Source organism: Sceloporus undulatus, chromosome 4 (assembly GCF_019175285.1).
Source record: "Sceloporus undulatus isolate JIND9_A2432 ecotype Alabama chromosome 4, SceUnd_v1.1, whole genome shotgun sequence".
Classification (NCBI taxonomy): domain Eukaryota; kingdom Metazoa; phylum Chordata; class Lepidosauria; order Squamata; family Phrynosomatidae; genus Sceloporus; species Sceloporus undulatus.
Window position 1 is genome coordinate 120,951,165 of NC_056525.1, and position 72,089 is coordinate 121,023,253.

Here is a 72,089-nt window from a genome sequence, read left to right on the forward strand (position 1 = left end):
GTGCCTTCAAGTCATTTCCCTTTGTATGCCTTTTATGTCATGACCCTAAGGCCATGGAGGGCGACTTAAATGGTGAAAGGTCAGGAAACCATGCCCTATGAGGAACAACTTAGGGAGCTGGGGATGTTTAGCCTGGAGAAGAGAAGGTTAAGAGGTGATATGATAGCCCTGTTTAAATACTTGAAGGGATGTCATATTGAGGAATCATCTAGTTTGTTTTCTGCTGCTCCAGAGATTAGGACCCAGAACAATGGATGCAAACTACAGGAAGAGAGATTCCACCTCAACATTAGGAGGAACCTCCTGACAGTAAGGGCTGTTGACAGTAGATCACACTTCCTCAGAGTGTAGTGGAGTCTCCTCCTTTGGAGGTCTTTTAACAGAGGCTGGATGGACATCTGTTGGGTGTGCTTTGATTGAGAGTTCCTGCATGGCAGAGTGTTGGACTGGATGGCCCTTTTGGTTTCTTCCAACTCTATGATTCTATGAGTTTTCTTGGAAAGATTTGTTCAGAGATGGTTTGCCTTTGCCTTCCCCTGAGGCTGAGAGCCTGTGACTTGGCCAGGGTCACCCAGGGGCTGAGACAGGAATCGAACCTTGTTCTCCAGAGTCGTAGTACTATACTCAAACCACTACACCAAATTAAAATGACTGGAATCCTGTAGGTCACAAACATGCATGTAACTAAGGCATCTGATAGTCCTGATGTGTAACCTATACTCAGGAGAAGAGACTGCTTTCAGAACAGAATACAGAAAAACAGAGTGGTTCTCAATCAGCAAAGGGATAATTTGCATACTATCACCCTATTTATTCAACTTGTATGCAGAAAATATTGTTCACACAGCAGACTTAGAGTAAGAAACAGCAGAAGTGAATATCAGGAGAAGGAATATTAACAATCTAAGATATGCAGACAACACAATACTACTAACAGAAACCAGCAAGTACCTGAACAATTACTGAAGAAGGTTAAGGAGGAAAGAGCCAAGCCTAATGCTGAACATTAAGAAAAGTAAAATAATGATCACAGAAGAGCTACAATTTGGACAACTGGAAAATCAAAATAATCAAAGAGTTCCCATACTTTGGACCAAACATAGACCACAACAGAAACTACAGTCAAAAAATCAGAAGACGATTAAGAATGGGAAAGGGCAGCTATGAAAGAACTAGACAAGATCCTAAAGTGCAAAGATATAATTCTGAACACTAAAGTGAGGATTGTTTGAGCCATTGCATTCCCCACCTCCATGTACGGATGTGAGCGCTGGACAGTGGAAAAAGCAGATAGTAAGAAAACCCATTTGAGATGAGGTGCTGGAGAAGATACCATGGGTGGCCAAAAAGCCCAAACTCCCTGGAAGCCAGGATGACTGAACTGAGACTGTTGTATTTTGGCCTCATTATGGGAAGGCATGAATCATTAGAAAAGACAATCATGCTGGAAAGGCAGAGGACAGTAGAAAGAGAGGAGGACCACATGGCAGATATGTCTTTAACCTGAGGAGTGTCTTTTTTGGTTATGTATCCAACACCTAATTCCATAGAGATCACAATCAAAATCAGGCAACACATCACATTCGGCTCCAGTAGATAATAAAGATGTTAGATATCTTTCGCAGGAAATTCTACTCTTCAGCAGCACTGACTGTGAGAGTGGAAAATTTACAGACTGAATTTAAGCTTATCCAAGTTTCCTATGGGATAAAATGTTCTCTTTTATTCCCCACTTGCCAGGCAAGCGTAGAGAAGCAGCACTGCAGTTTCATCAGGAGGCACATCCATTCGCCACACAACAAATACAGTCTGCTCATCATACTGGAGATTGTGCAGCTAAAGTAATGTCTGGTGCAATAGCTCTGAGAAGATATGCTTGGCTGAGATCAACTGGCCTATTAGAAGACACATAGTGGAAAGTAAAGGATCTGCCTTCCATTTAATGGTGATTGTGTCTATAATAGCAAGACTGATGAATCTTTCAATCACCTCTGAAAGGCAAGTCTAACTGGGGGAAAAACCCCCATGGGATTTGGAACCAAGAAGCAACAGGACCACCCTTACATATCTCAGAGGTAATGACTATCATCTACATATTGCAGATCAAAGTCACCTTCTGGTTTGTGTTTTATAATATCACAACAAAAATATTTTCCCACAAAGACATCAATACAAGCTACAATGTTTTCAACCATTGTTATCTAAGATTCATACACATTTTCCAAATCGCAAGTATTCCAGTCATTGGCATATTCTGTGATACTGCTCCATCCATGCCTTTGAAAGAAGAGATTTCTGCTCTGTTACAGAAAAGTGCCTTAGGAAAACTGCCAGCTCACGGCATGAATGATGGATATTTATCATGGTATTTCACGCTCCCAAAGGGAGATGAAGGTCTTCGTCCAATCATGGATGTACATGGCATTAACAGATACATACTACCACACAAGTTCAAAATGGTGACACTTCATTCTATTCTATCATTCCTTAGAAAGGGGGATTGGGTTGAATCCATAGACCTACAGAATGCCTACTTCCATATAGGAATCAAACCACAACATCGGAAGTACGTTCATTTTACAAGAGAGAGTGGGGTGGGACTTACACCAGCACAAGGTTCTCCTAGTCAGTCTTTCCATGGCTCTAAGGGTGTTCACCAAATGTATGGTAGTGGTGATCTCTTTTCTAAGAACTCAAAATGTGCAGATTTACCCATATTTAGACATTGGCACCCTATTCTATGATCCGTAGGTGCCTCTTTCTTCCCTAAAAACTTGGGATTCTGGCACTTCTTGTTCTATATATGGTGAACATCTTTATTGCAGAATGTTTCGCATCACTTTGCATGCACGGGAAAATAGTAGGATGGTCCTGTGGTTACTATAATTCTTGTTGTCCCCTTTTTTGAGAATTGGAATGTATACTGAGCATTTTCAATCTGGGGGCCATTGTTATGTTTTCCACATTTGTTGTCCGATTGTAGTTAAGGCTAGAGTGGATTCTGTCTCTATGAACCAAAGCAGTTCCGTTGGTGTGCCATTTGTTCATGGTGATTTATTTCTGAGTACAGCCTATACTTCACTTTTTAAAGTCGGGGGTTTGTCTTGTATGTTTCTTCTTTAAATGTCTCTGTCATTCTTTCATCTCTTTTATATAGTTCTTCACTGTATTGTTCCCATCTTCTTTATAGTTCTATTTGATCATGCAATATGTTCCCGTTGTCTCGTCGTAAACCATCCCACTCTTGGTTTAAATTTCCCTTTGATCTCTTGTGGAAGAAGTCTCTTGTTCTCCTTTGTTTCTGCTTCTAATTCTCTGCCTTGATTATTATAGTAATTGTTTTAATCTCTGCACACAAGTTGTTGAAAAGTTGCATTCAGGGTTTTTGGCTCTATTTCTGCCACCTTTTTTTGTTTTGTCTTCTATCCTTGACTGTTTGAAATGTTTCATCTACAATCCATTGAGTTTTACCTGTATCTTTCTTTATGGTTACAGATAGTGTCTTTCTGCACTCCTCCCTGACAATATACCTGGCTTAATTCCAAAGTTCCTCCGGTTCTCAATTAACCAGGATTAGTCGTGCACATCTATTTTTCACTTTGTCTTTTAAGTTCTATGAGGATGCTCTACAAATTTTCTTCTGGCATGCTGGTTGGTTTAGCATTCTTCTTTAGTTTCATTCTCACTTTTGATATTAGTAGTTCATAGTCTTGGCAGTCATCTGCTCCAGGACATATTAGGCTCTATCTTCAATGAATTCAGTTTTCCTTGTGGTTGTAAAAATGCTATTTAAAAACTATGTCCCATCATTCTTTACATGACCATGACTTTTCTTAATATTGTTTAAAAGTTAAATAGTTCATTGATTTTTTTCCCTCTAAAGAAATCAGAAATCAAAAGTCATGATTGAAAGCATGGATTTCTGAGGACTACAGTGCATAGTTTCAGCTGTAAATTAATTGTCTGGCAAAAAGCAAAAACACTGAACACTTCGTATTTTGTTTGCTCTGAATTGAAAAGGGTTTCTAGGGCCAGACATTCCTGGCATGTTCATTTTGCATAGTGATATTGTTCAGGCCTAAATATCTGCATTTGTTTAAATCTGAGGGGAAAATAGAGTGGTATGTGTACTGGAGGCTAGCTTGCTTAACACACATCCACAGAATGCTTTATTTAAAATAACTGAAGTTTACAGTTCAATTTCAATTTCAGGGTTCATGGACCTCTTTTCCGAAGAATACTGAAACGAAGGAAAGGATACAGAGAAGACAGAAAACCTATAACGTATATTGTTGCAAAAACAGTGACAGTGGAAATGGTAAGGAAATGTTCATTTCCAGAAATGTTCAAATGGCTAATTCCGCCCTACTTTGTTCCCCCCTGCTGCTGCTGCTTGTTTTCATTTCTATCTCTTCTCTCCTTTCCAACCTGCCCCCGATGCTTTTCAACATTTATATGAAGCCACTGGGAGAGGTCATCCAGAGGAATGGGGCAGGGTGTTATCAGTACATATATTTCTCCATGTCTCAGTCTTCAGCTTTGACTTCAGATGGAGTCTCTCCTCTCAATTTTCTTAGAGCGGTAATGGATTGGATGAGGGAAAACAAATTGAAGCTGAATCCAGACAAAACGGAGGTACTTACGGTAGCGGCTCCGAAACCAGGTATCGGGATACAACCTCCAGTCCTAGAAGGGGTCACTCTCTTCTCTAAGGACTGTGTTTGCAGTCTGGGGGTGCTCCTAGACTCGTCGTTTCACATGACAAATCAGGTGAATGCGACAGTCAGGAGTGCCCATTATCAGCTTCAACTGATATGCCAGCTGTTCTCTTTCCTGGAAGTCAGGGACCTTGAGACTGTAGTACATGCGCTGGTAACCTCACGCCTTGACTTCTGCAATGCACTCTACATGAGCCTACCCCCATGCTTTGTCCGGAAACATCAAATAGTTCAGAACATGGCAGCGAGATTTGTCTCTGGTACATCCAGAAGAGACCATATAACACCGATCTCAAGATCACTCCAGTTTCAGGGCCCAGTACAAGGTATTGGTTATTACGTTTAAAGCCCTAAATGGCTTGAGTCCAACCTATCTTCGGGACCGCCTCCTTCCATATAATCCTCCCCGCACACATAGATCCTCGTGGAAAAATTTGTTCCAGCCCTGTCTACGACCTCCCAGAGAACCTTTTCAGCTACTGCGCCCGGCTTGTGGAATGGACTGCCAGACGAGATTCGTCCTATCACCACCCTAAACAGCTTTTTAAAAGCTATGAAGACAGATCTCTTCTGACAGGTCTTTCCTGAATAGTTCCCTCACCACAACCTATTGTATTGTTTTTAAGTATGCTTTATGTTTTAATTCTACATTGTTTAATTGTATTTCAAGGGGGGGGGGATTGAGGGTTTGGACTGTATATTTTTAATCTTTGCAAGCCGCCCCGATTGCATTTTGTAGAGAGATGGGATATTATTATTATTATTATTATTATTATTATTATTATTATTATTATTCCACAAGTTATATTGTGTCTCACTTTGCTGAGGAAGGGGAGAGGTGTAAATAACACAAAGGACAACCAATTGGCAAGAAAAAGGCCACAACTTTATTGAATACAGCAACAAGTGAAAAGAGGTTTGGCCTGAAAGCATGAGGTCTGGATCTGACATCCACCAACCCGAGTTGGTTGATGAACCGAAATGCCTGGTCACGCCCGGGCTTTGGGATGACAGAGGGGTAACCGGCCTAAAGTGTGCTTGCCACTTAATGAGCCCATTATGCACATATGCACAGCTTCGCCCCATGTAACCGGGGAATGCTGCATCGATGTCGCCCCTGCACTGTCAACATCGCTAACCTGCAGCATCCCCGAGTCTCAATGGGACTCCCGATCCGGTGCTCTGCAGCACAGGAAACCACGCCCAGAAGATCCGAGACCTATGCTGCCACCACAAAAGGCAAGGTCCCCAGGGCCCGCCTTCCTCCAACCCTCACCCAACGAGGCCCTTAAAAATGGGTGTCCCTGGACTCCCCACCCCTGAGTTCTTGGCAAATGTCCTTTTGTGGGCGGATGTATCTTGCGAAAGCCTTGGATTTCCATCTGCCCATCCGCTTGATGGCATCAACAGGCAATCCGCATTGAGCCACCATCATCACAGCTGTGATGTGAAAAGAGTGGCTGCCGAAGTCTTTGGCGGGGAGCCACGCCCTGTGCAGGGCCATACGCAGCACCACCACAAGCTGGAACCTGGTGGCCAGTGTGCCATCACTGCGGATGAAGAGGGTCCCCTTTTTATTAGGGTGGGTCGCCAAGAATTTTCTAAGAGTCCATACGGGACACAGCAGCAGAATTGTTCTCACAGCAGACTCAGTCAATGTCTGCTCTTGGGGGGGGGGACTTTGGTTTTGGGTGCCGTAGTAAAGCTAAGGATGAATATGACTTGTTTTCTATCCCAGCACATTTAGACAGAAGCATCTTTTTATTTTATTTTAATTTGCTCTGTTAAACTGATACTTTAAAATGCTGGCAAAGGAGATGAAGATGAGTATTTTGGTGTTCATAAGATATTTTGTTATTGCAGTCAGTAATTTCAGAATGTCTCTATTCCTGACTGTAGTATTTATAATTAAATTGGATTTATTTTTGAAATAATTCCTCATTTCTGATTTATAAATGGAGTTGTAACAGTTACAGCAATTTGATGTTGACTTAATTCCCCCTTTTCACATTCTCTCTCATACAGTATGTCCAGGTTAAAGACTTCTCTTCCAATGCATTTATTGAACAATGTGATAACTTAAACTCAGCTTTGGACAGTTGTTACAGTGGAGATCATATCCTTATCTTCCCTGGAGAATATAAGGCAGCAAGACTTTCAATGTTAACTGAAGATATTATTATTAAAGGTCATTGGGATATTTTTTCTTTCTTTTGTGTTTACAATTACCAGATTAGAAGCAGCTGCTATGATTTTTAATGTACAGATGATTAAGAAAACCTAAAGAAAATGTAACAGATGGAAAGCTGATTAAAACACGAACCATTTAAAGTTTTCTGTCAAGGCAGTTCTTGTTTTTATCTGTTGGAGAGACATCATGTACATGATACATAATATACATAGTACAGGTGAAGCAATTGTGGCAATGGGCAGCAATGCTCAATCATTTGAAATAACAAAGAATCACTTTAAAAGGAGTGAGTCCTAGTATTAATAACTAAAATATCCTATTTTGTTTAGGAGCTGGAAGACCAGAGGAAATTATAATTACTTCAGAGCTTCATCATGAGAGCTTTGTAGTATCCAGGGCCCAAAATGTGAAATTAACGAATATTACCTTAATACAACAAGGGACTCTTGACGGTATTGTAGTCGTAGAATCTGGACACACAGCTTTGGAGAATTGTGTACTGAAGTGTCAAGGAACTGGCATCTGTGTATTTGCTGGAGCTTCTTTGACAGTTATAAACAGCGAGATTACTGGAGCTGAGGTACTCTTTCAGTGCAGCATATGATGCAATATGTATGTGTGAGTATAAAACGTTTGCATAAAACAGGGAGTATACTTACAAAAAATATGGATTGTTCAGAATTTAGTTCTATTTAATTCCAGATATGTGTATATACTTTTATTGGAAGGGGGAAATTCATGTTGCAATAATTTGACTACACAGAGATGCTTTACAAATTTCTAGGCTTTCTAAAATTGTGTAACATATTTTAGTAAAAGACCACCCTAAATATGAGGAGGCCTCCCTATTAAATGCCGGATGACTACTAAAGGAGATTTTAACAGAAGTTTTCTTTCCCTGATTTGGCTTGTATATGTTTTCAATTGGACTGATCATTCTCTTTCCTATCTCTAATCAAAGTCTGTGTCACTCCACTGGTTTTCTATCATAGCACTCCCTATTTGAGTTCTGCCTCTCAGTTTTCCAACTTGGGTTGCATCCACACTGCAGAAATAATCCAGTCTGACCCCTCTTTAACTGTCAAGGCTCAATGCTATGGAATTCTGGGAATTGTAGTTTTGTGAGACACTTAACCTTTTCTGTCAGCACTAGTGCCACAATAAATTAGTTTCCAGAATTCCATTATATTGAGTAATGGCAAATAAAGCGGTGCCAATTTATATTATTTCTACAGTGCTGATACAGCCTCACAGAAGGGAGAAAATACATCTTTAATTCTATTAAATATAAAATTTTAAATGGGAAAGTTCTCTAAAGTGTATTTTCAGATAACAGCCATTCTGTGGTCCAAAACATGCTGCAGAAATAATCTACTTTGAGACTGCTTTGACTGCCCTGGCTCAGTGCTAGGGAATCCTGGGAATTGTACTTTATTTTGACTCCAGAGCTCTCTGATAGAGAAGGCTAAATGTATCAGAAAAGTGGTTTCTAGAATTTCCTAGCATTCAGCCAGGGCACTTAAAGCAGTCTCAAACTGTATTAGTTCTGCAATGTTTTGGACCCATATGCCTCAAAAAAGCTCTTCTCTAAATTCATAACCATAGTGCCAGATGCTGCTTATCAGTTTTTTTTATTCTGCAGTGAACAGTTATTCTTGTCAGTCACAATACCATTAAACTAAGTGAGGGATTTTGTTTTTTGCTTTTTGCATTCAGGGTGCTGGAATTGAGTTATATCCAGGAAGCACAGCGATTTTGGAGGGTAATAACATTCACCACTGCAATAACTTTAGAACCTGTGACCCCTCCGGCGGTAATCTTGGTGGCATTAATATTAAGGTAAATCATTGTGGAATGCCACTCTTAATAATGTTTTGGAAAAGAAGTAGAAGCAGTGGAAAGTAAAGCTGAATAAATTGACTAAACTGCAAAAGAGAAGTGTTCATAAACAAAATTTTGATTCCTTAACAGGTCCTTCCACTTCCTAAACTAAGGATGAAAAACAATCATATTCACAGTAACAATGGCTATGGAGTGACTATTATGAAGCCTTGTGAAGAGTTTTCTGCGACAACGGAAGGAACAGTGGCATGTGCTGCAGCAGGAGATGGAGAAGAGTCTCTTTCCAAATTAATGCAGGAGCTGAGCCTTGACATGAGCACTAATATACTAGAAGAGAACGCTAAAGCCATCACCATCATTAACTAAAGTTGCAGGTTGCACATGATTTCTGAAGTTTGCTTTGATATATTTGGAAAACCTACTTCATTAAAAGACACTACTAATGTTTATTGCTTTATTAGAACACTAATGAATAAGAATAATTATATGTAATTTCGTTTAACTAACCTCTCAAGATGTGGGTGTAATATAGATAAAAAGGAGAGAAAACATGAAAGGGTCAAAAATTTCTTTCAGGATAGATTACCTTTTATGAATGCTGGAAACTGAATTAGAAAATAAACTTGGCAAAATATTATTTTATTTAATAATATGGGTTCACCTTTGCTCAAGCTTGGAAGAAGAAAGATATACCTAGAAAAGAGGATTAAATGCTAAAACTTTATGATATGATAAAAGCAAACAAACTAACCCAATGTTTGAGAGTCAATACACTAGACAAATTTGACAAGGATTGAGGAAACGTACTGAATTTTTGAGAGAGCAATGGGGAGAAAAAGCAGTCATAGGATTGACGTAGAGTATAGATATACGTTACAGAATATATATATATAACAGAGAGTAAGCATAAAAATTTAATTAGTTAGGGTTTAATGGGATTATAGTACTGTTAAGAGAAAGATAGTAAGAAAATATAATAACTGGGTCTATGGTATTAAATCTAGGAAGTAAAAGAAAGTCACTTCATATAACAAATGCAAGATCAAATCGACAGTGAAGAAGTTTTCAGGAGAGAATGGAAAGACAGTTTGTCAAGAAGTCGGTTTAGATTGAATGTTAATAATAACCAGGTAAATAGTTACAGTAATTTGATAGGTATGGGAAAGAAATAAGAGGGTAAAAAAGTTAAAGATGGAAAGGGCATGTAGGAGATATGTGCAAGTAAAATGAGGAAGGAAAGAAATGAAGTGAGAGAGAAGAAGTATGAGATTTAAGGATGAAAAGGGGAGTAGTGAAGAAGGGAGGGAGAAGTGAGGTTAGATGGGAGGATTATGGGAAGAGATTGAGGATAACAGGGAGAAAGGAAGTGGAAATGGAAATGTATGGAAGGGCTTTGGGGTAGAGGAGACTGTGAACCTTCCATTAACAGAAAAGTAAATGTAGTAACAAATGTTTTAATGTATGTGTAATGTATGTGATTTTATTGTATGTGTAGATAGGGAAATTAATAAAACTTTACTAAAAAAATATTTCAGGATAAGAATGTACCAACTAAGAGTAAGTGGAAGTACATTCCTTTGCACTTTGGTTTTTTTAAATTTTATCTATCAAAAATGCAATAAATAATGTATTATATAAAAAAGACACTACTAATTGTGTTCTTACTATGGATACTGTTAAAACATTGAATATTAGTGTCATACTTACCATATATACTCGGTTGTTGACTTCATGTAGAAGTCGAAGACAAGTTTTGGGGCCAAAATTGTGGATTTTGATATGACCCATGGATTAGTTGAGGGTAAAACTTAGGGCCATAAAGCAAAGGATGAAGCAAAAGAAAACAATGCCAAAGAAGATACAAAATTCCAGCAGGTTCAATCTTAAGGCTGGATGTATGACAGAGTGGGCAGGGGATTAGTGCTTCCAGGGCAGATTATACGCTTGCCTTTCAACAGGGGATTGTGCCTTTTTTTAAAATAAGAGTTAATATACAGCACTTGCACTGACCTGTGGAGAAGTCAATTCAGGTTTTTGGGGGTAAATTTTTTGACCTAAATTTCTAGACTTATACATGAGTATAAACAGTAACTGTTTCTAAGTAAAGAGAAAGCAAAGATGATTTTTAATGGAGGGACATGGGAGTCTTCTAAGACATTTAACCGTATTATTTCAGGGGTGCACCCGTGTTTTTGCTGGTCACCACTTTGGTCCGTTATTGGTCTATGCACCTTCCACTACAGACCATGAACTCTGCTGTTCCACCCAACTATAAGGAGCCCTGGTTAAATGCTGGTACTGCAGCCACAAGGTTGAGAGTTTGATCATAGGGCTCCAAGGTTGACTCAGCCTTCCATCATTTCATGGGGGCAATTGGCTTACAGACTGCAAACAGCTTAGAGTGTCCCGAGTTCATTATTAAGTAGTATAGAAATGTAGTGGTGCCTCGGGTTACGAAAGTAATTTGTTCCGCGGCCGCTTTCGTAACCCGAAAAGCCTTCGTAAGCCGAAATGCCATAGGCGCTAATGGGGAAAAGCCGCGATTCCGAAAAGCGCCAAAAAGCACCAAAAGTTTTTTCGTAACCCGAAAAAACATTCGTAACCCGGAACAATGATTTCTTATGGGATTTTTTCGTATCCCGAAAATTTCGTAACCTGGGTATTTCGTATCCCGAGGTACCACTGTAAATTTTTCAGGCCTAGCATGAAAAAGAAAAAGGGCCTCCCTCCCTTCACCATCATTCAGAGAGAGACAAGGGCAGGGCAGTTCCATTGGGCCTAACCCAAGTAAGAAGAAGGACCTCCAGTCCATCTGCCATGGTCCAGGTCTCAGAGGAAGAAAAGGTCTACTGGACTTGAAGCCCTTCTCTACTGACATTCCCTTCTCCTTTTGTGCCTTGTCTTTTTAGATTGTAAGCCTGAGGGCAGGGAAATGTCTAATTAACAATTTGTAAGTCGTGTTGAGAGCCTTTTGGTTGAAGAGTGGGGTATAAATACTCTAAATAAATAAACAAGTAAACAAACAAATAAATAAATGCTATTGCTATATTCTAGCAGTTCATCTGAGTTCTCTAACTTTCCTACCAGTTTTCAGCACCAACTCAGGCAGCAGGCATCTACTGGTACCATCTGCTTATGGAAAATTTGACGAGTTCTAGAATTGCTTGGATATTGTAGCATCAGAAACTCAAGCCAATTATTGTGGATGTTCCCATTCTGAGACCTCTCAAAGGATTTAGTTCTACAGACTGCCCCGATAGACCGGCATCCTGCCGCCCCTTTCAGGACCAAACCGGGGTCGCAGCAACCGCATGCCACGGCCAATCCAGCGCTTTGCCGGCTGTAAAAGAAACGGCAAAATGTTGCTCCATTTAGAACCAGCAAAAAGTTGTCCTTGCCACCACGGTGGCACTTTTCGGTGCTCCTTTCGGCATGCGGTGTATAAACACGGCACCAAAGGAATGCTATGACATCACCTGCTGTGTGGTTGGGCGGCATGACAGCAGCTTGGGCACATGTGTCGTCCAAACACATCCCCACACTGACGATTCAAGCCAGTTTGTACAGCCCCTCCCTCTCCTCCAGTTGACCCAAGGGCAAACCATCTGGGTGTCATGCAATGAAAGTTTATTCTGTTGCCTTCTTGTTCTCATGGATTGTTGACTATGGTACAGAACTCTCTATGGGAGAGTGTCTACATCAAGAAAGTTTTCCCTATATTTCATGTTTCCTTCCCCAAATGGGAACCTTGTGCTCTTGCAAGCCATCCAAATTGCTCAGTGATAACCACAGCTGTTGCTACTGCATTCCTGACTTCCCTTTCTTTTGGAACATATGTGTCAATGGTTAGTCAGTGTTACGGTCCTCTCTTTGCAAGTTAGCAATAAAGATATAAATTTAACAATAAAAGAATAAAAAGAGGGATTTGAATTGAAAAGCCCATATGGGCTTATATGGGCTGTTGTTCAGCCCCAACATTCACAGGAAGGCCATAAAACTTTTAAAAATTGACCTTGACTTCAAAGCTAGGGGTTTAAAGTGTAGCCATTTCAATCTTAGGCAGGCTATATTGCAAACTGGCTGCATTGGGAAATGGGACCAAGCACCAGCCTACCCAGCCCCCCATCCCTCACGTACCCCAAATCCACCTTCATGGTACTGTTCTGGGCCTTATGCTAGCCAAATGTGCTGCAATGGCAGAGGACTTCTGGCAAGGACAGCCCTGAGTAAGGGGACTAATAATAATAATAATAGTAGTAGTAATAATTTATTTATTTACCATCTTTCCAAATGATCAGTTGGGATTCCTTGCTGGTTAGGTAGAGGCCTCTGGTAGCTGGCTTGCCTCCCTAATCCCTGGCCCATTTCGAGCTGGGCAGAGGTGGTACGGAAGGCAATTTCCCCATATCTCTTGACCAGCTTGCCTCCCTGACCCCATTTGGGTTGGGAAGTGGTGGTGTGAAGAAAGGGACATGGAGGAGATTCTCCTCACCATCTGTTCCCACGGTTCCCATGCTGCTCTAAGGGCATCTGCAGTCGTCACCTGTGCTCCTGCCTCGAAGTGAAAAGCAGGATCAGAAGAGGGAGAGTTGTTGGCAAGGCCTGAGAACCTTTCTCCTATCCTAGGAAATCCTTGCCATATTAAATCTTCCTTCATGCTCCCAAAAGAGTGAGTGAAGGGAGAGAGAGAGGAATATAGGTGTGTCTGTGTGTGATTATAAGTTGAAGTGCAGAGCATGGAGAAAAGTTTTTATTATTTATTTTAAATAAATAACAAGGGAGATAAAAGGAAAAATCAAAGGACTGGAGTGATTGTAGAGACGATGAAGCAGAGCAACAGCGAACATGTCCTATTGAAGCAGTAGGTAGGAAAATGGCTGGCCTTTTGGGGTGACTGATAGTTCTTTCTTTCCCCTGCCTATCTGAAATGAATGGGAGGAGCATAACCCAAACTACAGGATGTTGGGCTCTTGTCTAATTGGAAAGTGAGTAGTAAAATAGCTGAACTGGGAGGATCCAATTCAGTTTTTATGGATGACTGTGGTTATTTCCTACCTGCCTCTGGACAGCGATGGGAGAAACCAAGGGTGTATGGATGCCTTTTCTCCAAATTAGAGAAACAGTATTTGGAAGGCTGAGAAACTAGGTTCTCTGCTGAGATTCTCTGAAACCAAGGACATGGTAGTCTTGATGACAAATGGGAGCGCTGTAATGGTGGATAAGGCTGTAGAGACCAAGACTGATGATAATTGAAAGGTTGTTTAGAAACTGACAAGATAGATGTCCAGTTTCTTTGAAGGTGCTTTCATCTTTTAGCTATGCTAAGTTTGTTAGCCATCTTGCTGCTAACTAGCACTTACTCATCAAATAAGAGACCTTTGATGGTGGCCTTCACTTGGGAGGACAACCTGGAGGACTGGTTTCAAGCATGTAAACATAATCTCTACCTTGGAATCAGTGAGGTGATGGGAGGTACTTATCTGTTGCACAGAGTTTATAAGCATCACAGCCTTCCTGTTTTCTGAAAACTTGTTAAGGAAGGGGGCTACCTCTCCCACAGGTGCTGCTAGTGCATACATAGCCTTTTATTGTAGTGATCCCGAAAACCATGGCTGTATACCTTACAACCCTCTTTGTTCCAAAGGAATCAAGTGCAGTTTGTTCCCATTTCCTATCAGATGTTTCTACTGTTTAGTTGGGGACAGAGTATTTGAAAACAAAATTGCACCCTTGTTCTAAACCCTGCATTAATTCTCAATATTTCTGGATGACAACTGGTTCTTGATCCTTTTAAAAATTGAATCTGATACAGAAGGTGGAGTGAGTTTAACTTGAACTTACAGTGCTTTAGCTATCTGAAGAATTTGGCTTACATGTGAGTGGATGTCATCAGATGGTGAAAGAGGGTCTTGGTCCCAACTAAGACATCCAGCAATGTGGCAGTCAATGTGGAGTATAAAGAGGAATTGGGCTCATAATTAGCACCTGATTCCAAATGAGTACCGATCTCTCATGGGAAAAAATGCAATCTTGTCATGGTCACTGTAACTGTAGCAGATTGCGGGGCCTGAGTCTGACACACTGATATCCATAACCTAACAGAGTTGGTAGAAGCTTGGGCTGGTTGGTTGTGAGAAAAAGGCACTGGTGCCATGGGTTGGACTGTGGTTGAGGTCCAGGAGCCAGAAAGAGATGGGGAGAAAGTTGACTTGGATGGAGTGGCATCCAAAGGGTGGGAGGGCAAATGGGACAGCTCATAATGTACAGCGCTGTGTAAATGTACAGCGCTTTATAAATAAAGGTTAATAATAATAATAAATAATGAATCTAAAGCACAAATGAGGAAGAAGAGTTTGGGCATGGAGTGCCAACACACAGATGGGCCACATGGCCACAAACTTGAAGGATAGGGATAGCATGGAGCTGGAGACCTCCACTGAAACAAAGCCATACAATGATGGAGAAGCAATTTTCCCTTATAAGTACAGTATTGCAACTATGGCTCTGAGGAGACTGTACATTCTGGATAGCTTTTGAATCGGCAGGCTAAGTGACTGTCTTACATGTTCAAGGACTACTAAATTGATCATTTTTTTAGAATTACAATAGTGAGAATAATTGCCTTTTATTGCAGAAGCTGCACGTACCTAATCAAGTGCAATATAATTTTCTGAAAACACATCACATGGTTTTATTTAAGTCTTGCCTCTTTGACCAATTACAGACGGCTTCACCAAGATCATACTGGTTTGGAAAGAACAGACCAAATTCACTTAAAGGTCTCAGTTGATTGGTTTATAACATTTTCTACAAGTTTTAAAATAACCACATTTAAGTCACTGTCAAAATGAAATGTGGTCCCAGCGCATTATTAATCCACTGGAAAAAAAAGAACTTGTTTTATTATGATCAAATGAACAAATAATGGAATACCGCTAAAAGAATCTGAATATTTTACATAAATAAATGTTTCAAACTATTCTAGGACTATGAACAATTCCACATTACAAGTAAAGGAAATATGTAGGAAAATATTTAATTCATGCATCATTTTACACTGGGATACTACATATTTTTCAGTAGCCACCTCTAGCACCCCAACCACCTCTAAATCCACCTCCTCCTCGGTTGCCACCGCTTTGATATCCTCCACCAGAACCTCGAAAGCCTCTACCACCTTGAAAGCCACCCCCTGTTCCTGAATATCCCCTTCCCATAGAACCACCACGATAAGAATTATATCCACCTCCATAACCACTTCCATATCCACCCCTGTAGCCGCCGCCACCTCTTCCTCTGTAGCCACCTCCTCCATTGTCATATCGTGCCATCTTTGGTGGACGAGGGCCATCTCCAAACCTAGGAACAAAAATTAATTTATTTCCTATAAAAATCATTATACATAATCCCTAAAAATACATTTATGATTCTTACACCAGGAAACTCTTTCAAAACATAAATTGGTGGATTAAATTTTTAAATATTAAAGACAAAAAATCTTATTTTACTTGTGACTTTATAAATCTATCCAGTTCCTTCCACTAAGCTGTCCTTTTATAAAGTTATATAATGCAACTGTCTTACTTGTTATCTTCTCCATCTCTTTTTGAGTTGGGGTAATAAGAAATAAATATGATATGCACCATTTTACCCTCTTCCAAACACTGCTTTGAGTTTTTATTATAGCACGTTATTACTATTCACTAATTTTTCTGTCATATTTCAGAGGTTTAATTAAGATTTATGTATCTGACCTATTTTCAAATAGTTCAGTGTGGCCAAACAGTACATAGGTCAGACAAACCATTAAGAAATAGCAACAAAAAGCACAACAAAAAGCTATCACAGATCCAGGTTCACACAGCCTAAGAGAATGCACTGAATAGGCCTCCACTCCAGTAGTTAATTGCCCTAACTTCAGAAAGCCGAGTACCCAGATGATTCTTGCATAAAGATCATGAACCACCAAGCAGGCTCACATGGAAACAATGATCATTTATAGTCATTCATGCCCCAAAGGTTTGGACTCTGAAAACTAGCACCTTGAACTAGGCCTAAAAAAAATCTAGGAGTCAATGGAACTCTTTTGATACTGGGTCAACACTGAGTTCCTGGAAGGATTTGTTGCAATGCTTATGCGTTCATTGTATACTTGTATTATTTTAGAGATGTTTTAATTTTGTACATTGAAGTTTTAGATTGTATGCTGTGTGGCAGGTTTTTCACTAACTATTGTTGTTATTTTATTGAATTTTGATTCCTAATATGTAAAGCACTGTATAAATTTTACAGTGCTCTATAAATGAATGCAAATAATAATAATAATAATAATAATAATAATAATAAACTGCTTTGGCTATTTTCTGAAACAGGTGCAACTTTCAGAGGTTTTTCAAGGGTGAGCCTCACACACAGTCTAGAAATCCAACCTAAATGTTACTAAAGCAAATATAAGTTTCAGATTACCACTCCATGACACAAAAGTGGAAAGCACTGCATGTTACTGAGCATGGAGGAGTGATACGGAATTAAACAGTTTTCTGAAATCTGAAAATTAGTTTTGAGGGCGTTGTGATTGTATTCAAAACATGCCACTTCTGAAATGGAGCATCTGTTTACAGCTTCAAATTATCGTTATATACAGGTGTAACTGTACATGATCACTGTGTGTTGTCTGTACTCAATACCATTAAATTTCACCTGTAATTTTCTTGTCAGGTAAGCTTCTTTGGGATCCTATAGTATTCACTTTCTTATTTTCCTATTCTGAATACTTCTGATATCAGTTCAAAAGACTGGCCACTAGATTGCTGAATGAGCTTTATTCAGTACAGTTTATTTATATAGTTCATTGTAGACCCCATGGTTTCATTCATTCTCTATAAAGACTGTAACTTTTCATTCAGATTCTAAGATGAAAGCAGAGAGCTAACCTCATATTGCCCACTGTGAGATTGATACCAGCAGCTAATGGCTTTGAGATTTCGCCAATAACATTCAGCATGTTTTTGTTCAGTGGATCTAGGTCACTAATAATTTCTGGATTTTTTGTTACTTCCACCACAAGTGCTTCCATTGCTGCACGTAGGGCAGTGATACAGGCAGCTGCATTGTGAGGCATCCGTAGTTTGATCCTAAAAGAGACAAGACAAGTTTACTAAATGTAAAACGTTTGCATTATATATATACATATTTCTCTGCTAGAAAAGGGGCTTCTAAGAAGGCATTACACAGGACATTTAGAAATTCTGTTGTCACTATAACTGATACTTTATAATTAAGGAACCAACTGTTCCATCAGTTGTGTTACGACATGAGTCACATCAACTCTTGTGTATCATCATATGCCCCTTGGTAAGAATACTGTGAATTCTCAGGTGTTTTGACAATAAAAGGAACCCAAACTTATTTTAACTTTTATGTTCCTGGAAACTGTTAAAAGAACTGCTGAGTTTTTCTCTTTTATTTTTGATGTATGAACACGGCAATCAATTCCAACCTTGGCCACATAACCAGAGTCAAGTAACCGTAGAGATGCAGAAGAACTGCAGCAACCCTTTAAGCAGGATCCTAACAATTCTGTTAAGATACACACCTCTATATGCAATGTGAAAGACTGGGCAATATAAGAAATGCTACTTCTACATATTGGAAACCAAAGATGGAGGTCACCCCCAAGACCACAGTATATCTGCTCTTGGTAGGTCTCTTATTTATTTTTCAAATTTGCATACATCCATGAAATCAGTTTCTTACAAAGACCTGCCCTGTTTATACTTCACGTATAAACCATGAAACTTTCAAGCAGCTTGAATGGCTTAAAACCTGAGGATTGGGGAAATGATAAAAACGGGGCAGTAAGTTTTAAAACAGAAAAGCTTGAGTAGTAGGGCTGTGGATTTGGCAGTGGGACTGAGAGATAATTCTCAGGGACATGAACTTGATTTTTAAAAATATAAGAGACAAAATGGGACAAATTTTCCAAAAATATCTCTTCAAAGCAATGTTTTAGTATAACTGAAAAATAGAATTCTTCTCCTAATTTTTTGTAATATCTGCACATTAATATTGGTTTATGTCAAAGTTATTTTACTCACACACACACTAGACACAAGTAACAAAATTTCCATTACTTTTAAAAGTTTGCCACAGTATTCAAAGTTTGTCTGACAACTCATTTATGTGCTTCAGCCCTTTCCAGCTATGAAATCAGTTATTGTATTTCAAAATCCTTCCTCTGTACATTTAACATCTAGTTAGCCAAATGTCCATACCAATCATCCAACATAATAATTTCTCCATCAGATGTAACTTTCTTGGAGCCAAAGAGAAGCAGCTGCAAAGGGCTCACTAAGGTCATTGCTTTGGCAGAGATGGCACGTGTGCGGATCTGCAATCAGACAAATGTGTAAATCTCTGTGTGTATCAACCCAACATAAAATCAGGTGCATTATACAAAATCAAAGTTCAAAAAGCATGCAAGTTTCTAGTTGTTTTTAATTCTTCATTGTAGCATCATAACTCAATACTGCCTAAATGTTTAGAACTCACAAGAGTGTAGGAGTAACGTCAATGTGCTAAAGGCAGGACTATTTTACCCTGTACTATCTATCCTGCTTTACACTAATTTTTTTCTATCTCCTCCCTTTTCTCACTCTAAAATGCAAGCATTTTTATAACTCTGTGGGACGATGGATCAACACTAATTTAATATTCAGAAAAGTTCATAATTTATTCTAAGCACAAAATACATCCTGGGCCCAGTGCTATTCAACATCTTTATCAATGACTTGGATGACAGAATTGGGGGCAAATTTGCAGATGACACTAAATCAGGAGGAGTAGCTAGTACCCCAGATGACAGGATCAAAATTCAAAATGACCTGAATAGACTAGAAAGCTGGGCCAAAGCTAGCAAAATGAAATTCAATACGGAGAAATGTAAGGTACTGCACTTAGGGAGGAAAAACAAAATACATAGATATGGGATGGGGGGGACACTTGGCTGAATGAGACTACGTGTGAAAGGGATCTAGGAGTCTAAGTAGACCACAAGTTGAACATAGGTCAACAGTGTGATGCAGCAGCTAAAAAGGCCAATGTAATTTTAGGCGGCATCAACAGAAGTATAGTGTCTAGATCAAGGGAAGTAATAGTACCACTCTACTGTGCTTTGGTCAGGCTCCACTTGGAATACTGCGTCCAGTTCTGGGCACCACAATTCAAGAGGGATACTGACAAGCTGGGGTGTGTCCAAAGGAGGGTGACTAAAATGGTGAAGGGTCTTGAGACCCTTCCCTATGAGGAACGACTTAGGGAGCTGGGGATGTTTAGTCTGGAGAAGAGAAGGTTAAGGTGATACGATAGCCCTGTTTCAATACTTGAAGGGATGTCATATTGAGGAGGGAGCAGGCTTGTATTCTGCTGTTCCAGAGAACAGGACCCAGAACAATGGATGCAAACTGCAGGAAAAGAAATTCCAGCTCAACATTAGGAGGAACTTCCTGACAGCAAAGAGTTTGACTGTAGAACACACTCCCTCACAGAATGGAGTCTCCCTCCTTGGAGGTCTTTAAACAGAGGCTGAATGGCCATCTGTCAGGGATGCTTTGACTGAGAGTTCCTGCATGGCAGGGGGTTGGATTGGATGGCCCTTGAGGTCTCTTCCAACTCTATGATTCTATACATACCATGTAGTTGCACTACGACATTTGGAAACCTAGAACTAATGAGAAGATATGTGGCTCAAGTTATATGGTAATGAGATATAACAGAACTGGCTTTTAAATGGATCTTAATATATAAAATTTGGAAAGTCATTGCAATAGCCTTCCTCAGCCTGGTGCCCTCTAGTCTAGATGTTTTGCAGTATCATGCCCAGCAGATTATCAGTGATGAGAAACGATGGGAATAGTAGTTATAGTTGGCTCTCCTCTTCTGTGGGCTTGCCATCCACAGATTGGAGCAGCCGTGGATGGCCCCATTGCATTCTATCCAACAACACCATATGCATGCACACGTTGTGCTGCCATAGGGAAAACAGAATTTGAGGTCTCACAGATTATGCTATCTGTGGGGTGGGGAGTGTGTGTCTTGGAATGAAACATCCATGGACACAAAGCACTAGCTGTAAAGAATATCTCACTACTTGTTAATGAAGAAATGTTGATGATAAAGAGTGATGAGTTAGCTAACAGAAAGTGAAATGATCTTGCAGAACTTTTGAGACTAAGGGAAAGAAGTTGTAGAGCACAAGTTTTCGTAGACTTGGTTTACTTCCTCAGATGGACGGAGTAAATCTTAGGCCTCAAGCAGATGGGCAGCTTGGAACGGCCTCTAGTAGCTCTAGCCATGACCCCTGAGCGGTGCAGGATGACCCGGATGCCAAGGTCCCAAGGCCAACCATTGCCATGGTCCATAATGGACCACTGGCAAGGAGTGGTACTCCTTTTGCAGTTGGGTTTAGGCTGCTATAGGGGCTGCAGCACAGCTTCAATCCGATACGGGGGCATGTATCATTTGAATGCTACACCCCCAGATCAGCCCAAAGGCAGTACTTTTGACCTGTCTGTTTTGGGTCTTAGATAAACTCTAAAGTTGCTACGTACAAGATGCCCTTGCATACTAATATTCCGGACCAACATGGTTATGTCTCGGAAAACCCTGGACTAAGAAACACAAATGCAGGTTTTCTGCAACATGGGACATATCTTGTAAGCATAAAAGAACAGATACCAGAGTGTTATATTTTCAGATCTGAAGAACATTTTCAATAGAAAATCAACCTGAAGTAGTGTCTAACACTAAACCTAAAAAGAAAAGGTGATTTGATAACCAAGGATTTATTTCACACTTGCCTACCTTTTCTCCAAAAACAAAGAATGGAGAGGGGTACTTCATGTCCTGACTGCTGAATGGGCAGTTAACAGAAGATTTGTGAATAAGTGCATTGCGTCCCTCAGTGGTGAGAATCTTCCTTTTCTCCTTATGGAAACAGACATTGGGATACAAGCCAAATGCCAGCAGAGAGATAACAGTATCCAGACTGTTGTCTGGTCCAGTGTTGTTAAATATCTGCGTCATCAAACACTCTGGGAAGAAAACAGAAAACTGGCTTTTCTACCTATGCTGCAAACAGTGAAACTGTGCACATTTAATAGACTCCCCCATCCAGTATCTAGCTCTTAAAACATTTTACCTTCAGGAAATCCAGAGTTAACAAGAATGTCTTTCAATTGCACTTTGGCTTCCCATGTCATTCTGAGTGTTGCCATGTTGAGTCTCTTATGCTCACAGAAACGTATTTCTGCATTTTCTCCACCAATTCTGCCAAAAGAAAAAGGGCAAGACTTATTTGCAACCAAACTGTAGAACTATTCCAAAGGCAAGCATCAATGTGCTGACATAGTTAACATAAAGTTCTGTGAGACATCTTGTAATAAACAGTTATTTACTCCTTGTATTACACTGAATCCATTTACCTTGCATGATCCCAGGCTTGGAACACAGAGAGCAAAGCCACATGATCAGAAAACCGGTTGCCAGCAAAATTCCTGTGGACATACCCCAACCTCTTCCCTTCACTGATGAAAGGCTCAGGGAAGCAAGTGGCTGCAGAGATGGTACATACAGCATCTCCCACACTGAAACAGAAGCCACATAACAGGGATTTAATGATAAAATATAACACCCATGCCATTACCAGAACTGTATAGAATTCACTTTAAATACAAATTAGGAGGATGGATGATGGTGGAAACAGGTATTATTCTCACAAAACCTGCATAAAAACAGAACACTCCCATCTTCAAATATATACAGGCAAGCCAATATTTGCTTCACATCTTCTTAAACCTACTGCTGAACCTAAGAGCTCTTCCTGACAGTAAGGGCTATTCGAAAGTGGAACACACTCCCTTGGAGAGTGGTGGAGTCTCCCTCCTTGAAGGTCTTTAAACAGAGGCTGGATGGTGATCTGTCGAGGATGCTTTGACTGAGAGTTCCTGCATGGCAGGGGGTTGGATTGGATGACCCTTGTGGTCTCTTCCAACTCTATGATTCTATAATTCATCTCTCCACTTAGGATCCAACTGTTATCAATCCCAGAGATGTTCTCATATTTCTAACCTTACTAAATGGGCACTTACTAGAAAATGCATCCCATTATCATCATCTTCCCAAGACGAGGTTCAATGGGGAGCCTTGCTAAAATTCTCCCCAGTGGTGTCAGCTCATCATTGCAGTCCAGGGCATCAAGCTCTGAAACAGAAGTAACATTATCAGCTAAACAGATTACTTCAATCCAATCCAATCCAAAGCCACTGTGCCTAATTATTTTACAACAGACACAGGCTAACCAAAATACTCCCAGATGATGTCAATCACCCCATTTAACCCTCTCTAGCTGTTGTTCCCCTACACCAGTTGGCAGTAAATTAAAATTTTATGAACACTTAAAAAAAAAAAGGTTGCTTTGTTGAGGCCTGTTCAAAAGCTGTCTGTGGTGTTACCTATCAACAAAACATTTCAGAGGCAGCCTCATGTTATCAACAGACTGCGGAAACTAAATTACAGATAAGTATAAAAAACCCAGACACTCTAACCTGTATGTGTCTACAATATAGATGAGTGGGTGAGTGGGTGATTGTAAGATACAGCAATTAAGAAGAAGGAACACTATGCTTGGTGACAGGAGAAGTCTGCCAAGTACCTCTGAGGGTATGTTCTGCTTCAATGACTGCATCCAAAGGAGGTGGCTCTATAGCTTTTGCAAGGAATTGCCCAATTCCTCCCAGTCGGAGTAATTTGATGCTCAAAGCAACTTCATGCAGTGGTGTTCGGAACATCTCAGGAGTCATGTGAGTTTCAAGTCTAGAGTGATAATGAAGGGAGGAAGGACAGGAAAGGTTTTGAACATCTTCAGTTCCATAACTCTACTTTGCTCCTGCCAATTGTGCTCCTGAAAGCACACAGATAATCACACTCCCCAAAGACACTCCCCAAAGCAGAGACAGTTCCAGAGCACACAGGAGGAAGAGAAGGATAAATAATAATGAAGACTACTCAAAAGGAATAGACCTGTACTGTATTGTCTGTTGTTTACTAGTTGTGCAATTTTGATGTTCCTTTTAATGGCTATGTTTTTATGAGGTTTTTAATTTTCTTGATGGTTTAATTAAAGTTTTTAAGTTCGTATGAAATGAAGTTCTGAACTGGAGAAATGACAGCAGGAAGAGGAGGTTTTGTTTATTTAATCATATTGTATTCCAGCTTTGCCCTTTGTAATGGCTTACAAAAATCCAAGATGGCTTGCAAAAACTAAAACAGATAAAATTTAACATCAGCAAAAACATGTAAAACATAAAAAAAAATGACTGAAAAAACTAACGGAGAAGAGAGCCATGTTGGTTAAACAGACACAAATGAATGTTGGCCCCTGCCTTCTTGGGTTGGCATGTGGGATAAACCCATCAGTAGTGGATTGTTAAACAGACACACATGAATGTTGGCCCCTGCTTTCTTGGGCTGGCATGTGGGATAAACCCAATCAGTAGTGGATTGTTCCACCTGCCATCCTGAGAATTAGAATCATACCAGTGCCTGTCACCAATAATTGACTGTACCACATATACTAAAAATGCTTGCCTTATAAACAGTTCCTATAAGCATGTTTTATAAAAGAAAATCTGCCATTGCAGCTGAAGAAAGATGCCATGAAGGGACCCCATCTAGCCTTTCTTGAAAGAATGTTTCAAAGTTACCACCAAAGCAGCCTAGCTTTGTGTTTCTTCCAGATACAAGGGCAGTGGGAGAGAAGTCCCTTCCCTGAAGATCTCTAAGCCATTTCAGGCTCATACTGGAAAATACAGTCCTTCAGATAACCTGGTCCCTGAGTCACCCAAGGCTTTACAGGTCTTAGCCAGCACTTGGAATGGTGCCTGTAAATGGACCTGTACAAGTATCACAAGGGAATTATGTGCTTCCTATAAGCCACACCAAATGACAATCTCGGCGACTGCTCTTTGGACCACTTGAAATTCCTGAACATGTTAATCTGAATGGGATCCAATTAAGGCATGTGTCACCATGGCCACACCTATGGCCACATCTTCAGGGGCAGTACAACACACCCAGCACAGGCTGAATCCTTATTTCTTGATCCACTTTTCAGTGAACATGAGTACCTCTGCCTTCTCCAAATCAAGTTTCAATCTGCTTGCTCTTATTCAGTACATTACTGATGACAGGCACTGTTTTATAAGAGGAACAGCTCTGCTGGAGACAAAATAAATAAATAAATAAATAAATAAAGCTGGGTACCATCATTATACACTGCTAGCAGACTAAATCTCTTCCAGTAGTTTCATGTATATGCTAAATAGCATGGGGTACAAACTCTTCCACCCGAGGGCCCTCCCTGGTCCATGACCAGGGAGGCAAAACAGGAGTCCCTTAGCACCACCACCTCCTGGGCCTGGACCTTCAGGAAGGAACAGAGGCTCTTTGAAGGCATGGTCCCAAGGCACAACCCAGCAAGATGGCAAGATGCCAAGATGCTTATTAGGGCTCATGGTACTGGAAGACACTGAAAAATTCAACAGAACCAGGGGAAGGATACTTCATCCATTCCGATGTGCAGGCTGACCAGCAAGAACCAGCCGAGTTCAAGCATACCTTTCAAAGCGAGCTCTGCTGCAGAGGTGGAAACAGAACCCAGGACGGACACGGCCAGCCCGCCCTTTCCGCTGCTCCAGGTTAGTTTTTGAGGCCCATACAGTGGCGTAGTTAGTCATGTTGTTGTGAGCAGTGAAAAGCTTCACTTTTTGTCTGCAAAGCAAGTTGTAAAAAACTGCTATCAAACAATTTACTGTCAAGTTTGTTATCAAATCATTTCAGGTTCTCAAAGGCTGGGGAGAGGGCAGCAAAAGGGTAATATCTTGAAGAAGGTTAGGACTAAACAGTAACAGACAAAAACACTTTGCAGCTCAACAAAATAATAGGAGAATCAAAAACTCACTTGCAAGAATCAATAACATAGACAACATCGTTGATGGTAATGCTGGTCTCTGCAATGTTGGTAGACAAAATTACCTGGAAGATAACCATACATTTGTCCTAAGTACAATGTTGTATTAAAAAAAACCCCAATCACAATCTCAAGATTATTCCAGAACATCTATCCTTCTCCTTGCCTCAAGGGAGGCTCACCTTGGTCATTCCAGGGGGCACTGGATCAAACACTTTGCGCTGCTCCTCTCGAGGAATCTGGGAATGTAGAGGAAGAATTCTGTATCGCTGGCTTCCTACAATGAGAACATATGAATGAAAACACTTTAACAAGTCCAAGGAAGTGCACATCTCTCTCTCTCATCCTCTCTTTTACAAACTGACTATTCTCCTCCAGTCACTAACTCCGTGCACCCAAGGGAGGCTCCTTCACCTTTATTAACAGAAAGGGAGGGGAAAATGAATACTACATGTACCGAAGTGTGGATTCATTTCCAGGTATTTCTGCATGGTATATATCAGATTCCAACCAGGCAAGAAGACAAGGACTGCCCCTGGGACATTCAAGGTCTCAATATACTTCAAGAGAGCCTCAATGAGTTCAAAGGGGGTTTCTTTTTCATTCAGCTGGGCCATGTGATGTTTTGTTTCTGGACCATAGTCGCCACTACAAATAAGGTTGCAATTGGTCTGCAAGAAAAAATGTAGCACATTTTTAGCCTTTTGACTGAAGAGCGGGGTATGTATAAATAAATAAATAATTATTATTATCATTATTATTATTATTAGCACATACAAAACACACTTTCCGATAATACTATTTTTCTGCAGCTTCTATCAAGAAATTGGCAAAGCAGAAAAACACATTAACACATTGCACAGGAAGGACTGCAATAACAGACTCAGTTTTCACTATCCAGAACTAGAAACTTATTTTGACCCATCATTCAAGAATTCATATTAAACTGCCAATATTTTAATTTGTTGCTAAATTCAGCATTGCCTTTAGTCAGGGATGACTGTATATTCAAGGTTCAATCAAGCCATATTAACAGGCATCAAGTTAAGGTTTCCATTTGTTTTCTGTTTTAAACAGTTGGATGCTGCTTTTCCATCATCTAATGCCAAAGTCAGCACACATAAAATCATAAAAAATTAAATTCGATATAACAGCATGGAAACTGCAAAATTAAAACTACCACTCCAAAAATTAGAAACAAACACAAATGGAGCACAAGAACTAACAGACAGAAAGTCAGAAATGGCTATGACAAAAATAAAGTTTTTACTTGCTGGCTTATTGCAAGAGAATACAATGCCAACCAATTTTAGTATTGAACCATTTTACTCTTTCAACATCCAGTATCCCTGACCACTGGACATATTGCTGGTATTTCTGGGAGTTGCAATCCCAAACATCTGAAGGACCAAAGTCTTAGAATCACTGTTCTAGAATGTATCTTCTAAGAAATGACAGTAACTCATCTTATGTCCTGATTGGTTTAGCTATAAAGTGCCCATGTTCCTACTAAAAATATAGTCCTGCTTAATATATCAAAGAAGTTTGTTTGTTCATGTTTATTATTTAAAAAGAACAAACAAAGCTTAAAAACAAAATCCATTCAATATCCCTTCTATCAAAGCAATAATATTATTATAAAGAAAGTACATCTATCAGTGCATTACCACTAATAGCTAATTTCTTATTAGTGCTGATGAAATTTTATATGGGGACAACCCCAGCCTACATACATCATCATCTTCTCCACCTTCCTCATCTTTATCTTTTTTCTTCTTGTCCTTTGGTGGAGGAATGAATTTAGTCATCTGGATACAGTCTTCCAGAAAATACTCTGCAACAGAGAGAACAGTCAGATAACTATAGGATTTTCTCAGCTAAGCATTTAAAAAGAACCTACTAGTATCTTCAGCAGGACGTCTCAATGGATCCTATAGATGAAGGTTCACTTCCTTATAACTAAAAGAATGGCAAAAGCTTTAAAAACAGTATCCCAGAAGCTCAAATTGCTGGTGCTTCCATGCCCCACCCCACCTCATAAAAAGTACAACCTGCATCATGTTATAAACGTCTAAGGTATATACTCTCATCAGACACCATCTTTCTGGCTCTTTTTTGGCATTAGCAGCACAATAATAGTTCCAGAACCTCATGTCAGAGTGGAACATAACTACAACATCTGAACAAGAAATGACTCTATCTTTTAAACAGTCTCAAGCTTTTCAAATACCTTGAACAGGAAAAGTTCTGCCATAGACCTCTATGATAGGACAATTAAAGAAATATTCACAGAACATGCTGGTATCAATGGTAGCAGACATGAGAATGACTCGGATTTCAGGATAGGCCTGAACTACATCCCGCAGAACCACCAACAGGAAATCAGTCTGTAGAGAGAAGGAGAACAATCCCTTAAGAAAACTCAATTCACATTCACAAAGGATGCATCTACATTGTAGAAATAATGCATTTTGATGCCACTTTAAATGCTGCAGATCCATTCTATGGTATCTTGGATTTCTAGTTTTACAAGGTCTTTAGCCTTCTCTGCCAAAAGGTGCTGGTGCCTCACCAAGCTACATATCCCAGGATTCTGTAGCATGGAGCCATGGGAATTAAATGTGGTGTCAAACAGCATTATTTCTACAGTGCAGATGCACGCCAAAACAACTAGTTCACTTCAGACAGCTATGAACTTGAACAAACATTATTTTATTGTACTAAAGATGCTGCTATTGTTATTATTTGCCATCAAATCAACTTTTACTTATGGCGACCCTATGAATGAGGGACTTCCTTTCATTAACGGCCCTGCTCAGATTTTGCACCAATGGACATCCAGTGTGTACCTAAATACAATAATCTGGCAAGTGTTCAAACCACTTTGCATTGTTGTATTAAAATCTTATTACAACACTGAAAACAGTTCAGTATTAGATAGCTGAGTATTATTATCCCTATACTGTAGATGAGGAGGCTAAGGATTAACAGGTTGCTTATCAGAAAGGTTGTTCTTCAAATTATCATCTGTGTACTCATGGGGTCTGCACTCATACAGAGCACTATTTGAAATGTTCTAGAGATAAAGAATTCTCAAATTGGTATACAGAGGATGTAAAGAAAATATAACAAGAAAACGATTTATGCATTTGTACTGTTGTGGTAGACAAAAAGGAGATACACTCTTTAAGTGGGCTTAGCATTGTACATCAGCTCTAGAAAGTTCCAAATTATTTGCCCCATAGGTGTAGAACCCATGTATGTAGGGTTGCCATAAGTCAGGACCTCCGAACTGGGACAAATGTAGGACAAACGTAGGACAAAATTTTCAAATGGAGGACACATTTTTAAAAAATGGAGGACATGCAAAAATGATGTTTGTTTTTTTTTTAAATTCATATAAATGCATGATTCTTAGGCATGATAAAAATGGAGGACATTTGGGATTATTCCTAGACAGATGGCAGAAATGTGCTTCCCTTTCTGGTCAAACCAGAAGAGGAGGAAGAGGAGAAGAAGAAAAGGAGGAAGAAGAGGAGGAAGAGGGCGAAAGGAGGAGGAGGAAGAAGAGGAAGTAGAGAGGAAGAAAAAGGGGAGGAAGAGGGGAAGGATGAGGTGGAAAAGAAGAGGAGGAGGAAGAAGAAGAAGGGGAGGAAGAGGAGAGGAGACAGAAGAAGAGGAGGAGGAGAAAGAAGAGGAGCAAGCTGCAAGGCAGGGAGAAAAGGGTCTCCCTTGGAGGAGAGACCCTTCTCTCCCTGCCCTGGAGCCTGCCTGGCCGGCGGGGGAAGCCCCAAGGCAGGGAGAGAAGGGTCTCCCTTGGAGGAGAGACCCTTCCCTCCCTGCTCTGAAGCCTGCAGGCGCGCCTCCAGGGCGAGGGCTTGAATGCCGCCCAGGCCTCAGTAGGGGCCAGCGGCAGCGCACACACCTGCCCCACTTCCTTCCTCGCGCGCTGCCGCTGACCCCTACTGAGGCCTGGGCGGCATTCAAGCCCTCGCCCTGGAAGCAAGGAAGAGGAGGAAGGCGGAGCTGGAGGAGGAGGTGGGTTGGCGCCGCAGCAGTCGCATTAGCGGCAGCGGCAATGGCCGGAGCAGGCCCCCAAACAGGGGACCAGGCACGGGTGGGGGCCCAAACCCGACCGTGACCGGGGGGGGCCCCCCCAAAACCGTGCGGGACGGGGGGGGGGGCGGGTTATGGCAAGCCTACATGTATGGAAATTACACAAAGGGAAAATGGCTTGCCTAAGGACCCTAAATAAATTCACAGCCAAGGTTATATCCACACCAGTGTTCCAGCTTCAGCCACAATGCAACAGCTAATAGTGCACTGTGAGCCAAAACCCCAATATGTCTTAACATTAAAGCAAAAGTCTTCACCCAAACGAATAGATACAGGTTGCACCAGCCTTATCGGAAATGTCTTAAACTAGAAGTGTTTTCAGAATTCACATTTTTTCTCAGATTTTGGAATATCTGCGTATCTATAAGGAGATACCCTGGAGACGGAACCCAAGTCTAAACAGGAAATTCATTTATGTTTCATATACACATTATAGACATAGCCTGAACATAATTTTATACAGTCTTTTAAATAATTTTGTGCATGAAACCAAGTGTGTGTGCCTTGAACGATCAGAAAGCAAAGGTGCAACTATCCCAGCCACCCATGTGGACAATCTGGGATTTTGGAAGATTTTGGATTTTGGATAAGGGAGACTCAAGTACTGGAGAGACTGAAGTGCATCTTTCACATTTGCCCAAGATTCTAAGACAAACATGTAAAAACTGTACAGTTATTTTCATAGAATCGTAGAGTTGGAAGAGATCACTAGGGCCATCCAGTCCAACCCCCTGCCATGCAGGAAATCCAAATCAAAGCATCCCTGACAGATGGCCATCCAGCCTCTGTTTAAAGACCTCCAAGGAAGGAGACTCTATCACCCTCCGAGGGAGTGCATTCCACTGTCGAACAGCCCTTACTGTCAGGAAGTTCCTCCTAATGTTCAGGTGGAATCTCTTTTCCTGTAGCTTGCATCCATTGTTCCGGGTCCTGTTCTCTGGAGCAGCAGAAAACAAGCTTGCTCCCTCTTCAATATGACATCCTTTCAAATATTTAAACAGGGCTATCATATCACCTCTTAACCTTCTTTTCTCCAGGCTAAACATCCCCAGCTCCCTAAGGCGTTCCTCATAGGGCATGGTTTCCAGACCCTTCACCATTTTTGTGGCCCTCCTTTGGACACGCTCCAGTTTCTCAATGTCCTTTCTGAATTGTGGTGCCCAGAACTGGACACAATATTCTAGGTGGGGCCTGACCAGAGCAGAATACAGTGGCACTATTACTTCTCTTGATCTAGACACTATACTTCTATTGATGCAGCCTAAAATAGCATTGGCCTTTTTAGCTGCCGCATCACACTGTTCACTCATGTTCAACTTGTCTACTTGGACTCCTAGATCCCTTTCACACGTAGTTTCATTCAGCCAGATGTCACCCATCCTATATCTGTGCATTTCATTTTTCTGCCCTAAGTGCAGTACCTTACATTTCTCCATGTTGAATTTCATTTTGTTAGCTTTGGCCCATCTTTCTAGTCTATTCAGGTCATTTTGAATGTTGATCCTGTCCTCTGGGGTATTAGCTATTCCCCCTAATTTGGTGTCATCTGCAAATTTGATAAGTATGCTCCCAATTCTGTCATCCAGGTCATTGATAAAGATGTTGAATAGCACTGGGCCCAGGACAGAGCCCTGTGGGACCCCACTGGTCACTTTTCTCCAGGATGAAAAGGAGCCATTGTTGAGCACCCTTTGGGTTCGGCCGGTCAACCAATTACAGATCGATGTAACAGTTCCTTTGTCTAGCCCACATTTTGCAAGCTTGTTTGCAAGTATGTCATGGGAAACCTTGTCAAAGGCCTTACTGAAATCAAGATATACTATATCCACAGCATTCCCTTCATCTACCAAGCTGGTAATTTTATCAAAGAAAGAGATTAGGTTTGTCTGGCATGACTTGTTTCTCTGAAACCCATGTTGACTTTTTGTGATTATGGCATTGCCTTCTAGATGTTCACAGACTCTCTGTTTAATGATCTGCTCCAGAATCTTTCCTGGTATTGATGTCAGACTAACTGGACGATAATTGTTGGGATCCTCTGTTTTCCCCTTTTTGAAAATGGGTACAACGTTTGCCCTCCTCCAGTCTGCTGGGATTTCTCCTGTTCTCCAGGAGTTTTCAAAGATTATTGCCAATGGCTCCGATATTACATTTGCCAGTTCATTTTAAAAATATGATTCACACAGTGGGTACAATTTTTAGCTCCAGTTTTCTGCAAGTAGATATCTAGCACTGATTCAAGATGACTAACCATTAAGATATTTTTGTTTTTAATCCTAGTCAAACAAAAAGTGTGTACAAGTCCAACATGTGCAGCCGATATAAAAACTTTAAGAATAGTACATATTAATAGGCACATGCACGCACAATTGTCCCTCCACATTTGTGGCTTTGACTTTTACAGATTTGATTAATATGTTCTCTCTAGAAATATCTAGGTCCTTTATGGTGAACTTTAACCATAAGTCACAATGAAGGACCTAGAGATTCTTAGAGAGAACACTCCACTAGGCATCTGTAGCTCCTCCAGTGCAATTCTATGGTCAATGTCTGGCAGATGTTGACGACTGCCATAGTGTTCCTGTTATTTGAGTTTTTTTCACATTCACGGGGGTCTTGTGCCCCTAAGCCCAGCAAATGTGGAGGGACGAATGTATGTATGTACGTACGTACGTATGCGCGCACACACACACACACACACACACATAGAATATATAAAAATCTATACTTGCCCCCTTTCATGTGGCACAACAGAAGGAATATTTAGAAAAAGGGAAAAGAACAAGGTTGAACACAGCACAAAATTAACTCACATTAATGTCTCTTTCGTGGATTTCATCCACAATAACATGACTGATTCCTCGAATGCCAGCTTCCAGTTTCCTCAGGAGGACACCTTGAAGAAAAAGAGTCCATGTCAATGCAGATGATGTGTTATTCCAATTCCCAAAAGCACTACAAGGTGCCAATCTTGATGGCATTTTGGTATCAATTAAAAACGTATGTCTTATCATTTGCTTGTTTTCCTATCAGGTTTTATGAGACCTGGGGGTTTTATTGTGTATTTGTTTCATTTGGGGTTTCAGTTTCACCTTTTAAATCTTATTTTTATCTTTGTAAAACTTCTAGGCAGGGGCCAAACAGAGTAAAAATGTTCAACATTTCCAATGTTCTCCTGTTCTCTATAATACCACTGTAGAAAAGGATTCTCTATTTTTTGCTTAGATCAGTTGATGATGGTAATAATGATAATTTATATTTATATCCTGCTTTCCCCCCAAAATGGGACACAAAGCGGGTTATAAACTAAAAAAAAAATACAATTAAAATCATACTAAAGTGGGCATTAAAATGAAATCAAGCTAGTATATTAAAACTAATCAAGCTAGTGTATTAAAACACATAAATCATTAAAAGAATAAAATGCAATATAAAAGATAAAAGTATTTAAAAACAGTACAAATTAAAACAGTTAAGAATACTAAAAACACATTAAAACAATAAAAATAAAACTATATACAGACCCTTAAAAACCTTCAAATCCAGCACCACAGAGCATCAAGAGCCTAACCTCAACCATCTGTACAGGCCTAGAGGCACAAAAATGTTTTAACTTGCTGCCAGAAGGACAACAAGGACAGGGTCCTCCTGGCCTCTCTGGGGAGGGAGTTTCAAAGTCTGGGAGCAGCCACCGAGAAGGCCCATCTCTCTTGTTCCCACCAAACAGACCTGAGAAGTTAGTAGAAGAGGGCCTCTCCATATGATCTTAAAATCTTAATGGCCTCAATACAAGGAGAAACAGTCCTTCTAAGAGGCTGGACCTAAGCTGCACAGAGCTTTCTAGAAAACCAGCACTTAAAATTGTGCCTGGAAACAGATCAGACGTCAATGGAGCTGTTACAAAAAGGGAGTTGTACGCTCCCTGTAGCCAGCCTCAAATAACAACCTGGCTGCAGCTCTTTGGCCCAGCAGAAGGTTCTGAGCACTTTTCAAAGGCAACCCCATATAGAGCCCATTACAATAATCCAAACAGGATGTAACTAAGGCATCTACAACTGTGGCCAGATCCAACCTCTCTAGGAATGAGTACAGCTGGCACACTAGCTTTAACTGCAGAAAAGCACTCCTGGTCACTGCTGAGACCTTGGCCTCCAGGCTTAGGGTTGAATCCAAGCATACTCCCAAACTGCAAACCTGTGTTTTCAGGGGGAGTATAACCCCATCTAACATAGGTTCAATCCTTAATCCCAGATCTGTCTTCTGACTAACCAAGAGTACCTTTGTCTTGTCTGGATTAAGCTTCAATTTGTTTGACTTCATCCAGTTCATTATAGTTGCCAGGCACTGGTTAAGCACAGGAATGGTTTCCTTGGAATTAGGTGGAAAGGAGTAGTAGAGGTGGGCATCAGCAGCATACTGATGACACCTGACCCCAAAACTCCAGACAATCTCTCCCAGTAGTTTCATAGTTTCTCTGTTACTTCTCTATTCTACCTGAGGAATTAACAACCAATAACCAGCACACACCTACAGTGCAGAACATCACACTGGCATGGGGCCGAGGAAGCACTGATTCAAAGCGGACACTGTAACCACAGCTATTCCCAGGTTCTTCTCCTCTCTCGTAGGCGACTCGTTCTGCCACAGAAACAGCACTGATCCTCCTGGGCTATATAGAAAGAAAATTGATCACAGTTCAAATGTAAAAATTGCATCAGCTGATCAACAGCAGGTCCCTGTAACAAGCCCATGGAGAAAAAAATGGATGTGCTAACAATCTCCACAAAGGGTGGAAACATCCACATGTCTGCGAATGCAAATGCAAACCACTCAGGGTGAGGGGGGTTTCCCAGCAGACAATGGATCATTATTTAAATAAAGACCCTGAGACCTTGCCATTCAACAACAGAATAATACACAGATTAACATGTAAACCACTTCCTCTCAACCAACAGTATATATACCCCACTCTCTTCCATGCCAGCATTCTCTGAAGATGCCAACCACAGCTGCTGGAGAACCGTCAGGAATAAACTCTTCTAGAACACAGCCTCACAGCCCTCCCCCAAAAATGCAAAAAAACTATCCACATGTCTCTTGACACAGGTGCCCAAATAGACTGCATGCAGAGAATCTCTTAATTTTCTTAATTTCATGGTTCCTATTTTAAATACTGTGTGTTGTAATAAAAGTTATGCTTGGAATAATATTCTTGATTGTTAAGTGCCAGCAGGAATGTTTAGATACTGCACAGAAGAGGGAAAAGATCCAAGATCACTAGATCTGTACCAATACTACTATATGCAACAACACAACAACAACAAAGACAGCAATTTTTATCTCAAAACTTTCAATATTTTACCTAGTATTTCCTTAATCAAAAATAATGCTCGGTTCTAACAATTACATTCTAACAATCACAGAAACACACGAACATGAAAAGTTAGAGGAAAACTCAGCTGATGTAGAAACTCTATTCTAATAAGGCGAGAGGCTATCACTGTCTGTGAAGCCTTCCTCATGAAGATATGTTACATAGCTACTGCCAAACTACCAGTACATGTAATCATGACCAACAGCTCATTAACATCACAAACAAAATGAAATAGAATGCTTGGTATCTGCAACAAAACAAAATGGGATTCACATTAAGCCTTGGTCAGCATCTAGATCTAGTGGCAACTTATTCTGATGGGTATTATTGCCAAATATTGTATCGAACACAAATGCTGTTTTGAATAGGTTATTCACCTGAGTCACAACAATGCTACATTCAGCAGCTCTTCCACTGTGGATATATTCATCCAGGATGTACTGTGGAACCTGGGTAGTTTTGCCACAGCCTGTGGCCCCACGGATGATAACAACAGAATTATGGTGGATGGCTTCTTGAATTTCTTGCTCAAATTTCTTCACAGGTAGGGTCTCTCTCTCTTGAAGAATCTAGGACAGAAAGTTCACTATTAATATTCTGCAGTTACATTCTGTCTAAACATCTAACAACTGGCAGCTTCCTTCCCCTTAGGGAATAGGTCACTATTCTGTCCCTGACCTCTGCACTTTGAGAGTTTGGAAGGTGATAAAGAAACCTATGCATGCCCTTTCACTTTCTCTCTCACAGTATAGGACACATATGCTTCACATACTAGGGGGTATCGTAAAGTAATAATTATCCCCTGGAAGTTATTATGGTATATTGATGAGATTTTGCCAGTGTCATCATTGATCCCTAAGTGCATGATGTTGAGAAAATCAGCTCATTGTGTCCTTTATTTTTGACTAAAGTGTAAGATGGAGAAGACTGAGGCTTGCAGCATGATAAAGATTCTGCATTTGAAGGGTAATAGTGCCCGGCAAATATAATGATAGAGCAAAATGGTGTCCCTTATAAAAATTGGAAAATCAAGGTTTGATATTTGAAATTAATACTTTTTTTGAACATTTTCAAACCCTGGATGCTTGAATCCATGTATTAAAAATCCGTGTATAAGAAGGGCCGACTGTAGTTCCCATTTTTCTAACAGTTAAAGTACAGTACTTACATTCACCTGTGGATAGGTCAACCCAAGTTTTTGGGGTCAATTTATTGATTAAAATTTCTAGACTTATATATGAGTGTATACAGTAAGTGCTACTCCTGGACATGTCTATCTTCAAAGATGCTTTATAGTGAAGAAAAGAATATCCAGTATAGTAGCAGCAGATTAAATAAGGAAAGGTGGTCATGCAGAGTATATTATGTAAGTTGGGCTTCCTGCCAGTTCACTTGTACGTGGAGTATGACTCTCTGACCCAAGATAATCTAAATATATTGACACACCAGCATCTAATACCTGGTATTCAAACTGCTGCAGTATCAAGTCAACACATGCGCTAGCATTTACTCTTCATGACCCTCCACAAAGTAAACAGCCAGCAGACTTACCTTTTGCAGCCCCTGATCATTTTCCAGCTGATACATGAGATTGCTTTTTATGTCAATGCTTATCTGCTCTGGTGTAGCCTTGAAAAAGAACACAGGATTGAAGACAGATTTTTTGTTAACATTTCTACTATTAAGTCAACGAAGCTATAACTAAAGAAGCTAATTTTGTAAAACAGAAAATACAAGGACTGGAATCAGAGCATAATTGATGAGAATTTGCAAACTAAACCTACATATGCCAAAGGACCCTCATCAATATTACAGCTGGTCCATGGATTCCAGTTTGATTGAGGTGGTGACCATGGGACAACCCCCATCTGATTTTGATTTTGAGATGGTTCAAAGTGGGCAAGCTTCCCAAGGTTGAGTACAGCAGGGATACTGGGATCATCAGGCTGCAAGTTAAGAAAACAAAAAGATGTGTGAAAACAGGAAGAGACCAGTCCCAGTAAGAAAGAATAAAAACATATTTTGACTTTACACTCACTGGTGGTATGATTTCAAGACCCATCTCTTCTACGATACTTTGAAGTTGATTTTCCAAATGAGAAGTGATGTTGACGTCATAAGGCTCTATCTGTGGAATTATCGAGAGTGAGGATCCAAAACAACCTCATAAGAAAACACTTTGAGTTACAGTATAAAACCAGTTCCCCAAAATATATCCTGGACAAGTGAAAATCCACTTACAGAAAAGTATGTTATGGAATGTATGTTTCCATCTAAAGAGATTCTACCTAAATATTAGGAGTAACTCCCTGACAGTAAGAGCTGTTCGACAGTGGAACACACTCCCTCAGAGAGTGGTGGATTCTCCTTCTTTAGAAGTATTTAAACAGAGGCTGGCTGGCCATCTGTCAGGGATGCTTTGAATGTGAGTTCCTGCATGTCAGGGAGTTGGAATGGATGGCCCTTGCGGTCTCTTCCAACTCTATGATTCTATGAATATTCTTGGCTCAAAACACAAATAGGAAAGTAGGCTTAGTCAAGTTATAAAAAATTAGAAACAATTTAAATAGTATATCTAACATCACCATATAACATAAATGCTGTGCGACATAGAACATAGCATTTATTTATGCTATACAGAATATTGATGAAACAGTTGCATAAGAAAAAATAAAATAGAAAAAACAGCAATATTTTAAAGTAAGTATTTATTGATTATATATATCACACCCATCTGTCGAAACTGGAATGTAGAGACTGACAGTAACACACTCCTCCGCCTTAAGGGAAAAGCCAGGGAAGGAGGGAGGAGAGTGAACATGCACGTGACACGACACTCGCAAATAATCAAATTTGCGACTGTCAAAGCCATGAAAATGAAGGAATGACTGTATTGCAAAAGTTAGGCAGGGTTTCAGATTAAAACCAATACAACTTAGCAGTGCTTATTTTTTGGAGAGTGTCTTCTTTTATTTAAAGGGGGGGGGGGAACCCATCAATCTGTAGGGAAGCATGGAGTTTTCCATGGGGGACTAATGTGGACTTTCCAATGCCAGGCAGTTGCCCACTTCTACTTTAACTTTACTAGTCACTCAACCATCCAAATAAAAATCACTTCCCAGGAGAACAGAATAGCATAGTAAAGCCTCAGTTATGTAGTCTTCGAACAGTGATTCCCAAACTCTGGCTTTTCAAGTGTTTTGGACTTCAGTTCCCAGAATCCCAAACTATTGGCCAAGATGGCTGAGGCTTCTGGAAGGTGCAATACAAAAATACCTAGAGGACCAAATTTTGGGAATCACTGTCTTAGAACACCAGCAACCTGTGTTCGCTGGTTTAGCAGACTGTGAAAGCACATGTATGTATGGGGAGAAAGAAACTGCAGGACAGAAAGTTCACAAGACTCACCGATTCACCTTCCTTCTTTTTGGTCTGCCCAGAGTAAGCTTCAATAACGCCCAGATGATAGAGCTGCCTAACCAAAGACAAAGCACAAGATTGTGCTGCCAGCTTTTTATTTGAGCCATGTTCACGGGCAAAGATTCCTGAAACAAAGAAATACAAAATCTGGTAGTGGCCTACATTGATAGATTTTCTTGCTCTGTAGGACTGACAATTTAAACATGCAATTACAAATACAACTGCCAAAAAATAACCCATCTCCCTTGGGAAGTATAGCAACCTAATTAATTATTTTAGAATATATTTTCATCACAGAACAAAGTTTTTGAGATGCTCAAGGTTAGCTCACCCAAATTAGCATTATCTTGTTCAAGGACAAAAAATAAAATTATTCAGGGATCACAATCCTTTCAGTGTAATGTACTTTTAAAAAAAGATTTTAAAAGGATTTCTTATCAACATGCCTGTAACCTGTGGTCATCACCAGAAACCTTGTTATATGTCCCCTCCACCTACAGCAAGGGTGGACAAAGTGTGCCCTCTCAGAGCCATTTTTGTGGCCTACAGGCCCACCCAGGGTTGATCCTCCCCCCCTAAAAAAGCAAGTTTGGCTCCAGAATTAGGTGATGTGGAGGGCATTTCCATCACATCTGAAGATCCCTTGGAGCCCCTCCAGGGGTCAAACAATATTTGCACCAAAATCCTCCAAATTGTCCAGAGGCACAGAGTGAATTTCCACATTTTGCCAATTTAGGTTTAGGAGAAGCCTTTCATGAAACCCAAAACATGGTGAAAATTACTCCATGTTTTCTAGAAGCATTTGGAGGCAAAAATCTTTTTTTTTTTTGACAGGTTTCCTAAGGGGCTAGCTTTCCACAACTGCCCACCAAAGAGACCAGATCTCTTTGAGAGTAGCACCCTGATTTTGACAGAAGTCAGATAGCCTCCCCATCCCTCTCTGCTTTAGACACACAGTGAACACTGTCTTATCATATCAGGTATTTTGTTTTGATGCTTTATAACTTTTTAAGGTCGTCCATAAACTTTGTTGTTGTTGCTGTTGTGTGCCTTCAAGTTGTTTTCAATGTATGGCAAACATAATGCAAACCTATCATGGGGTTTTCTTGGCAAGATTTGTTCAGAGGTGGTGTGCCATTACCTTCCTCTGAAGCTGAAAGAGTATGACTTGCCCAAGGTCATCCAATGGGTTTCCATGGCTGGGATTCAAACCCTGGTCTTCAGGGTCCTAGTCCAACTCTTAAACCACTACAACACACTGATCACATAACTTTCACTGTACGATATTATTTTTCTGTATGTGACATTTAACCTTTTCACCCTATGTACCTGTTGGGCAATGGGTACAAATTTATAAAATGAATAAATAAATAAATAAATGGCAAAAATTGGGCAAAACAAACAATGGGCAAGCTCTGGCATACTCAGAGACTCTTGATGCCTTTTTCCCCATTCAGTAAGACCACAGTTTTCAACTTGCACTGGCAGGAAGGAAACTGACTTATTGTCTGTTCAAATACACTGAAAGTGACTGAGAATTGATTGTCAGATAGGGTTCCCAGGCTTTCCGGTAATCCTTATAGGACGCATGAGACCTGTCTGGTGAGATCTCAGGGCTCCGAAAAGAATGCAAATCTTGTGGGTTCCCAAAAGCTCATGCAAATCTTGCAATGGCAGGCTAACCATCAAGAAATAGAAACATACTCTGCTGCTTGGCATCAACCTGTCCAGACAAAGAGGAAGCTACAATCCCTTTAAACAAACCCTTGGCATTTGGTACATAAGGCCTGATTGGTTTACAGAGAATTAAATAATTCACAGTCTATGCAGCAGGATCAGGTTTGCTGCACACTCTCAAAGAGAATCTGTATGGATTGCCCTGATATGAAATCAGATTTTAAGACCCACAATATGAGATGTATTGTACAAAATGGAACTTCTTGCAACCCTGGCTGCATCTGCACTGCAGAAACAATCCACTTTAACTGCCACAGCTCAATGGTATGGAATTCTAGGAAATGTTTGAGAGACATCTAGCCATTTCTGTCAGAGAGCTCTGGTGCCACAACAAACTACAGTTCCAAGAATTCCACTGCACTGAGCCATAGCAGTTAAAGTGGTGTCAAACTGGATTATTTCTGCAGTGCGGATGAAGTCCCTGCTGTCAAAACTGTTTCTAGAGAGCAAAAACTCTCTCAAATGATGGCCTTTTCTGAAACTTTCAGAATTCTTCTTTCTCCCTTGGCTTTTTGTTTGTTCAAGATGAATTCACCCCATTAAGATTAGCTGAAATGGCTAAGCCTCATTAGTATATTCAACAGCAAATTAAATCCTCTGAATTACACAGCTTCTGCCATAAGAGCCACCTCTAATAAGACACTTACTTCTGGCCAGCTGCTTGACATAAATAGTCATTTCTGCAATAAAGCTCCTGCAATATATACAGAAAAAGAAGCATCGGTGTTTTGATCCTCCTACACAATAAACATTTTCAGCATAATAAGCCAAGCCCTTTAATTCATTTGTACTGTATTTTCCAACAGTAATCTAAAGCCCACACTTAAAAGTTGGTTCTACCCTGAAGTTACTATAAAACGAGAAGCTTTTCTCAAAGCATTTATCATCACATTTTGCTTTTAAAATGAAGATATCTTCCAAGGGTAATATGGACTCTATCATCCATGGCTCTTGTGAGGAATGACAAAAAACAAAAACAAAAACCAAGGATGACCCTCAAAGTTCCCAAATAAATATGAATGACTAAAGGATCTACAGAGAACTTGTATGAAAATTTTACAGCAATATTCTGCAAAGCAGAACCACATTTTAAGTAATCTAACCCTCAGGGAAATCTGTAATATAAATACGCCATGTATGCTTTTGCCTACTTTAGACTTACAACATCTGTTTAAATACAGGTTTCTTTCTTAACAGGAGCCAAAATACACTAAGAGTGACAATACATACCATTCATTCAATAAATGAATCACTTCTGTGAACAGCGTATCCAAGAAAAATATGCCCTAATTTGGGAATAGCCCCAAACACATGAATAATACAATAACAGCTCCAAATACCCTGCTTGGCATAAAATATTTGGTTTCCCACAGCAATTTACCCAGTAAAGAAGGTTTCAGTGTGCCTACATGACAATCTGCACTACCACAAATATTATTTAGATCGTAATCCTGTGCAGTCCTTACAGAAAGAAGTGCGTAGGAGCAAACTTTTAGTTATTTCTAATGGAAAGTACCTAAATAAATTCCTTGCAAGGAATCATGAATCTGAATTGCTTTGTACAGAATCACTAGATCTTAAAACTTAGGTGCAATCCAAAGTGTCACCTTAAATTTAAAAAGGTAAAATGCCCCTTCAATAATTATGCCTTTAATATTTCTGCAATGCTACAGGGAAAACACATTATAACTATAATGAGGCCATGGTGTTGCTTATCCCACTGTAAATAAAAGGAAGTTTGATAATGCTAAAATCTTGTTCTTAGGCTCCTTCCTAAATCACCAGTGAACTGACCTTTAGGCACAGCGGCTTCATGGGTCAAAAGGCCACTGGCTCTCAGGGACACAACAGCCACCCTTTCATTAGTGACACCGATGTCAGTATGTTTCTCAGCCAGGCTTATAGTCAGCACTCAATTCATTCTCCTCCACCTGAGGGGGGAACAGCGACACCAGAAATCAATTTACAATAGATTCCCATGTGATTGCTTAGTACAGCCTAAGCAGCAGCACATGTGTGAATGAGCAAAAATCTCTGGTGTCACTGTTGGCCACCCCTTTTGACACAAAATTTAAACTGCACTGCTGTTTTTGAGTCACCCTCCAGTCACACCATGGACAGAATACCCTGTATGTGCACCAGGGAAAGATGCCCGTGTATAGAAGTATATAGTTGCAGTATAGTCTTTTGCAAAATAACTACCAATTGCAAACTGAATGCCCTTAGAGAGGCACAGTACCCCATTCTGACCTAGTAGTGTGTTGTGGAACTAAGTCCACTCTTGTATTTTTCCACAGCCCCCCCCCCCCAAATCATTTCTAAAAATTCACTATTACATAAAATGTATTTGTAATACAAATGAATGGATGTAATACAGCTTAACAATTTGACAACTACAACTTAACTACATTCTGACATAATGGCAAGTCAGAATTCTGGCTTACCACTGACTAAGTGTATTTCTGGGTCTGCATGCGAAACAAAGCAAACTATGGATAAATAGAAGGTTTGGTTACTCCTGACTGCAATGGAAGTGAAAGGGCAGCATGCCTCTAAAGGATTCTGGCTTGTACTGTTTGTGAACAGTTAGTGAATAAGCAAAAATCACAAACCACAATGTGATTCTGGCTCATTTAAGTAACAATTTAATCCAAATTCCCTAAATGTGGATGCAGTGGAAAACTTGCAATCCTTTGAATTTATTTACTCAAAACTAAGGGCCCGAACAGACAGGCCAAAATAAAGCTGTTTTGGGTCACTTTGGAGGTATGCTGTTTAAATGACACACGCATCTTAAGAGGCCAGAAGCTGTGCCAAAGCTGTGCTCCAGTCCTTAGGACTAGAGCATGGCTTTGGCATGGCTTCCAGTCTCTTAGGACGCATACCTCCAAAATGATCCGAAGCAGTTTTATTTTGCCCTGTCTGTTTGGGCCCGAAGTTCCTCTGTGTTTAGTGGGCCCTATTCCCAATTAGGGGCAGAGCCTTAGTTATGTCTCAAAGGGTTCCAATGAAGGGAAAGTATGCTGTTGAGCAGTATCTTACATTCTTTCTACATACTCTAACACTACTAATTTTAAGCAAATAAAGATAAGATTTGTGTAATATTCTAATATTATTGTAATGGCATCTATCAGTTCAATGATTTTTAGCTGTAAAACTGCTTTGAAATATCACAGTTCATCAAAACAAGATAACCTGTGCCTCTTCAGAAAATTACATCTGAGTCTGCCTTGCAGCAGATGGCTGCAAGTGAACAAGTTATACCAAGAGTGCATTATTAACATTTTACATGCTAAACAAATTTAAATTCTGGAGAAATCTAAACACTGGATATACTAGAGCATTTTCTTCCTGGAAAACACAAGTAATCCATTTGAGCGTTCCTGAGAGTAACAAGTCTTACACCCTGGAATGCTCTCTGGAGAACAGCAAGCAGGCTGAGAAACATACTGTCACTCATCACTCCTCTATATAGGTTCTATGATTTGTACTTGAAAATAAACTCCATTATGAACAAACACAATTTCCACACCTGTAAGGAGAAAAGCTTTTATAGTTAACATGTTTTAAAACATTCCTAATTAGGGCTGCCAGCTTTATTTTACTAGCCTGTTCATGTGTATGGAAGAGCAATCCACTGCACACAAATCAAGCAGGTGAGGTTTTTCTGGTACAATGAATGATGGGAAAATCATCAGCTGCTGGTGTATTACCAGTCAGGCTGCTGGTAGACACAAAGGAATGTGCCCAGTCCAAGAAACACTGGGTTGGTGAAGCTGAAAAGTGATCATCTCAAGCCCTCTTCCCTATTCCTTCCTCTTCCCGCCATTCCTCTTGTACCCATGGCAGGAAAGATGTCCTTGACCATTAAGTAAACGTCTCCCTGCAATGTGGAAACAGAATAGTTGTGGTTTGATGGACTGGAAACATATCTGAACATGAACACAAGCCAGTGAGTACACATAGCACAAATAATGTGCAAGGTCTGCAACTCACTTACAGATGGAAATAACCCACCTCTACAAGCAATGGAGATAAAACTACCTTGCTGCTCTGCCAAAACAGACTATAACTTAGTGCTTTCCTGTCTCTGTCTCCTGGCCAATGAAACTTTTATAAATAGAGCCCCAAGTGCATCTGCCACAAGAAATAGCCAGTACCTTATTTATCCTTCAGCATTCAAGGATGCTGGTTGGCAGGGACAATTGGGTAAAACACACACACAATTTTTTTCAGCAGAGAAAGTCAAAAGTATGCAGACTTTGGTCCGCTCCTGGAATTAATTTGAGGAGAAACTAGAAATTCAAGCTGTCACAGCATAATCCTGTAATTCCCACTGTGATTGCATGTCTGAACTATCATAGTACAGAAGTGGCAAAAATGAAAGATGAAAGCAGAGGCAGGTAAGTGGAACAGGGGACAGATGATCACTATCTATCTGTCCATTTTTTTCAAGATCGCTTATTATGTGCTCTCCTGTTTACATCTTTCTTTCTGAAACGATCCCTAAACAAACATGTTTTTGTATCACACAATACTTCTCTGTCTTATATTATTGACCAGGCAGATGTCAGAAATAAACCTCAGACTGTCACAGCTTTGTTGTAAAGTAGGAGCAGGCAAATGTTTGGGAGGACAGAGAAAACAGGCACTGGGGGAGGGTGGGGAAATTGTAAATGATGTGACATGACTCAGTTTCTCTTCTGGTTAGTTTCAAGGGATGGGGATTTTAGGGGATTATGGAGGGATGAAGCAAACTGCAAAATGTTGGGGGTGGCTTACTCACACTTTGGGTGTTGTCTGGGACGTGTATCCAGGGCTTTGGAAAATGCAAAAGGGGGGGGGGGGGCGGGGGGCACTTAATTGTGTCATCGATTTTTAAAAAAAGGAAAAGTTGGGTTTTTCCCACCCCAACCTAAAGTTGATTAACAAAAGGCTTTATCAAGCAAATTTCTTCTGGAATTATCCTAGTTCAGACTACATGTGGAAGAATTTACATTTTCAAGCAATATAAAAAATGACCTGCATATTACCCCCCCCCCCCCAAAAAAAAGCAAGCTAATCAAAGATAAAGATTTAACATAGCCTTAACTGAGAAATTCTTGCATGTAGGGTTTTCAGATGTTTTCTGCAGTCCAAGAATCCAGAAAGAATCTTTATGTGAAGTGGCTTAACATGTAGTTTAGGCTTACAGAATAAGCACCAGTAAAATATATAATAGGGTTATTTTCTTCTTCTTTCTTTCTTTCTTTCTTTCTTTCATTCATTCATTCATTCATTATTTTCAAATGTCTTCTTTAATTTTATAAACTTTGACTGTTGCTTAAAGACTATGAGGCAGAACCTGGCTTCAGCAACCATGGAGATACAGTGGTACCCCGGGATACGAAATACCCAGGTTACGAAATTTCCGGGATACGAAAAAATCCCATAGGAAATAACTGTTCCGGGTTACGAATGTTTTTTCGGGTTATGAAGAAAATTTTTGGTGCTTTTCGGCGCTTTTTCGCACGAAACGCGGCTTTTCCCCATTAGCGCCTATGGGTTTTCGGCTTGCGAAGGCTTTTCGGGTTACGAAAGCGGCCGCGGAACGAATTAAATTCGTAACCCGAGGCACCACTGTACATATTGCCGAGGTCTTGTTGAAGAAACGCCAACAGAAGTAATTTTTAAGCTCAAACGAAGGGAACCAAAAAAATAAAAAATAAATAAAATAGTCTTCGGATTCAAATGATTCTGATCATTTAGGATGACTACTTCATGCTACTTTCTCTCCTACTACTCTTTTCATTAAATATACTATATTCTCCATTACGAAGTGCAGAACATCACCTTCAGGCAGCCTGGAGGGATTTCAACATACCAGCAACACTAGAGAGAAAAATGTGCAAACCTGTTATGATCAGGACCCACTTGAGTGTACTTATATTCTCCCTGGATCTTCTCTTTTTGGAAAAACTGGTTCAGGCGTGCCTTGGCATTCTCCAAGGTCCAATTCCCATGAAGCCCAGCATTTAAGTCTACTTCTTCTGACTCCAAAGTCTAGTGTCAAGAAACAAATATCTTGCAATTAAAATTTACAAGTGCCACTCTTAATTTTGTTACCTTTTGGTGTAAAGTAAAACAATCTTTATGATTACTTGATCATTTTGCCTTCCAACTCAATGAAACAAACTTTTTATTTTAACTATTGTGACTAAATCATTAGATCTATATACTGGGAAGTCTGAACACATAAAAGTATGGGTATTTGTAAAATGCTCAGAATTATTCCACTATAGTCTACCTATGGTGCCATAGATTATTTTAGAGGAAGGCAACAATAACTAATATCATATTTTGTGTGTTAATCAGGGAAAACACAACATCAGACTTTAAGAATTGCCTATCTGCTTGCCTTCAAAGCACTTAACACACACTCTTCCTAGGAAGCATACGTAAGTATCTTCTTTGAACAAAGGGGCAGCTATTTTGATTACAGACCAAATCTAGAAGTAGAATGAGAACAAACTTTTGGCTAACTGGAAAAAACAATTTAAAAAAAACCTTACTGCTTGGGCCTCCTGCTCCTCTTTCCTGGAATAGTAATCCTTCAGATTAGCACCACGATCCCACTGAGCTCCGCCATACCCTGAGCTTCCAGTTCCAGACAGCAGAGCACCATCTAGCAGTGGGGGGAAAGAAACCCAAATGTTTCATAGTTGTTATAAAACATATACGATATGTGTGTTACACAAAACTGCCCTACCCTTTCCTCACCTTGATTTATAAAACAGAAACATCACAATACCTCTCCTACCAAGCCACTCAGCAGGGGAATTATGGCAACTCTGAACAAACTGGAGACATGTCCCAAGATGCTCAAAAGACAACTGTTTTATTACTTAAAAAGAAAAGCTTGGCACACTTTGGCCTGTTTACACTGTTAAGGCCTTCTTCAAGGCCTATACAAAATCATAAAACAGCATGTAAACACATCATACTACATAAATTCATAATTGCACTCGTACATTGCCTATGGCCTTTGCATATCCATTCAGAATCAAGTTCACAAACATTTGCTGGACATGTTGAAAAATGTAATTATGGTTTTATGCAATGCAGTTCCTAGAACACATCAAGCCTGAACTTCAACTGGAGGTCAGGTTGACTAGATTAAAGCTGTCATATTTTGGACACATCAAGAGAAGGTATGACTCACTAGAAAAGACAACAATGCTAGGTAAGGTAAAAGGCAGGAGGAACAAAGGAAGATTACACTGCAGGCAGACTGGCTCTTATCAAGTAGGCCAAGGGCCTGAGTCTGCAAGACTTAAATAGGGCTGTTAAGAATAGGTACTCTTGGAGACATCTCATTCAGAGTCACCATAAGCTGAGGTCAATTTAAAGGCAGTTAACACACCCACACATTTTCATAACACACATGCACACACACACATATCTACAGGAGGCAGAGCAAAACAAGTATTTAACATGTTAGAAAAAATAGTTGGAAATGGAACGACTCTCAGATTAAAAGTAAAAAACAAAAAACAAACAAACAAACAAAAAAAGACTATATAAAACCTATGCTACATAACATCACCAGAAACTATATTAATATTTTCAGATAATGTCTATCCATTATCACAGTAGAAATTAATACTTGGCTGCCAAATCCAGTTATTCTAGATCCCCGACGATATATACCATGTATCTAGACAGCAGATGTTTGGGTTCTTACCCATTTCTGTTTGGAGAGCCAGATGAGGAGGAACTGGCCCTCCCAAGGGAGCATTATCTCCCTGTGCTCCTCCTTCTGTTTCAACCACACCTCCACTGGAAGCAACCACAGGTCCTGCCTAAGCAAGAAGAAGCATTCAATGATTTGCAATACTGCATTCCCAATCCCTTCTCCAAGCTGTAAGAAATCTCATGTAGTCTAGCTCTATTTATTTATTTATTCATTTAATAGCCTGCATTTCTCCCACTATGGGACTCAAAATAAGTCACATGTCCTGGACATTCTAGAACTACTTACTCCAAAAGCTGGGATTTCTTCACTCTTGATTTCATTCACTCGAACAAGGTAATTGAGGAAGTCTCTTGCAGCATTGGTCTGTGCATCTTTCTTGTTGGTGGAGTTGCCCATGCCAATATAGTTGAAACCTGTCACTCGAACCTGTATCAGATGGATAAATATGCCAGTAAGTTGTTTTTTGAGGATTGTTTTTTAAAAAAAGAGGAGTGTCATCACCACACTGTTTTAAATTATTTCCAATTGTCTTAAGAATTCAGAAGCACAAAGCACAGCCTGTGAGTCCTCTTGAAAGAGAGCAACGCTGTGCCTCTGACCTGCCTTTGCTGTTGATATGCTGCTGCTGGCTCCTTTATTCAGCAAGCTACAGGCAAAAACTGATTGAGCATACAAATGCTGCAGTGTGCACTAGAGCTGCACTCTCTTCAGATTCTCATCTTGCAACTCCCATGTCCATGAAGATCAGTAACGACTGCTTTCCACTGTTGTTATTTCCAGTGATTTCAATCATGGATTACATCAGATTAAAAACTTAACCTCTATGTGAAACAATATGGAACAGCTTACACAAAATAACAAAACACCAAAAAGAACAGAACATATAATATCCAATGTACAGTGCAACAGTTTAAATAAAAGAAAGTAGGTTAAAGGAAGAGCAGTATCAATCTTACTGCAATTTATCCTTAAACACCTGGGATGAAAAGTTTTGTTTTTAAGATAAACTGCACTCCAGCGAGCATTGTTCAATTCAGAAATGAGTATGCATTCCACATGCATCAAGTTTTAAAAATACATGGTCCTTAAACTGCTGTAGAGGTAGTGGCAGGAGAGGCAAGGACCTCAAGAACAAGTAGGTGGCACATGCTTGTGTCTCACACCTGGCTGAAACGTGTGAAATACCATTTACTTGTATTTTTACATATTTTTACTTAACAAAATACTCCATCTTAGGTCTCCTACAGGACTTCCTAAAGAATGAAGTAGGATGAAATATGAGTTATATAATACTGCCACAATCCATCTAAAGTAGTACATTCTTCTAACTCCATTAATTTAAATTAGATAATTAAACCTGTACTTAACACACTCTCTTAGAAATCTATGTACACCTGAACCTGAACCTATCATATCCTGCACAAATAAAACACACAATCAAGTTCTTTTATATCCATAAACAAGCCAAATATTACTGCACTTTCTTCTTTTACATTGGTGGTTCCCAAATGCCTAGAAGTTGTTGGACTTCAACTTGCATTCAGCAAGACACAACGATCAATTCTAGTCTAGCAAAGTCTGGGTCCCCAAGATTGGGAACCACTATTTTAGGCAATATTTTCCCCCCCAAGAACATTCATGTGAATGTAGTGGAAAAATAATTAACCTGGCATAAATCCAATCGCTATGCCCAACTAGACCACACCTATCGAGTTAGTGTTGGCCTACCATTCAGCAAGTGATTCAACAGGTTAACTCTAACTGACAATAAAAATTGATTTAGCCCTCTGAGTTATATTCAGGCAGAGTCATCACCCGATCCTCACCTCACACATAAACTTCTGTCGGTTCTTGTTGCCCACAGCTCGGATCTCGTAAACTGGGGTGACTTTCCGTTTGCCGCACCAGGCGTACAGGAAATTCTTCACGTCCCCCATGATAGGCACTGCCCTGTAAGGAAAATTAAAGACTTAAAATCCTGAGCATTTTTTTTTTGTCTAGAAACATGCTTCCCTGCTAGTTATGAAGTTCTCCTCACTGTACCTCACCAAACCAACAGAGCAAGAGAAATCCAGGACTTCTCTGCTGCTGTAAACATGCATCAGGTGGTCTCTCTGGCACTCTTTCACACCCACCCAAAGTAGAAGATAAGCATTAACATGCTTGCAGGGTCAAGTCTATGTTTGAGAAATTTAACTCCAGTTTTTAAATATTCAAAAGTATGTCCTACCATATAAGGATGGGAATGGCTCTGGGGAAGGGGAGCACTGAGGTGGTATATTAAAGATATTTAGATATAATGTATTAGAATGTAAGAATATATATATGCATATAGAAAAAGGTTATGTATGATATAATTTTAAGAATATTAAATAAAATTTAAAAAAAATGTTCTACCAACATAAATGCACTCTGCAGTTATTTTCCCCACAGTGCTGGGTGATACTGTGATTCAGAGAGGTTACTGGCTTCTAATAAACCCACAGTGTAATTGCAGTTTGTTCTACTACAATGGTGGGTGGTAATACAGCTAAGAGAAAGTAACTACTGTACTTTGGAAGGAATACATGATAGAGGACCAGAAAACTGGGGTCCTCCAAATAGTGAGGAACTGCGTCTCCTAAAATCTATGAAAAGGCCAAGTTTGGTGAAGCTAATGGGAATTGAGAGCCCAACTGCTCACTGTTCTAATACATGATAATTACTCTTGTTTTACACAGTACTTAAATACCCTTAAGGTACCAGATCCCATCTAATCTTGGAAGTTAAACAGTGTCAGCCCTGGGTAGAACTTCTGGTAATAATAATAGTAATAATGAAATTTATTTTTATCCCACCCCCTGTGCAACGCAATCGGGGCGGCTTACAGCATTAAAAACATACATTTATTAATATTATTCAGTCAAAATCCCCGGAAAGAAATTAAATTAAATTCCCTGGAAATTAGCAACACTAGCCAGAAGAGATCCGTCTTTAAGGTGGTAGTATGAAGGATCTCAACTGGTAGGCTGGTGATGGGAGATCACCAATGAATATCAGATGCTGTAGGCTATATTTCATAGGAAGGAACTGGCAAAACCACCTCTATAAAAAGGCCAAGGTATTCCTTGCCTAAGAAAACCCTACGAAATTCACAGGGTTGCCATACATTGATAAGACGACTTGAAGGCATGTACAAGCACACCTTAAAACCATGGAATGGGGTTCATTACCAACCATGAGGCCAAGTTCTGATCCTTTCAGTTGGTGGCTACTGTAAGTGCAGAGCCAGCGTGGCAAGAATTTGAGTGTTGGACTGTGGTTGTATCTGCACTGCAGAAATAATCCAAATTGACACCGCTTTAACTGCCATGGCTCAATGTTATGGAATCCTAGGACTTGTAGTTCGTTGCGGCACCGGTGAAAAGGCAGGCCTAACGCCATCAGGCCTTTGAAAAGTGATCAGAAAACCCAGCTGGTTAAAAGACCTGCTGCCAGGCTGCTAACAGGGGCAGGTTACAGAGACCATAAAAGGCTCCTGTTGTAACAGCTTCATTGGCTCCCAGTTTGCTTCCAGGCACAATCCAAGGTGCTGTTTATTACCTATAAAGTCCTACATGGCTCAGGTCCATACTATTTGGCAGACCGTATCTCCTGGTATGAATCAGCCCAGACTCTGAGATCCTCTCTCCGTCTCAATACAGTACCACCACAAACAAGGTTATGAGAGAGGGCTTTCTTGGTGGCTGCCCCTAGACCAGGGGTCCTCAAACTCCGGCCCTCCAGGTGTTTGGACTCCATCTCCCAGCAGCCTCAGCCAGTCACTGCACACATGCAAATTTCCTTCCTACCTTAGGATTCTACAGTCAATCTGAATAGACTTCCAGAGCCCCGCAAAGGCTCCTCCTCCTTCTTTGTCCCTCAGCCAATCACCACCCATATGCAAATTTCCTTCCTACCTCAGGATTCCACAGCGCGCAGTAGGGCTCTTGGTGGGGGGAGGCTAAGGAAAGGGGAGGAATGTCAGGCGTCTGTTGCCTCAATCAATGGATCCTGCGCATGCGCATTAGCCCCACGCTGGAAGCAGCCCTTTAAGCGCATGCGCACTTCCTCCCCGGCTCCTCTCCTTCCCCCCTTCCCTCTGAAAGGCCAGAGCATCAACATATGCACACATATATCCATATATATATTTAAAATCCTAGTAAATGGCACCTGGTCCCGGCGGGGAGAGGCTCTGCTTCCACCAGAAGCCGGTTTTGGAGCCTCTCTAGCGGTCCTCCTCCGGCCGCCGACGCCGCTCTCCGCACACAGGAACAAAATGGCGGCGGCAGCGGCGGGGAGAGGGTTCGCGCATGCGCAAACCGAGGCAGCCTGTCTCAGGGGGTCCGCCTGGCGTTAAACGGGAAAGCGCGCCTCCTGTGGAAGGAAGCGGAATTGCAGCATGTGCGGCGATAAAGAGAGAGAGAGGAGCTGCTGCTGCTGCATCTGTACTGCAGAAATAATCTGTTATGACACCGCTTTAACTGCCGCATGGCTTTCCTTTTTATTTTATTGTTTTATTATTTTATTTTTCTATTTAGAATTTTTTATTGCACGGAGCAATAGCAATTAAACTGGTGTCATAGCAGATTATTTCTGCAGTGCAGCTGCAGCCTTGGGTTGAATCTATTCACCTGCGCTGTGGTTACAATGCATTCAGACTGCATTTTAATGGTTTGTGCACATTAACCAGTGCCCTTTCGTTGTAATAGATTCAGCATCTTCTGAGGCAGCAAATACTAAAATATTACCCCAAATGAGATTGCCAAGCATATCCCCTGGAGAGAGTAGTCACCAGCATTATATATACATATACATATATATACACACACAGACCATGGTTTTCAATGCAGCAATAGTAGCATTATATATGTGTGTGTGTGTGTGTGTGTATATATATATATACACAGAGAGAGAGAGACCATTGTTTTCAGTGCAGCTGTAGTAGCATTATGTGTGTATACAGAGAGAGAGACCATTGTTTTCAATACAGCAGTAGTAGTCAGCATTATATATATATATATAGTATAAAATATAAACCCATACACACAAGCTGACATTTGTTTTCATTACAGCACCCTTGCCTTGAGATTTCTCCACTTGCCATGAGGCCCAGTGGAAAGGATCCAGCCCTGAGTGTCAGGGCCAGACCTGACAACCAAACTGTGTTGCTGTACAGGAGGGTCTTGAAGTCTCTTAAAAATAATGTAATTGAACTACGAGTTTTTAAAGACCTCAAAACATTGCACTTGCCTGCTGTTGTTCTCTAAATCCTGACTCTGATGCTGGCAGCAGTAGTAGTAGAGACACCTCATGATTCCCTTTGATAGCCACTGCTTTTGTAACCCCAGGTGCATGCAAGAGTCCTAACCCAGATCAGGACCCTTGCACTATCTGTTCTGATCCATACCTAATTTAGTTTTTAAAATCATTTCTTCAATTGCTAATTATGTGAATGGTGTCTCATCTTAGCCCTGGGTCATTCAGAACAACAGTAAAAATGAAACAGATCACTACTACCAGTAACTGAGAAAACCCTCTATGGCTGAAAATACTTACCAGAATCCTTTGCAATACACAGATATACTTAGCAGGAAAATATGGAAAGGGTTCCATTAAAAAAGAGACTGTGAATCCGCTGCACATCTGGAATGGAAAACAAAGTTCCAAGTTACTTTCTGAAACACAGTGCTGTTTAGTAGTTGTCCATTACTAAACAGGTTGCAACATGCTGCCATTACTCAGTAGCAAGGAGAGGAGGGATACTCTGTGAATTCCCCAAACCATATCTATTATATCACACATCCCAGGACTGAGCCCTAACATGAAGAGCATGTTCGAGATCTGAGTCGTGGTATGAGTTAAGCCATGGACAGGGCCTATTCCTTCCTTGCCTGTGTAACAGACTATTTAATTTTATTTGCAAAGCAGGATTTACTACTTATATTAGTTATCCTTTCAATATATGAAGCAAAGGCTTGGAACTACAATGAGTTGCTATCAGGGTCGTACAGAGAAAAAGACCAGTTAATTTGCCCATGAACATTTAATGCTCAAGATGTACTGTACCTGGCAAGCAAGCCACCATTCATATTCAGCTTCCCGTTTTCATATTAGATTAGCGCAGGGAGAAATTTGCCAGAAATAACGCTGGCCTGTCCAAATACATTTGTAACGGTCAGTAGTTTTAAGTGTCGGAGTTGGCAGATGTGCTAGAGTTTGTTCTAGATGAATTCAAGGGGGATGAAAAATGGGCAAATTGCCTTACTGGATCTTTCAGCCTCACTAAGAACTCGGCCTTCTGTACAGCAAAAGGGACACCAGTGTGGCCTTTTCTACCGAATGTGAAGTCTAGGAAAACAGCACTGGGGGGATTCAGGGAACCAAACAAATTGGAAGGTACTTGAAGAACACCTTGTATCCCAAAGAATGTACTATTTCAATGGAAAGCACAGCACATTTCATAGTGAAGGGACTTGAATGAAATACTTCCGTCAGCAAACAAAACAAATGTTTTCTTTATACTTCCAAATTAGATTTAGAAATCACCCACCAAGGAATAGTAAGAACAGCAAAAGTTTACCACTTGCTCCAGAAAGTACTACAAAAGAAAGGTGTTTTTTTCAATATTGGTGGGGATGAGTTGGGTAAAATCTAGGGTGAAAGGTTACCTTTATTCAGTAGTACCTCTTTAAATATCAGGATTGTGACCTGTGGGACATTCAACTAAAGCCTTTCACAGAAGCCCTGATAAACCAGGCCACATATACATTACTTCCTACGTTCAGATTCCAGCAACTGGGACAGGCCCAAATACAAACAAAGTTCATATTATTGTATCTCCCTGTTGTTAGATGTGAACCATAGGCATGTTACAGACTGCCAAAATAAAGCTGCCGGGTCTCTTTGGAGGTATGCTGTTTAAATGATGCATGGTCAAGAGTCCGGAGTCGCGCAAAACCACACTCTATTCCTAAGCACTGGAGTGCAGCTTGGTGCGGCTTCTGGATTCTTAGATGCATGCATCATTAAAAACAGCTACCTCCAAAGAGACCCGAAGCAGCTTATTTTGGCAGTCTGTAACAGGCCATAGAAATCTAATTAGGATGGTGCACGTTTTTTTTATCATTACTTATCCTGGAATTGAAAATTCTCAAAGCGGTGGGGAGGGAAGGGAGCAAGAAGAGGTATATAAGACATCTATTATACCACAGTATTTTTCTTATCAAAACAAGAGATAGAATACAAACCTCACCCATTTGTAAAAAGGAGATCCCCCCCAATCCAAAAAAAGTTCCACAGTAACAACTTGGGGAACAAATCCCAAAGTTTAATAGAAGAACACACTCAGCATTTCACATGCAGCCTTCCTCAACTTCACACCCCCAGAGGTATTGGACCACATTTTCCATGCCACAGCGAACAGGGGCAATGACCAAGCTATTGGGGAGATAGGAAAAGTTTGGAGAATTGGGATCTACAGTGAGCTAGAGGCACTCAGCAGCCCTATCCCTCCTGGAGAAAGAGGTACCCCTACCATTTGGAATGGGAGGTGACTGGGGATTCTGCGGCACATGCAGGAGGCTCTTGAATGTTACATACAACCTCACTCAGGGGCAGCAAGAACTTTATCGCACAGGGCCTGGAACGGGCCTGTTGTGTTCTAAAAGGGGACGTGATGGGGACAGAGGTGGCATAGAAGGCATCTTGCCACACAAGGAGAATGCTGCTGCCACCCCGAATATTCCCATCACGTTCCGGATGCGTCCCAGAGGGGTCATTTATAGGAACACTTGAGAAGCGTTTCTGAAATCCCCCGTGAGGAACACATCTGAACACGATGGGAATGTCCGGCGTGGAGGCAGCGTTCTCCTGTTCCAGGGCCTGTGTGTGATAAAGTTCCAGTTCCCCCTATCCTTTTCCAGTGTAAACTGAGCCCATGTGGCGCTCAGCCAGTATTTGGCAGTGCCACACGAGGGCAATTTCCCCCCTTCCTTTTCTTCCACAGGGAAGGTGTTACCCCCAAGATCCGTACCCCTCCTCTTTGCTGATATCAGATGTTTGAGGCATGTAGGCAGAGGGCACCCCAGTGTAGAAAACTAGCTATGATAAGGAGATCTAATTGGCTCAGCATGGGGGAAAGCTAAAAGCTTATAGCCAGGAACATCAATGAAGATCGGAATTGCTAATTCTTTCTTGATAGGAGTGGGGGTGGTGATAGATTTTGGCGTACAAATGAACAGAAACCAAGCACATGTCTCTCTGGAGGAGAGACTCCTTTGTCCAGAGACATTTGCACTGATTGTCCAGCCATTTACAAGTTCCTTCCATTATCTGTCTTAGAATTTTCATTTGATCCCAGAATCTGCCCTGGGAATATTTTGCCCTATAAAAATGCCTGCCTAGACACTACAAATTTGGTCTTGTTTTGAAGTCAGACATATGCTGTACATCTCCTGACTCAACAGCATCATGCAAATACATGTCCAACCCTTATCAGTGCATTTAGGCATTCCCCTAAGCAGTTTACAATGTGTAAGCCAATTGCCCCAACAACCTGGGTACCATTTTAGCGATTTACGGAAGGATACAAGGCTGAGCGACCTGAAGCCCTGCCTGGGATCGAACTTACAACCTTGTGGCGTGTAATGTCTGCAGTACTGGCATTTAACCACTGCACCACCAGGCAAGTGCTGAGCCACTTCATTTCACAAGCACGCCACCCACCCAACTGGAACTTCTGCTTCTGGAACTGGTATGGTATTAGCTTTCTCAGTCCAGAAAGCACATAATCCCTTGTTATGCGGTGCAGGTCCATTTAAGTCCCCATTCTAGTGCTGGCCTGACTTGTAAAGCCTTAGATGGCCAGGGTCCAAGTTATCTGAAGGACTGTATTTTCTAGTATGAGTCTGAGAGAGCTTAGAGATCTCACCTCTCCATTTAAATTCAGTCTTCCCCTTGCTGCTCCTTTTTGCAAGCCTTGGTTCCCAAGAAAAAACCTCTCCATTTAATATCCAGTTGCTTCATTATTTTTGCAAACCCTGGTTCCAAAGAAAAAATCTCTCCATTTAAATCCAGTTGTTTTTATTATTTTTGCAAAACCTGGTTTCCCAAGGAAAAACCTCTCCATTTAAATCCAGTTGCTTCTATTTATTTTGCAAACCCTGGTTTCCCAAGGAAAAACCTCTCCATTTAAGTCCAATTGTTGTCTTTTGCTCTCTTTGCAAGACCTGACTTCCCAAAGAACAACCTCTCCATTTAAATCCACTTGCTCTCTTTTTGCTCCCTTTTGCAAAACCTGGCCTCAGGGAAAACCTCTCCATTTAAACCATTTGCTTCCTTTCTCAACCAATGTTAAAAGTAAACCTCTCCTCCAGCACCTGAGAGTTGACTGGGAGAGGTCCAGAGAGGAGGGAGGTAAGTGGTATTTCTCCCTTTCCATCCTTCTTTTAGAAATTTTCAAAATCCAGGATTTTGACTGAACCTTCCCCTATCAGACGATTATACATGAGTATATATGGTAAAATAAGCAACAACATAAATACGAATAAAAAGCATTTAAATTAGCTAAAATTATAGGTAATTGGAGGTGAGACCTATCTTCTTGGGGTGAACAGGGCTATCAATATCAGTGGAGGGGAGGTTAATCTGCAAAGGCTTGCCAGAAAGAATCCGTCTCAACAGCCTTTTTAAAGCCTTCTAGAGTGGTATAATGACGGATCTCCTCCGGCAGGTCATTCCATAGCCCTAGGAGTGGCAGATGAAAAGGCCCTCTGGGTTAGCACAGCCAATCTGGTCTTCTTAGGCTGCAGATAATTCCCCAGAGGACCTGAGTGTGCAGGGTGGATTATGTGAGAAGGAGGTGCTCCCCAAGTAGTCTGGGTCCAGACCATGTAGGGCTTTAAAGGTTATAACTAACACCTTGTATTGTCCCAGAAACCATTTGGCAACCAATGGGGATATTTAAAGCAGGTGTTATAGGGTTGGTTCTAGATTTACCTGTGACCAGCCTGGCTGTATATTTGCACTAACGGAAGTTTCCAAACTTGCACAAGGTAGCCCCATGTAGACACATTGCAGAAGTAAAGGCAAGAGTTTACCAACGCATGTACCATGTTTCTAGGTTGCCCGGGTCCAGGAAGGGATACAGTTGGCGTATCAGCTGAAGCTGAAAACAGGCACTCCTGACCAGCGCTCCAAGCGGATTCTTTCTGCGGGTGTTTTGGGACCTGGGCTGCCTTGGATCAAACCCAGAGCAGGGAGAGCTTCCCTGTGGTCTGGAAGGAGACTGGCAGTTGTGTGGAACCGCTCCCATCTGTGGTTCAGCCACCAGTCCCATTAGGTGTGGGCGGGTCTGGGGGGTCTGTTTGGGACATAGAGATGTTTTTCCTCAGGATGGTCACAGGAAGGATTCTCTAGTTTTGGAGGCATGTTGGCCCTCCTTATCCACTGATTTTTTTTATTCCAGGGATTCACGCATCCACGGCTTTAAATATCTTTAAAAAGTATAAATTCCAAATAGCCAACCTTGATTTTCCATTTTTATGGACAGAAACCATTCTACTATGCCCACTGTTTAATGGGACTTGAGCATCCACGGATTTTGGTATCCACAGTGGATCCGGGAACCAAACCCCAGCATCTGGATATAAAAATTACTCATACTGGTGTTGCCCGCTGTGAATTTGGGAAGGTGGCGTGTTCCAAAGTGGGCAATCCAGGTCATTTTGTGCAATAACTGCGTTTTTACCCAGAATGGGCGCAAGAAGGTGTTGCCTGTGGATTTCAGACTTGGGTTGCATCATTCCCTTGGAATAGGAAGCACTGTGAATTTGGTGGATTTGAGAGTGGAGGCTTCGGGCTGTTTTCTAAAACATAGGTGTTTGCCAGGAAGGGGTACAAAGCCCAAAGAATCATAACCCCCTGAAATAATAAGGTTAATGCCTTAGACGACTCCATGTCCTCCATTAAAAATCATCTTTGCTTTCTCTTTACTTAGAAACAGTTACTGTTTATACTCATGTATAAGTCTAGAAATTTAGGTCAAAAAATTTACCCCCCAAAAACCTGAATTGACTTCTCCACAGGTCAGTGCAAGTGCTGTAATTAACTCTTATTTTAAAAAAGGAACAATCCCCTGTTGAAAGGCAAGCGTATAATCTGCCCTGGAAGCACTAATTCCCTGCCCACTGTCATACCGTCCAGCCTAAGAATTGAACCTGCTGGAATTTGTATCTTCTTTGGCATTGTTTTCTTTTGCTTATCCTTGTTCCTTGGCTTTATGGCCCGAAGATTTACCCTCAACTTATCCAGGGGTCATACAAAATCCACAATTGGTCCCAAAACTTGTCTTCGATTCTACATGAAGTCAACAACCGAGTATATTGGTAAGTTTGACACTAATATTCGATGTTTTAATCCATAGTATCCATAGTAAGAACACAATTAGTAGTGTCTTTTTTTATATAATACATTCTTTATTGTGTTTTTGATAGATAAATTAAAAAAACAAGTGCAAAGGAATGTACTTCCACTTACTCTGATTGGTACATTCTTATCCTGAAATATTTTTTAGTAAAGTTTATTAATTTCCCTATCTACACATACAATAAAATCACATACATTACGCATACTAAACATTTGTTACACATTTACTTTTCTGTTAATGAAAGGTTCACAGTCTCCTCTACCCCAAAGCCCTCCATACATCTCCATTTCCACTTCCTTTCTCCTCTTATCCTCAATCTCTTCCCATAATCCTCCCATCTAACCACTTCCTTCCCTTCCACTTCTCCCCTTTTCATCCTTAAATCTCATACTTCTTCTCTCTCACGTCATTTCTTTCCTTCTCCATCTTTCTTGCACATATCCCCTACAGCCTTACCTCTCCAACTTACTTACCCACTGGTTTCCCTTCCCATACCTATCAAATTACCATAACTATTTACCTATTATTAACATTTAATCTAAACGGACTCATGAAAAACTCTCTTTCCATCTCTTCATGAAAACTTCCGTCAATTTGATCTGCATTTTGTTATTAAAATGACTTCTTTTCTTTCTAATTTAACATTTTCTTACTAACAGTACTATAATCCCATTAAACCCCAATTTATTAAATGTTTATACTTATCTCTTATATATTCTGTAACAGGTATCTATACCTATGTCACCTACTCTAAAACTGCTTTCTCTTCCATTGTTCTCTCAAAAATCAGTAACCTTCCTAAATCCATATATCTTCTCTTCCAACGTGAGCAAAGGTGATCTTCACCAATGTATTAAATAAATAATATTTTGCCAAGTTTATTTTCTAATTCAATTTCCAGAATTCCTAAAAGGTAATCTATCCTGAAAGAATTTGGACCCTTTCATATGTTCTCTCCTTTTTATCTAATATACCCACACTTGAGAGGTTCATTATCCAGACTACAATATATTATTCTTTTTAATTAGTCTCCTAATAAAGCAATAATATAAGTATGTCTTTTAATGAAGTAAGTTTTCCAATATATCAAAGCAAATGTCTGAAGTTATGTGCAATGTGCAGCCTTCAGTTAACTATGGTGATGGCTTAGCATTGTCCCTAGTATATTTTGTTCATCTCAAGGCTCAGTTCCTGCATTAATTGGAAAGAGACTCTTCTCCCTCCATCTCCTGCTGCGCACATGCCACTGTTCCTTCCGTTGTAGCAAAACTCTTCAAAGGCTTCATAATAGTCCACCCATAGCCATTGTTACGTGAATATGATGTTTTTCATCCTAGCTGGAAGTGGAAGGACCTGTTAAGGAATCAAATTTTTAGGAACACTAGTCTTTAGCCAATTTATTCAGATTTACATTCCTGTGCTTCCACCTCCTTCCAAAACATTATTAAGAGTGGCAAGCCACAAAGATACTTAATTAATATTCCACCACGAATTACCGCCGAGGGGTCACAGGTTCTGAAGTTATTGCAGTGGTGAATGTTATTACCCTCCAAAATAGCTGTGCTTCCTGGAATAACTCAACTCCAGCACCCTGAATGCAAAAAGCAAAAAACAAAATCCCCCAGTTAGTTTAAAATGAGCCTCTGCAGCCTGGGTCCCTCCTCGAGACAAAACCAGGGTGTTGTTAGGTTTGGGAAGCCATCTCTGACCTGCCATCCTCCCCACCTGAGATATAGCCGGTGTTGAGGAGGAGGCTTGATAACCGTATATTCCAGTTATGGTGAACCTTTAGAGCTGAGGGCCCAAAAGTGCAACCCAAACACGGTTATTGATTGCAAAGTGCCATGGTCCTTTTGCTTTCAGTAACAAACCTGTGTGGGACACGGAACATGTGCCCAAAAGCGGGCTCTGAGTGCCACCTCTTGCACGGGTGCCATAGGTTCGCCATCACTGGTATATACCCAACAAAAGTCGACAAATTTTTTTACTTATACAGTAGAATACACTGCAGCTTTTTGAATTGCTTGAAGCTGAAAACCTGTTTTAATTAAATTTAAAATGTCAATTTGCATGTATTGCATGTTCAACATATGGAGGAAACACTAGTTCATCACATTCCTGTTTTCTGCTTGGGGGCTCACAGATAGGGATTTAGATTGAGGACATAGAAAGGAAGGTTACTCCCTCAGGTGCTTTTCTAATCATTTCCATTTTTTGTGTTAAAACACTGGAGGAACCGGCTTACCATTTCGGGTCAGATAGTAATGGACAAATGAAACGATCTTTGTTCTTCAGGTATTAAAAAACTTAACATAGTATGAAGCAACAATTTCATTAGAAGAATACAGTGATAAAGCTTTTCCTGGACTAGACTATTTACACCAGGTTTTGTGTATATGTGTAGGATGTCTGTAACTGAAACTCTCCTATGGAAAAACTACCTGAACATAGAAAGCTAACATGATTAGACAGAATCGTGGCACATTAGCCTTTATATGGATATGTTCCTTTTCTTGTTTATAAAAAGTCTTTCTCTCATAAGGAGATTGGTCAAGCAAACAGCCTCCTTTGCATTGCATGAAACAATCTACCACTTGGTAATGCGGATGGTAAAACTGATCCTTAGTTGGAATGAAGATTGTGCACCTCGGTTGTTCAACATTAAAACGTATGTCCAAGAAACTAGACAGAAGTATAAGCATGCAACATATAAATAATCTGAAAGCTCAAAATATTTGTCAAGCGGAGGCCTATGTACCAAAATACATATGGCCTCTTCTGACAGCTATCAGTTACTTATTAGTAAGTATGAGGTGTAGGTGAAGAGAATAGTGACTATTGCCATTTTAAAAAAAAACAAACTTATTTTAATCTACTTTGCCCCATGAGAGTGAAGACCAGCCTCTATGGCTGTTTCAGCACTGTAGAAATAATACAGACTGACATTACTTTCATTGCCATTGCTCAATGTTATGGGATTCTGGGAACTGTAATTTGTTCAGTGGCACTAGAGCTGATAGAAAAGGTCAAATGTCTCACAAAACTACATCCCAGAATTCCATAGCATTGGGCCATGACAGTTAAAGAGGTGTCAAACTGGATTATTTCTGCAGTGTGGATGCAAGGCAAGTTGGAAAAATGAGAAGCACAACTCAAATAGGGAGTGCAATGATAGAAAACCAGTGGAGTTACACATACTTTGATTAGAGATAGGAAAGAGAATGATCAGTCCAATTAAAAACATATACAAGCCAAAGCATGGAAAGGAAACTGCTGTTAAAATCTCTTTTAGTAGTCATCCTGCATTAATAGGGAGGCCTCCTCATATTTAGTGTGGTCTTTTATTAAAATGTTTTACACAATTTTAGAAAGCTAGATAAATCTGAAATTTGTCTAGTATCTCTGTGTAGTCAAATATTTGTAACATCAGTTTCCCCTTCCAATTAAAGTGTGTGTGTATCTTCGTCGTGGTCTCTGCAAATTACACAAATGGGTTATTCTGCACCTGCGCAGCAATGTTCGGAAACTTCTAGAATCTCTGGGCAAAAGTTAGTTTGCAACTTTTTGCAACTTTCTGGCAGTAGCTTCACCCACCATATTTCCCCCAACGGTCCTGCTCTTCCCCAGCTCCTTCGTTCCACCACAGCTTTCAGCTCGAATAACTTTGCTAGCTCGGTTCACTCCTTGCTATCGGCCTTTGTGTAAAAATCTCTAGACTCTTGATTATCAGACTTGTTTCTTGACCATTCTTACAGATCATCCCTTCGACTTTGTTTGCTAACTTCAGATTCGACCACGGTATTGTTGAAAACCACTCTTTCTAAATGACTTCTTTCAAGAGGTGCTCGAAGTGTGGGTAAAGATCCCAATTTCGAACAGACATGATAGATGTGTCCTCTGCCTGGAGGGGACCCATAACTCCAAGGCTTGTCCCCACTGTAAGGCCATGATGTCTCAGGCCTTGAAAAACCGGGACCAGAAACTGCAGGCCTTTTTGTATGAAAAGGCCCTCCAGCCGCCAGCCCATGCCTCTCTCAGATCAGGAGCTCGCCATGAGGCCATCCACTTCAACCTCTCCTCCCAAAGAGAAATCTCTTAGATTGGAAAAGGGACGTGGAGACAAGGCTAAGAAATCCTCCAAGAGGAAACACGGAGACAGGCGTGAAAAGTCCTCCAAATCGTCAGGTCACACCAAAGAAGAGGCACCTAGACGGGCTAGATCTGCTTCACCTGTGGCTAAGTCCAGCCGCAAGTGCCCTTCAAGCACAGTCTCACCCCCTCACCCCCGTGGCTACAGCCTCGGCTACTGTCTTGGGCCCTCCAGTGGTCTCTGCTTCTCTTTTGGTGTCTTTGGACCCGAAAGACCTTCCATTCCGTCTCGTCATCTTACCCTTATGGAGGACAATCTTGAAATCATCTGCCTTGACCAAAGTTCCAGGTCAGAGGGTGAGATTTGGGAACTGGAGCCACTGATTCTGACACCCCCAGTCTGTGTGGATAGGTCTCAATCCCAATCATCCCCCATTTCGGGACTGAGTGAATCTTGGTACAGTAGCCAACGAGGCCCAAATACAGGAAGAGGACAACAGTGATTTGTTCAAACTATCTCGACATTGTCTATGACCGTCAAATCAGACAATATTTGTTGGCGGTGGACATTCTTCATCTTTTCTGGAACCTACCCGGCCCAATAAGGGTGATGGCTCCACCATGAGTGCGAGGGATCCAGCACCACCCCGGTCTCAGGTACCGAACCAGAGACAATCGCCTTCTCCCAGGCCCCATTTTCCCACTCCTCGGGGATCTCCAGATCGAACCTACAGAAGATCTCGTTCTCCTTCTCGTTCTCGCTCCTCTACACTGGATTTTTATGATGAGAAGTCTCCATCACCGCAAAGATTTGGTGTGCCTGACGCTCCGTCCCCTATGGATGATGTCAGATTATTTTCGGACAGAATCATCTGGATGGCTGTTGCCCTAGAGCTTGAAGTCTCTCATGCTGATGAAGATGTGCTCAACCCCATCAAACTAAGAATCCATGGTTCTATTCCGGCCTCTCCTTCTCTGGGTTACCTCCCATCCCTAGAGAAGATCACTAAGAGGTCATGGAACACCCAGCCACAATTGCGTCCACCTCATGCAAAATTGAAAACCTCTACCGTGTGGCACAATCTGGCTCTGCTTGGCTTTTCCAACACCCGAAGTCTAACTTGGCCACTGTAGAGGGATCTCAGGTGGCCTTTACCCCTTGTACATCTTCTTCTCTGACAGACAAAGAGAGCAAGAAGATTGATGGGTTAGCCAAAAAATTCTATGCCTCGGCAAACCTTGAAGATAGCCAATTATATTGAATGTATGGAGGCGTACATACAGCATTTGATGGAAAAGTTGGAGCTAGCTATCAACAAACTCCCCGAAGATAGAAGGAGGTTCGCCACTGCTATCGGGAATGAGACCCATCTTGTAGGAGGACAGCAAATCATCTCTGCCAGACACTCAACAGACTGTGCCGCAAAGGTCCTATCAGGATCTATTGCTCTTTGACGCTATTCATGGCTCTGTCCCTCTGACCTGACTCCACATGCCAAATCAGCCATCAAAGACATGACTTTCGATGACTGGACTCTTTAACTGGGGGACAGACAAGAAGTTAAATTTCCGCTATCAGATGTAAGCAGCCACAAAAAATCATGGCATGTCTTTGTTTAGAGTAAGATCTCCTCGACCTCGTTACAGTTCTCAGCGTCCTTGGTATCCACCATACCAACAACGTCTGTACCAACAACAAGAGCATCAATACCAGACCCAGGACAGGCCTCATCAGCATCAGCTTTCCCAGTCTTCTTCTTCCTCCTTGGGCCACCGTCAGCCTCCTTAGCCTAGATATCAGCAAGGTTACCAAAAAAAAAAAAAAAAAAAAAAGATTCTCAAGGTAAGAAAAGATATTGAAATGTTGCCACGCACTTCGTCACCATCTTCGGTAATAGATCAAGGCCCTATTTCAACACCTGGGCCTCTATCACCTCCGACTCGTGGGTCATAGACATTGTTCATAGGGGCTATGCCCTCGAGTTCGAAGAGCTCCCTACCACCCAAGTTGTTATTTCCACTGTCCCCTCAGACACCCTACTCAATGAAGTGTGCTCTCTGCTGAAAAATGGCACCATCGAACCTGTAGACCCCCCACAAGCCTGATATTGCTTGTTTTCTAAGTATTCCCCATCCCAAAACAGGACTCTGGTCTTAGACCCATTTTGGGCTTACATCACTTATACACTTTTATTGTTTATCATTGCTGGTAACCCTTGCTTCCAATCTACCACTTTTGCAGAAGAACTCCTGGTTTGTGACTCTCAACCTGAAGAATGCCTATTTTCCCATCAGGATTCGAGAAGATCATCGGAGGTTCCTTGCCTTTGCTATTGGGACCGAGATGTTCGAATACAGGGTTCTTCCGGTCGTCCTCTCATCTGGCTCCCTTGAAGCAGGTGCATGGCACAGGTAATCTCTTACCTGCATCAAAAAGGGGTCACAGTCTTCCCCTATTTGGAAGACTGACTCTCCACAACTCCATCCTGAGAGAGACTACTCTAAGATGTCCAATTCACTCTGTCTCTCATAGAGTCTCTTGGCCTCACGGTCAACTTCGATCAGTCTGATCTGACGATGCTAAGCTCCGAGACCTCCATGGTATACTTACCTCAAGACAGGTTCCAGGATCTATCCACAGAGATTGGGCATGCCTTCCATGGAGACGCATAGAGGCTCATCTCATCCAAGTAGCCATGGGACACCTGGCCTCTACCACCTTCGTCACCCTGTGGGTGAGACTTCATTTGAGACCATCCCAATCCTAGTTTCTCTCCATTTTCAATCCCGTGCGGGATCCTCCATCCACGTTGCTCACCGTCTCAAGACCAGTTTAAAGATCCTTATGATGGTGGCTCGAACCCAACAACATGTGTTTCGGCATGCCCTTCCTGCCCCCACAACTGGACATCACTCTGACAACAGATGCCTCACTACAAGGTTGAGGGGCACACACTCTGAACTTTATCAACAAGGACAAATGGATTTTATCAGAAAGCCATCTCCACATCAACGCCTTAGAGATGTTGACAGTGAAGAAAACATTCAGAGCCTTTCAGTCACTCCTTTTCAACAAGGTAGTACTCCTTCTGATGGACAACACCACCATCATGTACTACCTAAACAAACAAGGTGGCACAAAGTCCAAGACGCTGCTTGATATCATCCTCAGGATCTGGGACTGGTGCATCAACAACACAATTCTTCTCCAATCCATACATCTCCCGGGAAAAGAGAACAAACTGTCAGACCAAGTCAACAGATCCTCCAACCCATGTTACGAGTGATGACTCCATCCCAAGACGCTCACCCGCCTCTTTCAACTATGGGGGGAACCAATGATTGACCTCTTTGCCTCATCTCTGAACACCCTCGGACCTGTGCTCTGGACTCCCTAGGAGATGCCTTCCAGTTTGAATGGTCAGAAGGACTGGTTTACGCCTTTCATCCCTTTCCACTCATCATGACGGTCATGGCAAAGATGACGTCAGACCACTCCAACGCCATCCACATCATTCTGTGGTGACTGAGACAACTGTGGTTTATCCCTCTACTCCATCTGTCCCAGAGGAATTACTACCAGCTAGATTTCTATCCCGACCTCTTCTCTTTCCATAGAGGCCTGGTTCTGCATCCAGACATAGAGAATCTCACATTGGTGGCATGGAGGATTTGTCCTTAAGGTCCTTGCCTGATCCCATCAGGACTGTTATTCGGCCTGCACAAAAGCCTCCAACACAAAAATCTTACCAATGTATGTGGAACAAGTTCCTGGCCTTTCTCTCCAGAAGGGACATTCCTCCATACCAAGCGTTGGTCCTGACGGTGCTGGAGTTCTTGATGTCCCTGGCGAACATGGAACTGTGTCTGACCTCCATCAAGTGTTACCTGTCAGCTATTTGTTCTCATTGCCATTTCGAGGGCATGTCTTCCCTATTCAAGGAGCCCTTGGTAAAGAGATTCCTTAGAGGGTTCAACAACTTGCATCCTCCCTCCTTGGTACCAATACCAGCATGGAGTTTGGACCTTGTGTTTCCCTGCTTGGCATCCAAGCCCTTTGAATCCATGGCCACTATAGACATGAGATTGCTGACCTGGAAAACAGCTTTCCTGGTGGCCTTCACTTCTGCTCACCATACGAGCGATCTTTGTGCTTTGCAGGTGGACCAGCCCTACCTACAGTTCCACAAGGTCAAAGTGGTCCTCTGTACTGATATCACCTTCCTTCCGAAGGTGGTGTTGGCTTTTCACATGAACCAGGACATTGTTTTGCTGACATTGAGTCCGACCCTGACCACTGATACCGAATGCCAGCTCCATGCCTTGGACGTTCGGAGGGCATTGGCCTTCTATCTGGACAGAGCTTTGGGTTCAGGGCACTCCAAGAGACTGTTCGTGTGCTGCTCGGAGGCCAAAAGGACTACCTATGACTGCGCAGAGGTTTTCCAAATGGGTGTCTGGTACCATCCACCTTTGCTATGAACTATCTGGTAGACCTCTCCCTGCTTGGGTTTGTGCCCATGCAACTAGGGCGGTAGCTGCATTCTCCGCTTTTCTGATTGGGGTGCCTTTGGAGGATGTCTGCAAAGCTGCTGTCTGATCCCAGCCATTGACTTTCATCAAACATTACATGCTGGACACCAGGACTAGACAAGATGCAGCTTTTGGGAGGGCAGTGTTGTTTCTGGTTTACACTGACTTATCTTTGACTTGGATTTCAATTGGTATTGCACTGAATTGCCATTGTTTGCATATGTTCTATGCTTTATGATTGATGTTTTATTTACCTGCACTCCTTGAGTGACTTTGGCAATTGCACTGACCAGTTTATTGTTGATTGATATATGCACTGCATATGATCTTGCATTTACCTCTTACTTGAAACGAGAGAGTATGACAATGTGACTATGACAAGTGCACTTTGAATTCATGAGTTTATTGTTGTTAATAAATTCAATTTGTTTGAACTTACAAATTTGTGTCATGACACTCCTTCTGCTATTGACCAAAGCTTGTCAGTCTAACCCTTTTGTGTGATTCGCAGAGACCACGAAGAAGGAGGACAGGTTGCTTACCTGTAACGGTATTTCTTCGATTGGTCATCTGCGAATTCACACAAATGCCGCCCATCTTCCCCTCAGTTTCCTGCTCAGTTTTGCTAGCTTCAGCTGTCACTTCTTGCACGGCATACAGACCTGGGGAAGAGTGGGACCATTGGGGGAAATATAGGGTGGGCAGAACTACTGCCAAAAAGTTGCAAACTAACTTTTACCCAGAGATTCTAGAAGTTTATGAGCATTGCTGTGCAGGTGCAGAATAACCAATTTGTGTGAATTTGCAGATGACCACTCGAAGAAATACCATTACAGTACTGCCAAGTAACCTGTCCATATATATGTGGAATTAAATACTGTAGGACTAAATTTTGAATGGACATATACAAAACAATCCTTTTTTTTTGGTCAGTATACTCACTGTTTTATGCAAACATTTTATACTCACACATACATATTGCATCATATGCTGCACTGAAAGAGTACCTCAGCTCCAGTAATCTCGCTGTTTATAACTGTCAAAGAAGCTCCAGCAAATACACAGATGCCAGTTCCGTCACACTTCAGTACACAATTCTCCAAAGCTGTGTGTCCAGATTCTACGACTACAATACCGTCAACAGTCCCTTGTTGTATTAAGGTAATATTCATTAATTTCACATTTTGGGCCCTGGATACTACAAAGCTATCATGATCAGGCTCTGAAGTAATTATAATTTCCTCTGGTCTTCCAGCTCCTAAACAGAATAGGAATTTTAGTTATTAATAATACTAGGTCTCACCCCATCTAAAGGCATTTTTGCTATTTCAATGACTGAGCAGTGCGCACTTGCCCACAATTGCTTCACATGTACTAGGTAATAATGTATCATGTACATGAGGTCTCTCCAACAGATAAAACAAGAACTGCCTTGACAGAAACTTAAATGATTCGTGTTTTAATCAGCTTTCCATCTGTTTATTTCTTTAGGTTTTCTTAATCTGTTCATTAAAAATCATAGCAGCTGCTTCTAATCTGGTAACCGTAAACCAAAAGAAAGAAAAAATATCCCAATGACCTTTAATAATGATATCTTCATTAACATGAAAGTCTTGCTGCCTTATATTCTCCAGGGAAGATAAGGATATGATACTCCACTGGAACAGCGGCTGCCAAAGCTGAGTTTAAGTTATCACACTGTTCATAATTGTATTGGAAGAGAAGTCTTAACCTGGACATACTGTATGAGAGAGAATGTGAAAAAAGGGAATTAAGTCAATATCAAATTTGCTGTAAATGTTATCAACCCATTTATAAATCATAAATGAGGAATTATTTGAAAAATAAATCCAATTTAATTATAAACCTACAGTCAGGAATAGAGACATTTTGAAAATACGGACTGCAATAAGAAAATAACCTTATCAACCCAAAAATACTCGTCTTAATCTCCTTTACCAGCATGTTGGAAGCATCAGTCATGAAAACAGTTTAACAAAGCAAATAAAAATAAAATAAAAAATCCTTCGGTCTACTGTAAATGTGCTTAGTTAGAAAAAGTCATATTCATCCGAGCTTTACTACCACACCCAAAACCACCACCGCCTCCCAAGAGCTGACACGGACTGAGACTGCTGTGAGGTAGAACAATTCTGTACATTATAGCTTAGGAAAGTGAGACACTATATAACTGTGTGGAAGGGAGAGAAGAGATAGAAAAGGAGGAGGAGCACGAGTAGCAATCTGCCATTTGATATTTCTACAAATGAACATTCCTTACCATTTCCACTGTCACTGTTTTTGCAACAATATAAGTTATAGTTTTTCTGTCTTCTCTGATCTTTCCTCGTTTCAGTATTCTTCGGAAAGAGGTCCATGAACCCTGAAAATTGAAATTGAACTCAAAACTACTTCAAATATTTAAACAAAGCGTCGGTGGATGTATATTAAGGAAGCTAGCCTCAAGTACACATACCACCTATTTTCCCCCCAGATTTAAACAAATGCAGATTTAGGCCTGAACAATATCACTATCCAAATGAACATGCCAGGAAATGTCTGGCACAGAAATCCTTTTCAAATGCGAGCAAACCAAATATGAAATATTCAGTGGTTTTTTTGCTTTTTCTCCAGTCAATTATTTACAACTGAAACTATCCACAGTAGTCCCCAGAAATGCATACCATCATCATGACTTATTTTGTTGTTTTGTAAAACAGGCATTTTTACAAACAAAGAGAACTGAATTCATTGAAGACAGAGCCTAACTGTCCTGGAGCAGATGACTGCCAAGACTATGAACTACAATATCAAAAGTGAGAATGAAACTAAAGAAGAATGCTAAACCAACCAGCATGCCAGAAGAAAATTTGTAGAGCATCCCCTAATGGATCTAAAGACAAAGTGAAAACGATTTGCACGACTAATCCTTGTTAATTGAGAACCAGAGGAACTTGGAATTAAGCGGTTAGTGTCAGGGAGGAGTGCAGAAAGACACTATCTGTAACCAAAAGGAAAGATACAGGTAAGACTCAATGGATTGCAGATGAAACACTTCAAACAGTCAAGAATATAAGACAAAACAAATAGGTGACAGAAATACAGCCCAAACCCTAAATGCCGCTACTATAATATTCAAGGCAGAAAAACAGAAGAAGAAAATGGAAGAAGGTGAGACCTCTTCTACAAGATCTAAGAGATAAAACAGAAATTAAATCAAGAGTGGGGATGGTTTATATGACCAACAGGCGAACATATTGCATGATCAAATAGAAATATAAAGAAGATGAGAACAATACACTAAAGATCTATATAAAAGAGATGAAAGAATGACAGAAACATTTAAAGCAGAATCATACAAAGACAAACCCCCGATTTTAAAAAGTGAAGTATAGGTTGTACATATAAATAAATCACCATGAACAAATGGCACACCAACGGAACTGCTTCGGTTCATAGAGACAGAATCCACTCTAGTCCTAACTACAATCTGATAACAAATATGGAAAACAAAACAATGGCCCACAGATTGAAAATGCTCAATATACATTCCAATCCTCAAAAAGGGGGACAACAAGAATTACAGTAACCACAGGACCATCCCACTATTTTCCCATGCATGCAAAGTGATGCGAAACATTCTGTAATAAAGATGTTTACCATATATAGAACAAGAAGTGCCAAAAGCCCAAGGTTTTAGGGAAGAAAGAGGCACCTATGGATCATAGAATAGGGTGTCAATGTCTAAATATGGATAAATCTGCACATCTTGAGTTCTTAGAAAAGCGATCACCACTGCCATACATTGGTGAACACCCTTGGTGCCATGGAAAGACTGACTAGGAGAGCCTTGTGCTGGTAT

The 72,089-nt window shown here is 40.9% G+C and overlaps 2 protein-coding genes across 3 annotated transcripts in view; one reads left to right on the top strand and one right to left on the bottom strand.

Moving 5' to 3' along the window:
* The window catches only part of LOC121929029 (testicular spindle-associated protein SHCBP1L-like), a 20,910-nt gene extending 10,515 nt beyond the window's left edge, over positions 1 to 10,395 (top strand). The window contains exons 6-10 of the mRNA XM_042464351.1: positions 4,213 to 4,318; positions 6,744 to 6,906; positions 7,239 to 7,489; positions 8,626 to 8,748; positions 8,881 to 10,395. Coding sequence (XP_042320285.1) covers positions 4,213 to 4,318; positions 6,744 to 6,906; positions 7,239 to 7,489; positions 8,626 to 8,748; positions 8,881 to 9,117 — 880 coding nt within the window. The 3' untranslated portion in view covers positions 9,118 to 10,395. The remainder of the gene's footprint in view (positions 1 to 4,212; positions 4,319 to 6,743; positions 6,907 to 7,238; positions 7,490 to 8,625; positions 8,749 to 8,880) is intronic.
* Positions 10,396 to 15,417: 5,022 nt separating this feature from the next.
* Positions 15,418 to 52,477, bottom strand: DHX9 (DExH-box helicase 9). Of its 2 annotated transcripts, XM_042464167.1 has the most exons (28): positions 52,351 to 52,477; positions 49,986 to 50,109; positions 48,445 to 48,585; positions 48,148 to 48,265; positions 46,976 to 47,088; positions 46,318 to 46,466; positions 41,072 to 41,118; positions 38,676 to 38,812; positions 37,306 to 37,395; positions 37,052 to 37,213; positions 36,819 to 36,896; positions 35,645 to 35,836; positions 34,421 to 34,562; positions 32,707 to 32,789; positions 28,008 to 28,164; positions 27,511 to 27,611; positions 26,235 to 26,448; positions 25,960 to 26,054; positions 25,769 to 25,842; positions 25,426 to 25,578; positions 23,462 to 23,622; positions 22,899 to 23,010; positions 22,233 to 22,394; positions 21,950 to 22,077; positions 21,613 to 21,842; positions 19,026 to 19,141; positions 17,685 to 17,885; positions 15,418 to 16,110 (listed from the first exon to the last, which is right to left on the bottom strand). In XM_042464167.1, exons 2-28 carry the CDS (start codon positions 50,094 to 50,096, stop codon positions 15,828 to 15,830), a joined length of 3,750 nt encoding a protein of 1,249 aa, XP_042320101.1. In that variant the 5' UTR covers positions 50,097 to 50,109; positions 52,351 to 52,477; the 3' UTR covers positions 15,418 to 15,827. The 2 variants fall into 2 exon arrangements, with proteins under 2 accessions (XP_042320101.1, XP_042320102.1); XM_042464168.1 differs by lacking the exons at positions 46,318 to 46,466; positions 46,976 to 47,088; positions 48,148 to 48,265; ... (1 more) ...; positions 49,986 to 50,109; positions 52,351 to 52,477 and adding an exon at positions 42,219 to 42,350.
* Positions 52,478 to 72,089: the final 19,612 nt, after the last annotated feature.

Excerpts from the sequence above, each read along its gene's own strand:
- DHX9 (XM_042464167.1), bottom strand. The coding sequence starts at position 50,096 with ATGGGGGACGTGAAGAATTTCCTGTACGCCTGGTGCGGCAAACGGAAA. Across the intron at positions 37,214-37,305 it reads GTCTTGAAATCATACCACCA|CCTGATGATCCCAGTATCCC; the intron begins GTGAGTGTAAAG and ends CTTAACTTGCAG. Across the intron at positions 23,623-25,425 it reads AGCAGAGCTCGCTTTGAAAG|ACTTGAAACTCACATGACTC; the intron begins GTATGCTTGAAC and ends TTATCACTCTAG.